This window comes from Castanea sativa, chromosome 1, assembly GCF_040712315.1.
Source record: "Castanea sativa cultivar Marrone di Chiusa Pesio chromosome 1, ASM4071231v1".
Taxonomy (NCBI): Eukaryota; Viridiplantae; Streptophyta; class Magnoliopsida; order Fagales; family Fagaceae; genus Castanea; species Castanea sativa.
In genome coordinates, this window is record NC_134013.1 from 8,200,375 (window position 1) to 8,271,992 (window position 71,618).

At 34.3% G+C, this 71,618-nt stretch overlaps 7 protein-coding genes and 2 pseudogenes across 8 annotated transcripts in view; all 9 read right to left on the reverse strand.

Moving 5' to 3' along the window:
* LOC142621463 (arabinosyltransferase RRA3-like) overlaps window positions 1–729 on the reverse strand; it is a 3,228-nt gene extending 2,499 nt beyond the window's left edge. The window contains exon 1 of the mRNA XM_075794709.1: window positions 279–729. Coding sequence (XP_075650824.1) covers window positions 279–470 — 192 coding nt within the window. The 5' untranslated portion in view covers window positions 471–729. The remainder of the gene's footprint in view (window positions 1–278) is intronic.
* Window positions 730–7,899: 7,170 nt separating this feature from the next.
* On the reverse strand, window positions 7,900–10,489 carry LOC142643426 (arabinosyltransferase RRA3-like). The gene is made up of 2 exons (XM_075818084.1): window positions 10,304–10,489; window positions 7,900–9,027 (listed from the first exon to the last, which is right to left on the reverse strand). The coding sequence occupies exons 1-2, from the start codon at window positions 10,487–10,489 to the stop codon at window positions 7,900–7,902; spliced, it is 1,314 nt and encodes a 437-aa protein (XP_075674199.1).
* A 5,103-nt stretch (window positions 10,490–15,592) lies between these two features.
* On the reverse strand, window positions 15,593–16,594 carry LOC142643496 (uncharacterized). The gene is made up of 2 exons (XM_075818189.1): window positions 16,466–16,594; window positions 15,593–16,165 (listed from the first exon to the last, which is right to left on the reverse strand). Exons 1-2 carry the CDS (start codon window positions 16,592–16,594, stop codon window positions 15,593–15,595), a joined length of 702 nt encoding a protein of 233 aa, XP_075674304.1.
* A 2,603-nt stretch (window positions 16,595–19,197) lies between these two features.
* Window positions 19,198–25,130, reverse strand: LOC142613771 (putative protein phosphatase 2C 55). The gene is made up of 5 exons (XM_075786266.1): window positions 24,869–25,130; window positions 23,574–24,496; window positions 22,334–22,658; window positions 20,697–20,846; window positions 19,198–19,643 (listed from the first exon to the last, which is right to left on the reverse strand). Exons 2-5 carry the CDS (start codon window positions 24,299–24,301, stop codon window positions 19,347–19,349), a joined length of 1,500 nt encoding a protein of 499 aa, XP_075642381.1. The 5' UTR covers window positions 24,302–24,496; window positions 24,869–25,130; the 3' UTR covers window positions 19,198–19,346.
* Window positions 25,131–28,688: 3,558 nt separating this feature from the next.
* On the reverse strand, window positions 28,689–33,608 carry LOC142605783 (cytochrome P450 734A1-like; annotated as a pseudogene).
* A 226-nt stretch (window positions 33,609–33,834) lies between these two features.
* Window positions 33,835–37,708, reverse strand: LOC142605791 (cytochrome P450 734A1-like). Its single transcript, XM_075777232.1, has 4 exons — window positions 37,142–37,708; window positions 35,370–35,614; window positions 34,582–34,945; window positions 33,835–34,322 (listed from the first exon to the last, which is right to left on the reverse strand). The coding sequence occupies exons 1-4, from the start codon at window positions 37,625–37,627 to the stop codon at window positions 33,906–33,908; spliced, it is 1,512 nt and encodes a 503-aa protein (XP_075633347.1). The 5' UTR covers window positions 37,628–37,708; the 3' UTR covers window positions 33,835–33,905.
* Window positions 37,709–38,929: 1,221 nt separating this feature from the next.
* Window positions 38,930–43,404, reverse strand: LOC142643580 (cytochrome P450 734A1-like). Its single transcript, XM_075818303.1, has 5 exons — window positions 43,308–43,404; window positions 42,163–42,671; window positions 41,254–41,498; window positions 39,990–40,353; window positions 38,930–39,352 (listed from the first exon to the last, which is right to left on the reverse strand). The coding sequence occupies exons 1-5, from the start codon at window positions 43,402–43,404 to the stop codon at window positions 38,930–38,932; spliced, it is 1,638 nt and encodes a 545-aa protein (XP_075674418.1).
* Window positions 43,405–44,130: 726 nt separating this feature from the next.
* LOC142621894 (cytochrome P450 734A1-like) lies at window positions 44,131–47,178 on the reverse strand. 2 transcript variants are annotated; one of them, XM_075795267.1, is made up of 4 exons: window positions 46,662–47,178; window positions 46,182–46,426; window positions 45,409–45,772; window positions 44,131–44,661 (listed from the first exon to the last, which is right to left on the reverse strand). In XM_075795267.1, the coding sequence occupies exons 1-4, from the start codon at window positions 47,121–47,123 to the stop codon at window positions 44,242–44,244; spliced, it is 1,491 nt and encodes a 496-aa protein (XP_075651382.1). In that variant the 5' UTR covers window positions 47,124–47,178; the 3' UTR covers window positions 44,131–44,241. The 2 variants fall into 2 exon arrangements, with proteins under 2 accessions (XP_075651382.1, XP_075651381.1); XM_075795266.1 differs by having other exon boundaries at window positions 46,638–47,178.
* A 4,865-nt stretch (window positions 47,179–52,043) lies between these two features.
* Window positions 52,044–57,069, reverse strand: LOC142622246 (cytochrome P450 734A1-like; annotated as a pseudogene).
* Window positions 57,070–71,618: the final 14,549 nt, after the last annotated feature.

Below are 71,618 nucleotides of genomic sequence, written 5' to 3' on the forward strand. Positions count from 1 at the left end.
ATCAGATTAAATATTACAAATCTATAAAGTTACATCCAATGTCACATCATTTAAAATTTTAAATGACGCGACACTCATTACACTCTCAGATACTATTAATAAAATCTTAACCGTCCAAAAAAACTTTTTTTTTTTTAATCATTATGAAAATCAAGCACACATTTTATCAAAACAAGTAACAAGGTCAACTAAGTCAAAACCCAATTGGAATGAAAAAAATTTGGAAATTAAACTAAACAGTAATGCTAGAGCTAATTGAGAAGAAGCAAGATCCGAACCTTGAGATCCGATTTACCGAATCGGCGGTTTTGGATGGGCGAATCGGCGGTGAAGAGGCCGTGAGGGTACAAGAAAGCGAAGACGCAACCGAGAGTAACTCCGATCACAATGGCAAAGACGATTCGAGATCGGACCTTGTCTTTGTCCTTGTCCTTGTCCTTCATCAACGGCCCGTCTCTACGACCCGCCATAGCTTGTTCTACTCAGTGAGAGACTTTCTTTGTTATTGCATTAAAAATTTTGGTGACTTTGAAAGCTTTGGCGTTCAATTTGAGAGTAATTGAAGAGTTGAAAAAAATAGAAACCCTATAGTGGAGAAGTATGGAGGGATTATGTAGATTTTTTTTTTTTTTTTAAATTTGTGGGCTAATAATTATGAAATGAAATGAAATTCAACGCACAATTAGAAGAGGAGTCTTGGTCGTGGCGTACCAGTTTTATTGTTTTATAAAGAAGATGACAGATCGGACACATGTGGAGGAAGTGGATTTCACTGTTTTTATTTATTTATTTATTCAAGAGATAATATTAAGAGGGGTTTAAAAACTGAAAAATTAAAAATACGGTAGCAAAATAATTTTTAAATATGTGAATAGTACCGTAAAATTTAGTTTAAAAGTTGTTTTGTTGAAAAAAGTAGTTTATGAGTCCTGTAAACAGTGTACGGGACTCACTAGAATGTAGACCCCAGATGCTAGTGAGTGTTTCATTGCAATCCAAACACTCACTAGAAGGCTCTCCATTTGGTTTTGTAAAAGCAACAAAATTTGCAAAAAAATTTAAAAAAAAAAGTTTCCAAACATGTTTAGAGCTATAGTAATTTATAAACTATTTATGTGTATTATTTAAAAAAGTCACATGACTCTTATGATAACAAGAATATGTATTTTCAATTGTCAATTATCAAGTACTTTTTATGTGTATTATTTAAAAAGTCACATGATTCTTATAATATATAAGAATATGTATTTTCAATTGTCATATAGTGCATTGGAAGTATCTAATAAGCTATAAGGCTTTCTTTTACATCGAAAATATTCGATAGTTGGGGTTAGAGAATTTAAATTATGAATATTTCTGTTGAAAATATCAAAATGTGCTAACCAATTGAATTATAAATCTACAAGGCTCTTGGTTATCTATTCAGTTGATATATTGTAATGAGTACATAATAAAAGTGATGTCAATAATAAATTTATTTGAAAGTGAAGTTGTAGTGTTAAACCAATATGTTTAGATTAGTGTATGATAAAATTGGTATCAATGATAAGTCCAAATTTTCATAATGCATAATCAAAATGACATCGATGATCCATTTGAAAGTAATTTTAAACCGATCACAAGTTATTGCCTTTATCAATTTTAAGAAATTTACATACATTACTCATTTGATTATCAATAATAGTAGTGGCTAGAGGTAGAGGATTCTTGGCCTCGCCTGTGATTTTTCTCTCTTCTTGCTCATGCATTGCAGAAGGGTTTTCCTTATAAATATTGTGTTATTCTCTTTTACATTCTCATCATTTACACCTCTAAGTCACTAACACCAAAACACCGATTATTGATATAATAATGATAACCAAATGTATGGATAGTTAACCAATCTAAGCCCAGTGCCTTGAAAACCCATTTCTAAACCTTTAACACCTCATACATTTGTAGATACTTAGCTTCTCTATGCTTTTTTATCTTCCTTGGTGGCATCAAAATTGAAGGCCATAAGTTTACTTTATGTTGGACCCAACTGCTTTTATGGCCAATACAACCAAGTTGTTGGCACTTGGCACTCAACAAAAGCAATGGAGAGGGAGGAGGAGAGTTTAGAGAGAAAATGTGATAACTTTCAGTATTAGAGAGAGAATGTGTTAAATTTTGGAAAAAAAGATATTGTCAGCATGGAGTTTGTTTAATGACAGGACTAGTAGTGTTTTATTCACCATTAGATTTCATGAAAATCTATGTTTTAGAAAATGTGTAATTCTTATGAATTTACACCAAGTTGAACCTATCTTATATGTGTGTGTGTGTGCGCGCGCGCGTGCGCGTGTGTTTGTGAAGTAAAGAGTCAACTAATCTATACAACTCTATTTAAAGGGCATTACCTATTTGGGATCCTCATTTTTTTGTGAAGTTAAGAGTCAACTAATCTCTACACTCTTATGTTTAAGTAGAAACAAAACTAAAGGACAATTCCGTAAAAATACAACTCTACCTCTCACTAAAATATTGCCTAAAAAATAGGGTCATTCTTTTATTAATTTTCAAATTGCCTTATCCATTTATAAATTAGATTTTAAAAATAAAAATTATATATAAAAAATAAATACTTAGGTTTTTTTTTTTGGCTATAAAATAGGACCACTAAGCCCAACGTTTCACTTTTTTTTTTTTTTTAAAGAAGATAACTTATGACACTAGACCAATAAAAAAAACAAAGTCTCATCGCATGCGCAAGGCGCATGTGACGAGGCTGGTTGATAATTAAACCTATGCAACTTGGTCTCTTATCTCTAAGGTAATTTGGTTGTTATTCGAGCAATGAAATTTACCTTATATGCTGAAAGACTTGAAAAGGACTTTGCTACTAGATATGCGTGTGCGATTAGCCTTTATATGATGAGAGCTGATACGTGTACAATACTTTCACAACAAAGCACAGGTGGAAAATTGTTATTGGTTCTAATTTAAATTCACAACTTAAATTACTTTTTTGTCCACTCATAACAACCAATAACAACCTGCCACTTAAAATTTGTTGTGAAAATGTTGTGGATATAACAGTTTTTCTCATATGATTGGTCTTGTAGTAAAACATATACATTGGACGTTAAAATTTTCCGAAGTCTGAAACTTGATCAATTATTTTTTTGATTATATTGTTGATGACCTTTGTGGTAGATATTGATTTTGTGCTGAGTTTGCCCTGAAATTGGGCCTGTAATAGTTAAATTAGGATCCTCCTTATGCAAGCCTTCTTGTTTTTCTAGGTCCTAAAATAAGATACTCAATTAATACCATTACTTTTTGTTATCATTGAAAATCTGATCCTAGAAATGAAATGTTGTCAACTCTTGATGAACAATATGACAAGTTAGCTTTGTTGAGTCAATATAGTAAAGCAATATTATTGATTTCTTTCTTTAAAATTTCATGTAGATGGATTCTTTGCAAACAATTGAATATAATTGGTTGTGTTAAGGCTACCTATCATAACTGCTTCTAGACTATGCAAAAAGTGAAAACTTTGTAAATTGGCTATGACTTTATCTATGCACTTATTTTTTAGTCTATGAGCATCCATCTACCATCCTTGACAATTTAGAATTAGAAACTTCTCCTCGTATTATATGTCATTTGGAAACCAATGTCATGTTGTTCCATCTAGGTGAATTGACATGGCTCTCCAATATAGTATTTGGGTCACTTCCAGATTGGTTGCATCAATTCGTTTGCATTGAAGCTTCAATTGCTAGTTGCTGCCCAAGCTTGATAGTGCAGAAGTACAGGCTTTGTCACTACATGGCCCTTTTTATCGGCTAATTGGGGTCTCGTTTGTCAATTGATGTTTGATAATAGAGAAAGAAATAAGCAAAATTGTAATGGTGAAGCAAGACCCAGTAGAACTGTGATGAGATATATCAACCTAAAAGAGAATACCTTTGATCCCATGTTTAAAGACAAGAGAAAATGAGTTGTAGAATAACCTCTCATCTACTTGCACTACTACCTTCATTATTTTTGAGTTCTTGATTTCTAAGTTATTGGTGTGTCATCCACCCTCCAGTCGCTTGTCAAAGATTTACTTAGAATAACTCATTTGTTTCCTCTTTTCTTTGTGATTTGACTTTCACATGGGTAACTTCAACTCACATTAGCACTGCCTCATTTTTTTTTTTCCAAATTTTTGAGGATGGATACTTTTACAGTTAGCATAAATTTATAACAAATTTTTGTATTTACTCTATTAAAGTTTCTTGTCAATCAAGTTTTCCAAAGTTGCATGCTTGTATGATATTGTACCTAGTTGTACTTTTTTGGATGAATGAAAATATATTATTAAGAAAAGATGCAGTACAAAGCCACACACAACATCCTTATACCAACAACATAATAACTAGACATGGTACAGACAAATTCAAAGAAGAACAAAACTCTTGTCACAAATCCTTGCTTGTCCTAATTACATCTAGACTCTTACTAGGACATTAAATTCAATCACACCAACATCCAGCATAGACATAACAGATGTAGCAGGAAACACAACAACCCTACTATATATATATATATATATATATATATATATATATATATATATATATATATATATATATATGTATGTATGTGTGTGTGTGTATAGATATATTATTCGTTGGCATATACTTGAATTTCTTTTTACGTGCCATTCTCATTTGTTATTATGATGGGTTGAGCTGCTAAGTGGGGAAAGAGGCTTTTCATAGGATGTATCTCAATTGAAGCTACTATTGATAATGTGCGGTTGCATTTCAATCAATTTGTCCATGTTCTGGACTTGTATCTTCCCAAGGTAAAAGTAGATGATTTGTATCTAGTTTAATTGAGAATGTTGTGGTTCGTTAGCTAATGAAAATATTACTGCATCTTTTTTATTAACCTTTTTTTTTTTCTCAAAATCCTTAAACCATGGCCATGCAGTATGTAATTGGATGTGTTGTTAAACCTGCTTAGGTTTGTTCAAGGTTTTAAATGGGCTTACTTGTTGAGTGATACTTTTACCACCTCATCTGTATAGCAAATATTTAATATTGCTCAACACTAGCTGATATCAAGATGAAGAGATATGACTACAAGACGGAAAATGAACACATGATGAACACTTCGAGTATCACCTATTGGAAAACCAATGAGATATTCTGCCAAATTCATCCCCGGATAAATATTGAAAATTAGTAACTGCTCAGAGTCTTTTCTCAGTACTCATTGATTTGCATTGTTTTTTCACATTGCTATTTGCACATCATGTAGATGGATTTCGTACTATACTTGAATATGTAGTAAATTATTGTTATATGTTAGTATTCATAATATCCTTTCCAGGGCTGCTTACTTTTCATTGCATGGTTGCTTCACTTTGCTAATTGCAGAGTATCTTGTAATGTAAGTACATATGTTGTATCTTATAGTTATATATCAATATTTATCACATCCTTTTTTGGTTTTGCCTATATGTATTGCCTTATTAGAAAACTAATATCATGATACATTTTGCTTTTGGATGAAAGAAAAAATGTCATAAGGGGTTCGATTTTGTGACATTTACTAATGAACTTCAACCAAGTAAGCCTCTAGGAAAGCTATGCTGCACAGACGCGGCGCCGGAGGTGCCGTACCCACGTTCGTCACAGCGTGACGCGACGACGCGCGAGGGACGCCGCTGCTCGTGCGTCGGTGACGCGTCGGGCCGCGTCTGCCACGTTTTTTTTTTTTTTAGCCGACTCGCACCGACGCGGTTTGAATCGCACTGACTCGACGTCGATTCGGCCAGAATCAGGCCGTATCGAGTCGTATCGGCCGACAACCGAAACAGGCTGAAATCGGCCTTGAATCATGCCAGAACAACCAAAATCGGCTCTAAATGAGACCCAAAAATCCTAAATCTGTCCTTCCTCAATTTTATTTTGAATATTTATTGCTTCTTTTGTGTTTTCTTTTTGGTTTTGTGTTTTGTTTTGTGATTCTTGCTTTCTTCTTTCTTTGTTGTGAATCAAGGCATAGTAATATGTTTTTTAAAAATATTTTAACAGTAAAAATATATAGAAAATATAAATAAAAATATTTTTAATAATTTTTTAATTGCCGAGTCCCGCCGCACCCGCACCCACCTTTTTCAAAAATTGTCTAGTCCCGCACCCACACCCGCACCCGCACCCGCACCCATGCTTCATAGTAAGAAAGTACATTGGATACTTGGGTAGAAGGTGTGTCAGTAGATCTTATCATGTAATATGATTAAATCTTGTACTACTAATATTGCTGGTAAATTCAGCAATGCTATTGTTGGCAATGGGCATATTCTTGGGCCCAATAGGAAGTGGCTACAACCCTATCCTAAACAAAGTTCTCTGTTCTAAAAGGATATACAGTATACCACATTCCATTCTTCATGACTTTTGCTTAAAAGTTTGCTAGTTGCTAGGTTTGTGTGCTAAAGCAAGATATTGGGTGTGGTTAGCAACAAATTCAATATGATGTTGTAGCTTAGTTTGAAGACTTGTGTCTTTATGTTAGACCATGTAGAATTGGGTTCAATGAGTTGGGACTTGGGTTAATGTTGAACTGCTTTTATTTTCAGCTATTCCACTTAGGGTAGATGTCCTTGAAGTGGAATAGCTGAAGTCTCTGTGTTTCAAGTGTTTCTGCTTGTATTGGTTTGTTTCATATCATTAAAAATTTCTAAATTATCCAAAAATGATAAAAAGAAGGGTCGATGTGCCTTTTTTTTTTTTTAATTGGCATGTGTTGATGCAAGAATCTTTTGAGTCTAGGAGAAGCACCCAGACCAGACACTTAATTTTTTTGATGGATGCATTTGTCATTGTCTTCACACATTAGCACCTTCATCCCAGTATTTTATTCAAAAGTTGAGTTGGACTGCTTGTTGACTTGGATTGCTAAAGGAAACATAAAGTAAATAAAGCTAAAATTGGGAAAGGAAAATGATGTAGGACACAATTTAACATTTAATTATTGTAATTTATTATTCTTGGTATTTTTATGTGTTAAAAATACTAAATAAGTGTATTGTATTTCACAAGTAATAGAATATACATAAGTGCTTTTATATAGGAGGCAGAGTGTGCAGTACAAGTAAGTGTACTATACAAGTAAACAAGGTAGACCTAAAGCCCACATACCCTAATACACGTTAACATTATGTAAGAAATTGTTATTTAAGGTTTAGGTGATTTATTTCCTTGTTTTTAGGTGTATTTAATGTTTTTTAGGTAAATTTGATTCCTGTTATGGTTAGGTATTAATTAAGAGTTATTTTAGACTATATTTTCTTATCTGTCAAGTTTTAAGAAGCCCTTAAATAGACGCCTAAATTTGTAGACGTTTTTTCATAGTTTATTATCAATAAAAATTCAGATTTGTGTCTATTGTGTTCTCTGGTGGATTCCAGATCTATCACCTTATGGATTCAAGGATACCAACTGATGTCGCAAAAGCCTAAAGAAAGCACACATGATACTCTCTTGATGGAACAAAAACTAAAGTGTTAGTTCTTGGATAGTAAATCTTGAATCCACAAGGGGTTCCTTAAATTCACAAGGTGATAAACTGGAATCCACCAGCAAAAGAATTTGACAAAAATCTATATTTTTATTAATCTGAAAATTGAATCGCCTTTGGAGGCTACAATGCGTTTAAATAGTAAAAAAAAAACCTAGGGCAACTAGAAATCCTAAGGCGGCTACGAAAGCATATAAAACCCTAACTTAACTAAGCAAAATTAAAAACATCTAAAAACAAGAAAATAAATGCCCTAACCCTAAAATAACGAAAATTACATAAAAATACCAAATGTAAAAAATTACAGAAATTAATTATATTCTTGTAAGAAGTAAATATTAGGTAGGTCTATTTTTTCTGCCAAACAGAACCAACTGGGAAAGGTTCTAGTGCATCCTGCTTGCCATTAACATAGAAATCTACTATTGCATTTATCCTTGGAAGTTTATCTGGGTGGTAATTTACATGAACAATAACTGGCTTCAGCTTCTTAATTCTTGCATCTTTCCTAACCATCTTGAAAAGAACATTACTGTTCATAAAAAGATAGAAATCCAAAGTTCTCTTGGAAACATGAAGCCCATCATACCCAGGATGTGAAGGATAAAAGAGCTCCTCATTGAACACTGCTTGGTCCCATGAGTCTGGATCCTTAGAAAGCCGGTTAGCCACCCTGTCTAACAATTCAATTGAAGGAAGTGTAGGCCTTATGTAAAAGAAACCAGAGTTGTAAGCCCATATCCTCATAGTAGTAGCATATCGAGCCCAACCCATTGCAGGTTCATCAAACGCATCATCAAACCCATAAGCTGTCTTATTATTGTAACCATCAGACATAGATTCCACATCTGAATCCCTATAAAGATAATCAAATGGGTTCTGCAAATACACTATATCAACATCTGAGACAAGAACACTGTATCCCAGTTGTAAAAACTCTCTCAAAATGCGAAATTTCAGTCCAGACACAGCATGGTTATTTCCTGTTTTTCCAATTGAATCAATACCCTCATCTGGGTCTCTCTTGTAGACTGGAACGCCATTAGATTTGCATATACTTTCAATATGGTCATCTAATGCTACAACTAGATGATTAGGAATACCCACCTTCTTGATGCTAGTAAACCAGACCTCCAACATGCTTTGCACTTTTGAGTTTGCAATTGCAACTATAATTTCTTTATGAACAGCAACTTCCTCCAAGATCTTTGCCAATCTTGGATTCACAGATTCATCAGGAACAACTGTTGGGTTAGTTCTCAAACCCTTGACAGTACCGAAGGTCCCAGCCTTGTGATTTTCACCCAAAGCCATAACTTGCTCCTGTGCATAATCTCTTCCTTGTTCAGCCAGCCGAAGCTGTTTCCTGAGAATCTTGAGCTTAATATTCAACTCAGCATTTTTCTCCGACAATGATGCCATTTCTAACTTCAATATGCCAATCCGTTCTGATGATTCACATGAGGATGAACCAGCCTAACAAACAAACAGTAGGAAAAAGTTAAACACAGAACATGTGTGCAAGTTGGTGTGTGTAAATGTGTAATTAACATTACCCTTATTTTTTTTTATAGCTAGGGACCATTAGTTTCCTTTTGGTGTAGGTGAATTTGAACTTAAGTCTCTTATTTAATAACTAGATACATTTTTTAGAAGAAGGGAAAAAAAGAAGAATTTATCAGTTTAACTAATTGAAACCTATCTCATGTAAGCATTTATATCTAACCGTGTGAGGAAACCGTAATATAGCCTGAGAACATTTTTCTATTAAAAATAAATAAACACAAGCAAACAAATCTGAGAGCATGAACATCAAATGATAATGAAGAATAAGGAAGAAATCTTAATTCTAAGGCATCCTTTTCGAACTCCCTTTCATATGATTCTAATTTTTTATCTTATTTACCATTTCAAAATATGACTCCATGAGAGCAATATACACAATAAAAAAAAATTGTGGATTGAAAATCAAATAGAATCTTTAAGTCTCGAATGCGGATTCAATTGTCATACATCACAATAACTTTAAAGAAAGCCTATTCAAATTTCACGGCATGCCATAACACAACTCGTCACTTGTTCAAGCCAAGCTCATGTGTGTGCACAACAACAAGAAGTCTAATTACATAATAAATTTATAAGTCTTGAGTTAATTAATTGGTTGTAATTGATGTACAATAAAAATAATAAATGTGGGCTTGTACAAAAGTGATGTTATACAAATCATAATTCGCCATCTCAACTAGTTGTGAGTAACATTACTTGCACAACAAAGACAACACCTTAAACAAAATTTGTGCTAATTAAAGTAAGAGCAATTCTTGCAATTATTAACAACAAACATTGTTTGACACCACCATATGAAGTGAACATTGTGGGTTTAAACCTCAAAGTTCTAACTCTAATTCTAACAAGCCAAACAAAACAAGGCAGAAAGAATTCCACCTAAAACTAAAAGTAGCTTCAGTCCCTAGTGTTCATAAGTTCAAACTGATTATCAATTACTTCTAATGGCTTACACATAATGATTAAAGTAAACAGTTTTTTAGTTCCTAACTCTTTATGTAATTAATAAATTAATAAAACTTAAAACCCATATTTTATCGAAGCCAATTGAAAATAAGTAATAAGGTATTAACTATTAAGCTTATCAAAAAGAAAAAGAAAAAGTAATAAGGTATTAAAAACCAATTAATAGGGAAAAAGAGGAAATAAACTAAACAGTGAGGTAATTGAGCAGCAAGATCCGAACCTTGAGATTTGTTTTACCGAATGGCTGGTTTTGGAAAGGTGAATAGTAGGTGAAGAGTTCGTAAGGGTACAAGAAGGCAAAGACACAACCAAGAACAATTCCGATCACAATGGCTAAGGTGATTTGACATTGGACGTTTTCCTTGCTCTTGTCCCTCATCAATGGTCCGTCTCTATGATCCGCCATGGCTTCTACAAATTGATAACACGCTCAGTGAGACTTCTTCTCTCACTTTTTACTATTGCATTAGGTTATAACTAATACCAGTCTCATTCTTTTAGGCACGATTGGACTTTCACTCACTCTCTCTCAAACTGTTCATTCTTTTTTAGTAAATGGAATATGACCCCCGATGCCAAGAATCATGTAGCTTAACTACTTAGTACAGTCTAGTTTTTCCAACTGAGAGATCCAATATTTAAAATCCTCTCATCCAACTATTAAATTATCAAAGAAATTGACCATTTTTCGAACTAAGACTATGTTTACCCAGCAGTTTTAAATTGCATTTAAAAAATATTGTAATTCATTAAATGCTCATTTAAGTGCATTTATGAAATCAGTTTTACCCATTAATAGCAACATCAGTTTCTTTGCTAAAATTGAATTTCAAATCTAATGCTAATAAGTTTAGATACAAGCCAGTTTTGACTTTTATTCCTTAATGTCAAACTTTATCAGCTATTATTAATTAGTGGAGTGGGTTTCAGTTAACTTGACTGGTAAAGTCTCTGATGGTTGAATAAGAGAATTGGAGTTCAATTCCCGTCTATACAAAAAACTGATTGATATCTTAGTCTGATAATAAAGAGCTGTCATTAAGAGTAGACGTCATTAGTTGAAACTTTCTCCAAAAAAAAAAAATTGGTGGATATAAATAATACCTACTAAATGAACATTTTAAATATGGGAAGTTAATAGCATATAATATATATATATATATATATATATATATATATATATATGACTGTTTACTATTTGATTTGAAATCTTTTCATTTTTTTTAGGCTGCGTTTGTTTTGGCTGAAAATGATTTCAGGAAATTCTTTTACACCAGCCTATGTGTTTGGTAAGCACAGAAAATTGGGTTAAACTTAAATCAATTTCCACGTTGACTGTAAAATAACCCTCTCCAGCCGGAAATGAATTTTAGTTTCTATTTTACCTTCAAATGATTTCCACCCTAGGAAAATAGAAGAGAGAGAGAGAGAGAGAAAAACAGCAAGAAGAGATCGCACTAAAAGCTGAAGCATCGATCGCACCACCACCCCAACCCCACTGAGATCGCACCCCAGACTGATCATCACCACCCAAGACCGATCCACCCAAAACCGATCTCGTTCTCGACCCAAAGCTCATCGGCGTCGCCGTTCTTGTTCTCGTAAGCCCATCTGTTCAAACCCACCCTCGCTGGAAGTCTAGTTGCATCCCACCACACCTATCCCTGAAACCCAGAAAACCCATTTCTCAAACCCACTCCAACGAACCCACCACTCCGACGAACCCATTTGTCAAATCCACCACTCCGCGAGATCGAAACCAGTCGCCTCCGCCGCAAGATTAAACCCAGTCCCCTCCGCCGCGAGATCAAACCCAATTGCACTGGTCTCTCTTCCTTCTTCTCTCAATTTGACTAGATTTGATGATTTTTTTTTTTGTTGGGTTTTGTTTGTTTTGTGTTTATCTGTTGAGAAATGATATTATATATTTGTTTGGAAGCTGAGAAAATGTGAGCAACAAGTAGAAAATGTGTTTTCTATAGTATTTTCAAGAATACAACCAAACACCAAAAATTATTTTTCAAAATGCCACTAAACACCTAAAAATATTTTCTTTTCCGAAAAATATTTTCACCTAAAAATATTTTACTCTCGGAAAACATTTTACATCTAACCAAACACAGCCTTATTAACAAGATCTCTTTTATTCTGTTGTTTCAATACACTTACTGCTCTAATTCTTCTTCTTACTTTGAAAAATATTATCTTCGTAACTCTATGAGTCTATTTAGTAATGTTATTCTAATAACGTTACTTAAGTGTTGTGAAAATACGTATGAATAAAAAAATTATTTTAAAAATATATGTATTTTTTAAACAACAAAAAATATGGTTTAAACAACACAATCAAACATGCCTGTATTTCTAGGAAAGTGGTGGTCTTGTAAGAATGCATGCAAAGATAATATATATAGAGTTTTGGGCACAGACGTCAATCAATCCAATTAGATAAGCTCGTATAGAATTTTGAGCAGGCTGTTGCAGCGTGGACTGTAAAACAAGAAATACTGCTATTTGTCTAAACTTGAGGAAAAGCCCTTTGCATAGGATAAAATTTATTGCTAAAATCTAAAAATTAAAAACGAAAAATATTGTAGTAAAATATTTTTTAAATATGTGAATAGTATTATAGGTTTCATTTTTAATATTTTTTTTGAATAAAGTGTTTGTGAGTCTCATGAATAATACATAAACAGTATTAAATAGTAATATACAGTGTTATTTGTCGGTAAAAAGCTGAAAATTTTATTTAAAAAAAAGTGAAAAAGAGCTTAAATGGATTGAAAAGTTAACATATGTTGTTACTGTTTATGCTACTGTAGTATAAACAGTAGCATTGCCCCTGACGCCTGCAGCAGCAAAGAAAAAAAAGAAAAAAAAAACGTGAAAACAGTGAACGCAACAAATTTAATCCGTATCCAAACGGATACTGGGTTGGCTGGAAAGGGGATTTGAATGAAGCAGCTTTGCAAAGTGTTAATATTCTTGGCAGTATGTGTGAGGTCTTCCCAATCAAGTCACAGGACAAGCGAATTCTTATAGACAAAAGAGCTTGTGAAGCTGCTTTTCAAAGTGACCTTAACATGTTGTCAGTATGTGACTATGGGTGAGTTTGGTTGGGCTTTTTAAAAAAGTGCATAATGAAAAAGTTGAGTTTTGAAAAAGTGCATAATGAAAAAGTGATTTTTCAAAAAGCTGAGTGTTTGGTAAAAGCTGTTAAAAAGTGCTTTTTGAAAAAGCTGAGTGTTTAGCTAAAACTATAAAAGTTGCAGTTTGAGGGACAAATTACCAAAAAGGACAATGTATATATAAGGGAGTTTATTTCATACTTATAATTCAACTACTTCATATACTTACTAAATAATAATAATAATAATAAATTTATATTATTGGTATTATTTTAATAATGTTTGGGCAATTATTCTTTTTTAGTGGCATAATTATTTGTTATTACCATTAATGACTTCTTATTAATATTAATTAAATCTAAACAATTTTCATCATCATGAAGCACAAAATGAAAATGTAAAAAGATGATAAAATATACACCAATAATCCAAGTTTAAATTGTGCTATATAAAAATGTAAAAAGATATAAAATACATACCAATAATCCAAATATAAATTGTACTACATGATATTATACAAAAAAAAAAAATACAACTACTAATTATTACCCCCCCAAATAGAATTTGCAATGGAATCACGAAGAACCACCATTGCAGGATCTGTTAAAGTTCCTGAGTTTTGCTCATAACTGCTACATGCTTCACTATTACGTTCTCTTCTAGAAATTGAATCTTCATTGGCATTTATGAACTCCCTATCATCCCTATCATTTAGTCTAACAAAATTATGAAGAGCCATAGTAGCAGATACAATAAGTATTTGGATATGGAATGGAAAAGATGGCATGTTTCTAATAATTCTCCATTTATTCTTCCACACACCAAAAGTGCGCTCAATCACACATCGAAGAGATGAGTGAGCATGATAAAATTTTTCATGTCTAGTTCTAGGGCCTCCACCTCTCCTTCGAAAGTCCTGAAGATGGTATGATATCCCTTTGTATGGTGCCAAATAGCCTTGCATCATTGGGTATCCAGAATCAACTACATAATATTTCCCTAAACAAAGAAATTCAATTGTATTAAACACACACACAATATGTCATTATAATGAACAATTGATTAAACAATTACAAACCTGGTGGTGGGTGCGGAAAGTTGTTACTTTGTGTACGAATAGTATCAAGAAAAATGTGGGTGTCGTGTGCCGCACCTTCCCATCCAGGCAAAACAAATGTGAATAACATATCAAAGTCACATGCAGCCATCACATTTTGGGTTGGATATCCCTTTCTTCCAAAGTATGGAATGGACTTCTCAGTAGGTACAATCGCTATCACATGTGTGCCATCAATCGCACCGATGCAATCCTAATAAAAACATTAATAGTTTTCAGTTCCACATGCATTGTATTATCTTATAGACAATAACACTTATTCAAATATACAATAGTACACATACTTTGAAATGTGGCCAATAAATTGGATGGTCTTGTATTTTGGTTGGAACTTCACTAAAAGTTGGATCCGAAGGCTTTACATATGCTTCTGCAAAGCGAGCACCTAACAGAGTGATCATCTTCTCAAAATGTCTACTTATGGTTTCACCCGAATGCTAAAATAATTCTTGAACCATTCGGTTACATGTTCCATGACCAAGTATCAGTAAACAGATTGCCACTAACTCTTCTAACCTTATATTCCTTGAATGTTGAAGTCCAAAGTCACGTTGTAAAACTTGACACAAATTATGAAACACCTCCTTTCTCATTCTAAACATATTGTAACACAAAGTCTCATTACCTTCCATACAGCGTCTCAGCCAATCCCACCCCGTTTGTTCAGAATCATGACAAGGAGTCTTACTAATGTACTTATTGAAATATGTCACAACTGCTTCACAGGTAACTGTCACAAGCTGGTAAAACTCCTCGTTAGAATTGTCATTATTATCATCACTGTCAGAATCACTATCACTGTCATCATCACTGTCACTACTTTCATCATCATCATCATCACCATCATTGTTATCACCATCATTGTTATCACCATCATTATTATTGTCAACATTGTTATAATCACTACCATCATGATCATCACAATAATTTCTGTAATCCCCATCCATTAATAGTTCCATAAAATGGCCACTCTCATGAGTACCATTATAATCATCCATATTGGTTTCAGCTACATAACAAAATAACAAATATTCAATCAAGACAATTCACAACATACCAAGACAATTCACAACATCAAGTACATAACACTGTAATGAAAATTTCAAATATGTTTGCATTACACATATATTAGTCCAAAGCTAATACTAAATATCACATAACTTAGTTTAAAGTTAATACAACATAGCAAATACAACATAGTTCATACAACATAGCTAACTTAGTTTAAAGCTAATACAACATAGTTAATACCACATCAGGTTAGTCACTTCTGCTGCCTATAAATTATTGCTTGTAGCCACTTCAGCTGTGACTCTGGGTCCTTAAAAGTTAGGAACATCTCCCTACGTGACTTTTTTAGAAAGAGAATGGAAGCTTCAACCACAAACGCAAAATCCACTCTAGGAAGTGCTTTCACAATTGCCATTACATTATCAATTGAACTTGGTGACTCTCGAGAAGTACCTTCAGACCTATTCTGACATACAGTTATTAACTCACTAATACGATTGTCCAACATTGCAGCTCCTCCTATCTTCTTCTTTTTCTTCTGTGAGGGTATTGATTCACTAGCTCGCTTTTGTCCTAAACTACGTGATTGACTAGTAGTTCCTTGCTGCAAACTACCAATGTCTAAACTCATGTCACATTGGTTATCCTTAAATTCGGAGCTACCATCTAAATCACCAGCACCCTCTTTTGGCATTGTTGGAGGTAATGTACCTGAAGAAGGGGTCCATGCAGCTACCCCAGTTGCTGCAACATCCCTAAACATTATCTCAAGTTGTTCTAGATTCTGTGGACCTTTCTCTCGGAATTTTTTAGCTTTGGGTAATTCCTACAAAATGTAATTGTAATTTCACTCATATAAGAATGCCATAAAATTAAAAAAATTAAAAAAAAAAAAAAACTATCTCCAACTAACTACATATTAATAAAATACTCAACTCACCTTCAACTTCAGGTCCCATCAACAATCAGGAGCGGCAATCGTTCCCTTCACTGCATCCCAACCTAAACATGTGTCAAGATTCCTCAATTTTTCCCACACTCTCCAATCACCTTTTAATACATCCCACCTACTTTTTAATTGGTTCTTATCATAGTTTTGACCGGTCTCCTCACAAAATTTGGTCACCAAATTGAACCAACCTTCGGGTCTAAAGGCAGCACCTTTTGTTCTATTCCCGGCTTGAATTTGTTCCACACAAAGGTTACAAAAAGTAGTTGTCCACGATGGATTAATATCCCAATCTGCTCTAGCCATTTTTACCTCGGGGTTGGAAGTGGTATTTTTTCCCATCTATAAAGTTAACCAACCATAAGAAATGCAAAAAATAGAAGATTGTAAAAAATGCAAAAAACGCACAATCAATAACATAAAAAATAAGTTTACACATAAATGAGTGAAAATAATTAAATATGTGTCAATTTGCTCAAGTAACTAGTTCATATTTTTTAAATATGTGGGAAAAAAAATGTGGGAAAAAAAAATTTTAGAAGCTGCAGCCTTGGTTCCAGCCTACGCAACGGCCTCGCTTCTTCCTCCGCTGCTATTGCTTACACCATGTACAATTATAGAACCTCTAGAATTTGAGGGAATTATGGAGGGTGACTTGGTTGTGTGAGATTACATGGTGTAAGCAGCAGCAGCTGCTGCAGCTGCTGCTGCAGCTGCTATTGCTTACACCATGTAATCTCACACAACCAAGTCACCCTCCATAATTCCCTCAAATTCTAGAGGTTCTATAACTGTACCATGCTGGGGATTCGCATATTGCTGCATGCAATTCTGTGCATTACTACACGTAAGGCAGCCAATGTGATTCTAGCCATTCCAATACTCCACTACTAATCAGCATAGGTCACACAGTTTGGACCTAAATCAACCACCCATCATTTCCAAAACCAGTCCCAAATCCTCCTAACAAGTCTCCCAAGATCCTACATTAATCAAATCCTAAATTGGCTAGCATTTCATGGCCACATAAATTGATCTCTTGGTTGGGTTTTAGGTAACATAGTCAAATACACCTAATACAGCCAATGTGATCCTCCTCCACTTAGTAACTACTGCTATTGAACATAGATCACACATTGGGACTTAAATCGACAGCCCATCATTTGCAAAACCAAACCTAAAATCTAATAAGAAGTCCAGAAAACCCTACATTAATCAAAGCCCAAAATGGCTAACATTTCATAGCCCCGTAAACTTAACTCTTTAGTTTAGCTTATGTCACAAACATTGTCGAATATGCCTAACACAGCCAACGTGATTCCCATCATTTAAATACTACAACTATTCAACATAGATCACACAATTTGGAGTAAAAACAACCCTCATCATGTCCAAAACCAATTCCAAAGTCTCCTACCAACTGCCACAAAGTCCTACATTGATCAAAAGTTAGATCAAATATACCCAATCAACAAACAAATTTCAAAACCCAATCAACTAAAGAACCAAATGGGTCATCATTAAATCTCCAAACCCTCAAAAACTCAAAAAGGTACAAATAAATTAGATGAAATACACCCTGTTTCAGATCTTAAAAAAAAAAAAAAATCGGATCACTGTTGGTACCTGGTGGATTTTGGTAGCAGATCAGTCTTGCTTGGTGCCTTTTTGATCAAATGCGTACCTTCAAGATTCCTGTCTCAGAGCAGAAAAAAAAAATTTAAAACAAAAAACATTACAGATCAGAGAAAACGAAGAAAGCAGAAGAGGAAGAAGAAGAAGAGGAAGAAGAAAGCAGAAGAGGAAGAAGAAGAAGAACATATGACTTACCATAGGGAGATCGGTAGCAGCACGGAGAAGGCAGAGCAGAGAAGAGATGAGAGGAATCAGCGTCTGAGAGGAATCAGCAGAGAAGAGATGAGGGTGATTCGGTAATTTTAGGTCTCAGCTATCCGTTAAACTGAAAACGTTGATGCGCGTTTGAGATATGGACCTTCAGACCACCATTTCAGAAATCAGCGTTTTTGCCTTTGCCTTAAAACGCAACTTTTATCTAAAATTTGCGTTTAGGCTTCACCAAACGCCCAGCCACTGCCAACTTTATGAAAAAGCTACGTTTTGGGTCCTAAAAACCCAACCAAACGGGCACTATGTGTGACACTGTGATGTCTTCCAAATCAGGTCACAGGACAAGTGCATTCTTACATACATGAGTTTGTGCATGACAACAAAGCATAATAAAATAAAAGTAATATTTGCTCAAATCACAACTGTAACACCTTAGCAAAAGTTGTGAAAAAAAGTGTCTCTAGACTTGCTCGAAGGTGAATCATCAGTGTACAGTGGCAGCAACGCAGAATTGATTAAGCGATAGTGCTGAAAATCATCTTCTTTTCTTTTTTTCTTTTTTTTTTTTTCTTTTTTTTAGAAGCGCATTTCAATATATATATATATATATATATATATATATATATATATATTTATTTTTTTTTTTTTTTTTTTTTTTTTTTACCGTCCGTACACTATTTACAAAACTCACAAACTTCTTTTTTTAACAAAACTTTCATTAAAAATAAAAGAAAATGTTAACAAGCACCTTGTGGTACTTGTTAAAATTTCCCTCAATGAATTGTGTTAATAAAAATGACAAAAAGTTATTAAAATGATTGCCAAAAATGATAAAATTTTTCAAAAATGATAAAAAAACTGCAAAAAGTAAAAAAGATGTGCAAAAAGCTATTGCTAATGAAAACCGTGTCCACTAACACAACCCAAAAATGAATCTCACAGCACTATTTACACGTTTAAAAATTATTTTACTATAATATTTTTAGTTTTCAGCAAAATAAACGTTATTCAAACACATTTTTTTTTTTTTTTGAGAAACTATCCAAACACACTCTCAGAGCTCAAACCAAGAAATGCTATTTTGTTTTTACATTAATGGAGGGCATAATACACCCGTATAATGGCAAAGAGAAGAGTTTGATTCTACAAAAAGCCTGACTTGAAGCGCAATAAAATTGAAATAGAGAAAGAATATATACACGAGAGTGTCTCATTCATCACCATCACTCTTGATATATGAAACGACAACAGTGATGTCATCAAGCTTGCCACCATAATAGCGGAACCCAGCATCTTGAGCAGCAGTGGAAAAAGGTGTCTGCCGGTCTCTGTCCTGTGCTCGTTGGCGTGCCAGTGCCGCTATCTTCTGAGCTGTCACCTGAGGCCCTAGGCCAGCTCTCATGGCATGAACGACTACTGCAGTAATCTCATTGTTGTACAAGTTGTCAAACAGTCCATCAGTGCCAGCAATTATAGCATCTCCCGGAGCAACAGCAATTGTAAAAACCTAAATCAAACAGCCACCACTAATCTCAACAACACATTCTATAATCAATAAAGTAAGTTTAATTACATATTAATGAATTCATAATTATTCTGTGTCAGTCACCCCTGTTTTTTGTAGTAGAGCGCTAGAGTTCTACAAATAGAAGAAGATTACCTGAACACAGCAAATTAAATGCCTATCAACCAAGATTGACTTCAGGATATGAGAACATTAATTTTAAAAAAAGGATTATATTAATAAGAATGTGATATAAGGGTGACTACCGCTCACCCTTGGTACGGTAGTCACTCTACAAGTATAAATGCTTGTGGGGTGTGAAGAGCAAGGGCCGGGATTCAAGTCTCCAGAAGGGAGTTTCACACACATATACATTTAGATTAGGCTAAATTAGAAATTCTATCTTGTAAAAAATAAAAATAAAAATAAAAAGAATGTTATATAAAACCCAAATTTTGCTTCTCCAATCCCAACATACCACATCATCATATTACAGATTAAAAAATCAGCACGACTACACAATCAATTCTAATACCCATTTGAAAATCTAACTTAATTGGGAGTTTATTAAGATATTATTATGTATTGTAGGGAGTATTAAGTTTTAAGTAAAAGCTAATATGACAATCTCTTATTGGATAATATAAAACATGGGTTTTACACTACATCCTTACCAAATTCAGACTCTTTAAAAAAATCATGATTAAGTAGAGGCAATTTAATTAGGAAAAATTTACTAGAAACATTGTAATTAATGGCATCACCCAGGATATTAGCTAAATAATAATAAAAATATTCTGGATATTTTGGAAAATAGTGTGATAAATAATATCAGGTATCACATGAATGCTAAGCTATAACACATAACTTAACAGTGACAGTGCAAATATGTTCCCTGAGGGAAAGTTTTAGCCCTCCCACAAAATATACGAATGACATTCACTCCTTGAAAATATATAAAAGGAGCATGATAAATATTTTCAGTTTCAGGCTACAATTTGGTTCCTCATAACTAACATTTGCAGGAAGAGGAGAGAGGGAGTAATGGGCACAAACCTGACCAGAGCTAGGTAAATCACCATTATTTCCACTTTCCAGTTGATAGGTGAAATTAAAATCATGCTGTTGCACAGGAGATCGAAAAACGGTGCACCCATCCCGGACCACCATAAAGCCACTGTCCCCTAAATTAATTGCATTAACACCCTGGAATGAAAAAAAGGAAAAGAAAAAAAGCAATTAATTATGTCACCATCTAGTATGACAAATTAGAAGACTCCTTATTTCAAGCAAGTAAAATTCCAAAAGGTTCACCATATATACAGGGGTCAGGAAGCAAAAAAGTCTTCAAAAACTAGACAACTCATTCACTCCCTCAAGTAACAAATGATACAATTCCTCTAAATCAGGGAAGAAAGTCACTTAAACCCTCCATGGCTGATTGATGGCAGAGCAGTAATATTATTGGAAATAGAATATCTTGGAAGCCTAATGCTAAAACTATAGGTCGCACAATATCTATAAAGACTCTATGGTCTAGGAGAAACAACCAATTCTAGATCAAAATTAACTTTCTTAAGGTTATAATCAATAGTTGGCGGCCATAGGTATAATTTATTTAGTTTGTAACTCTAGTTCAGTTATGGGGCCTTTGTGTTTTGTCCTTTAACTTCATTTATTAGTCAAAATCCCATCAGAACAAGAGCCCACACTATAATACCTAATATCATTATTTCTCAGCACCAAAAAAAATCATATTCAGGATCGTTTTTAGAGTTTTTTTATTTGAATTTGAAGAGCCTTGGTTGCTATATACTTTTCTTTTCTGCTGACTGCTGCACCATTACTGCTTAAAGGCAGTGTTCATCCCCAGTGATTGTCATTTCTTGATAAAATAACAGCCCCAACCATGTCCCTAACCTAACACCCTTTGAGACCCTAAAACCCAAAAGTATTCCCCAACCTTTTCAGCCATCAGTAAACTCATTGTAACGAACCCTAAACACAAACATTTGTTGCTGCCCGAAATTCAACTAAAATTCTCAAAACTAAACCCTTTTTGCCTTTTATCATTAACCTCAAGCCTTCTCAAATCATTATGAATCAACAAACCCTAAACCTTTCTTTAACTGTCATATACCCAGTAATCATAATTTAGCATAACTCTGGCCCATTTTACAAAAAATAGTAAGCACGTTATTAAATCCATTCTACATCACTTGTGGAAGGAGCTGGCTCTCCAAATAAACCAAACGTTTGCAACTTGAACTTGATCAAGTGTTACAAGTCCACTGAGCCACCTCAAGTCACCCCTGTCAATGTCAGTGCTCAAGAGCATATATATTGTATAGTAAATTGAATGTTACTTCCTCGACACATAACACAACCCTGATTTTTTATAATTTAAATTCTGAAATAACCAATGAAACTTACTGCCTTACTGGATTATCATAAACTGAGATTATCATGATCATACACTGAGACATAAATCAGCAGAAAAATCCAAAAGAAGTAATAAGAAAATAATCTGCAAACTAACATGATAAGAAAACTCCAATACCTTGAACAAGTCAGGCTACAATTACACAATGTCTTTTAAAAAATAATTTAATGGTTTTTCAGGAAAATGGCCAATTGAATCCAGAAACTAGAGACAGGCATAAAGGAATGGCTAAAATGGAAGAAGTATATACCTCGTCTGTGAGTGCTATGATGCATGCTGTTGAGGAACCTTTGGCTTTCGTGATTGAGTGAGCTTTCTCCAGGACCCTAGCAGGATCAATTGAACCCTTGGGCTCCTCTTTAACAGCATTTACTGAATGGGACATGAGTTCCCGGGAATACTGTCCAGCATCAACACCTAGATCTGCCCAGCCACCAACACCATCTGCCACCCCAATTGCTTGTTCATCAACACATATAAAGTGTGCATCCTCCCCACCAGTGTCTTCTTTATCAGGATGAGGCAGATAGCATGATCCTGAAAGTAGTTTCAGGGTTTTGCCTGCTGATTTCTTCCTGCAATCAAAGCCAAGCAAAACCATAGATCTAAATCCCAGAACTTTACTGCATTACCTAACCATGTTAAGTTATTAAAAACCATGATAAAATATTTTCACCAGAATCCTGTAAAAGTAAATGCATTCATTAAGAAAGGCACACATCCCTACTACACCGGAAGTATACAAAGGATGTGCCAAAAATAAAGACTTTAGATCCAAGAATATATTTTAAGATTAAAAGGTCTAAATATTGAAGTGGCCCGAAATTTTTTTTTTTTTTTAAAAGTGGCTTCTCTTAGGCTAGCTCAAAAGCTACTACACTAACCAAGGTGACAACAAATTGGCTCTTCATACGGTGCAAGTACCACAAGCAGTAGTTCTGGACCATGGAGTTCATCCTATACAAGCCGTTGCTCCTCCAAGTGCTCCATAATGATTAAAACTAGTAAATTATAGAAGTAAATATGAAGAAGAAAAAAAAAGTTTTTAAATGGCAAAGAAAAATCAAATGTAAGGTGGCTTGTTTCTAATACAAATATTAAAAAGAAAAAAAGAAAGGCAGTATATAATCCATAAAGGAAAAGAACAATTGAGTGAGGGAGAAAGAGAGGCAGCTTTCACTTGTATAACATAACAATGTAAACAGAGACTATAAAAAATACAGAACAAACGAAGAAAAAGTTACTGCCATTTGACATGGGTAGGGTTCAAGTATTTAATAGAAAATGATACACAAATAGGGTACCCTCTCTCTGTTGCTAATTTACATATGCATGTCTTGGCTACAATCAACTGTACATATGTCTGTGTGTATACTTCAGATGACAACTACTTCAAAATTAAGCAGAGCATATCTCACAGAAAAGAATGGAATGAAGGTCTAGCAAACAACTTCAAAAGAGAAATATGGAAACTACATCAGTGAACATACTGTTCAGATGAATCTGTAGAATTTGCAAGCTGTTCCTCACGAGCAGAATTATCAAAGGACACATCAGGGGCAGTCCCAGCAGAGAAACATGTGGATGATGTGCTATGAAAATCTCTTGGTCCTGACCCTGTGTATGGGTGAGAAATGCACCACCTCTTCACAGCATTGCATATGAAGTATCCATAAATCACATTATTGTTGGGTTGCTCACGTTTTTTCAGACTCATACTAGCTTTTCTGCAGCTCTCGGAACCTCTATTGCTGTAAAAGATACTGGAACTATCTGTTGTTAATGGAAGTCGCTTATGCCTTGAAGCCAAATTATCTAAGGAACATTCTCCCAAAACAGCTCTGGAACCACAAGCAGCCATAGCTATATTCAAGTGCACAGGTTCAGCAAGCGCGCAATCAATGTGATACGCACAGACCTGAAAGGAAGGCCCAGACACAGATGGAATAGACAGCATCCGTGAAAGTGCTCCAACAACAGAGATATTCCTTTTTCGGCTAACTAACTCTGATCTTGCAGCATAGACAGTTCCAGATCTTAACAACACGTGCAGGTCTGTATGAGTCGAAGATGATAAAGTACGGAACAACCTAGAACTGCCAAACAACGATTTCCCTTGCCCGATTACCACATCGAACGGGTCCTGTAACCTAACTTCTTGCCCTACAATCGACCTCTGGATTGCAGTTCTTAGTCTCGAAAAATTAGTAGATGGCATTTTACCCTCTTAAACAAAACACTTTCAATTCAATCCTTCTTTTGCAGAGACCACTATTTTTACCACTATATACATAAGAAAATTTCATAATTCCCAGTACATCTATATGATTAAATTACTTAACAATAATAAATTAAATTTTTAAAAAAAAAAAAAACCCTTTTTTCCTTCAATGTATCGCACCGATTTATAAACCTGAAAATGGAAATAAATAATGATGGAATTCAGTAAAACAAACCTAAAATAACACAGACAGCAAAACAATTATAAAAAAAAAAAATGAAGACATCAAATCTAAAATAGATAAACCCTTAATTATCAACATGAAATGAGACTCATTTACAGGAACAACTGAGTTATTATATGATTGAAAGTGATAACTGATTTGCTAATTAATAACCAAAGCCAATCTATCCAAAAAACGAAACCCAATAACAAAAATTTATTCAAATATCAGCTACAGCTAGATACAATTCCTAGCAATAATTAATGAAATAAAATAATAATAAAAAGTCAATAAATAAAAAGGGTAACCCAGAAATTGATAGGTACTGAGAAAACTCGTACCGTTCCTTAACAATCGGAGCAATGTTTGAAACGAAACCCTAAACTTTATAAACCCCAGAAAAATCGAACCTTATATATAAAGGCTGAAACTTTGGAGGTTAGGTGTGTGAGAGACACAGAGTCACGAGGTTTTCTAACTCTCTGAGATTTCGCAGACTTTGAGGTTGGAAAAAAAAAAAAAAAAAAAAAACAAAGAAAAAGACAGAGTCGAGAAATTTCTTTGGAAGCTGCTAAAACTACAAGCGATGAAACCCTATTTGGTGTTTTTACCGACATTAATGATGTGCCATTTTAAACATGTTTGGCGTTTTGACTGTTTTGACAATAGATAAGGTGTGGTATTTACGAAACGTGTCTCAGTGTTTTTTGCACGTGGGGAAGGGTAGTTTGGTCTTTATAGTTTAATTAGAGTTTCAGATTGGTACGATGTTCGTGTGCTTTTTTTTTTTTTTAGATTCTAATGTTTTTTTGTTTTTTGTTTTCATCCAAATTTGTAGGAGTTTTAAGGAAATGGTTTGGTGTACTTGCCAAATGCGTAGAGAGATGGGGAATTAAAAAGGTGCTTCATATTAACGTGTACCGTAGATTGTGGAGAATATACTTTTATATATTCTTCTTATTTGTATATAAGTCCTGGGCTCTCTTTTTTTTTCTTTTTCTTTTTAAATTTCTGATGTAACCTCCACATTTAACTAAGTTTTAGATAATGTATCCAATTTCAGCAACAAAAAAAAAAAAAACAGATAATGTATCCAAATTCTTTTTTTTTTTTGAGAAAGTCCAAATTCCAAAATTCTATCTAAAAATAAGATAGATGATGTATCACCAAAAAAAGAATCTTCTCAAAAAAAAAACAACAACTATTTTTGAAATGGAGGTTAAGGGTTTTAATGAGTTTGATTCGGGTACTCAGCCCAGTCAGGTTTAAACATCGACAATTAACAATTGAATTATCTATTGAGATTAAGATTTACATTGTTAGTTAGTATCAAGGATTACAGAGAAGAGGCATTTATTTTCAAAAGATCTCAACTTCTCATTATTAGATTTGGTTTTTGTCACCAAATTTCAATTTCATAGATGTCAAACTAGCCTACCATGACCACGATCAAGGTTGTTTTGCCAACAATTATATAGTGTACTCAAGTTTTATAATATCAAATGGAAGGATTTCTATTACTTTAATGTTTACAATGGAAATTTTTAAAAATTTAGGATTTAATATTAGATCATACCAAACTTTAGGCAATTCCAATTAAGGGTGGCCACTTGATAAGAAAAGTGTAACTACTTTTTGCAAAAAGAAGATAGATACTTGTCACAATCATAGGTTAGTGAACCCAACTTTAAGACAAAATTACACTTTTAACTTTAAAGTTTATGGTTGTTTTTATATTAGTCTCTTAAATTTGAGAACTTACTATCAATATAATTTTAGCCCAAAGTTCGAGGGGGTGTGTTTGTATTTTTTTTCCCCCTTCATATATAATTACAATGAATGCAATTATCCTTACAATTATTGTAAGTGATAAAAGGGAAAACAAAGCAAGTTTTGTAGTCCTTAAAAGGGAAAACAAAGCAAGGTGTGTAGTCCTTACATTTTATAGCTTGTAGTTTAAATAGTAATTCTTAGCTTTATATCATTGTTGATTCTTGTACTTATCTAATGTCTAAATATTATTGATTAAGGATGTGTTTATAATATCAAATATTTTTGTTAATAGTTACTGTACGGTTATCAGCCCATTGTTGTGAAGCCCACGGGCCATTGGTTGTATGGTTATCGGCCCATTATTATGAAGCCCACAGGCCATATGTTAGATAAAAGTCCTTCATTGAATTCAATCCATGGTGCTTGGTTGAAATAACCATGGGTTGTTTCATTCTCGGGCTTTAATGTGGCTCCGGGCCCCATTCTGGGGTACCTCAGTAATGTCTTGGGAGAGATCGCCATCAAGCAGCATAAGGCGTCTGTTGCAAGTCTCAAAACTGATTCATCAATTTCCAAAGTGGGGCCTTTTGTGTTAGGAATAATCTTGAAAGGCCCCACCTACACGAGAAACCATTGAAAGTAATGATTAGGGATCCCCTCAAGGAGCCTATAAATAGTGGGAAATTGAAGGAGAAAGGGTTAGACAACGAGAGGGTGAGGAACTAGAAAATTAGAGTAAGTGTGAGAGAAACCAAGAACAATCTTATCCAAGAGAACCAGTTAAGTCCATCTTAGGTACGAGTTTTCACCCTTAGGAGCTTCCCATTGTAGGATATCCATATATCCACTACAACAAGTAAATTGTGAACCCAGTTAAGTAGTGAGCCCATTTGCCGAGCTGTGCCCCCACAGTTATTCAATTTTTCTAATTTTAATAAATAAATATATTTTGTAGTGCACATATCAAGGTTATTTTGCTTTTAATTTACATTTTATTTTGACAATTTCTTATCTCCACCACTAATAAAGATAGAGATCCATCTTGATTCACAGTTTCCAATATTTTCCTTAATTCTGATGGATAATTTTTTCTTTTAAAAAACAAGTTTTCGTATATAAATTTTGCATGCTATGGTATTTTGTGCATAGGAATAGTAAAATATAAAACATAAACATTTCCAAATTGCTTTAAAATACATGTGAGGAGTGGAAGAGTCCCCATCCAGGCCTAAAGCCCAAATCCCAATTGGGCCCCATGAAGTAAGTTGGGCCAAGCAAATATATTTATAGGAAGGCCCAATGGGTTGCATAGTATGGAAGAAAGACAATAAGGTCATTCCGAGCACCCAAGAGGAGGAGGGGAGTTTTGGTAGATTGTTCCCGTGAAGAGGAAAATAAGTTAAAAAGAGCCTAGCTATACCTGAGGTGGGGTGCATAGATAATCCATATCTGATTTTTGGGAGGTACTTGATACCTTAGGAGACCTCCAGAAATGCAAAAAGGTTGAAGATTTCCACCTAACCCCTGCCGGATTGAATGCATAAGAGATAACCTGAACAATACAAACGCCCCCAAAAGTCAAGTTCTAGGATAAGAGAAGGGAGGAAACCGATAAAGGGGAACAAAATACCCTTGAGAACTCAACTGGTAACAGGATAGCTATAGATATAAGAATAAAAAGACACCTATATAAGGGGAAGGACAGAAAAAAGAAAGGAGGAAAAAAAGGAAAAAAAGAGGAGAAAAAGATAGAGAGAGAAATAGTAAGAGTATGAAGAAAACATGAGAATACTGTTGCCGTGTAACACCACAGGAAGTTGAACTTTTCTCTTGTAAAACAGTAGTCCTATTTTGTATAAACGGTATTTCATGAAATCAATTGTTTGAGTTTTCTATTGTAGAGTGTTGATTCCCTTTTTTCCTTTTAATAAGTAAAATGTCTGTCAATCAAACTACTTCCTGAGGAGCCATATATTATCCCCGAGAAAGATGGTTTTGGGTCCCCACAATACAAATTGCAACAAACCCACTCTTTAAAACAATAACAAAAACAAAAACAAAAAAGAAAATCACAAAATACATCCTCCAACGTCGATCAATTATTAATTTTCATCCTTGTAGTTTCAAAATTTTTTTTTTTTTTTTCATTTCCGACTTTTAATTACAATATGTTTCCAATGTAGTCGATATGACCATCTCATATTATTAAACCCCATAAACAACATATTTTTGCTATTAATGGGATTTAATCATGGCATTGTTTCGATAGAGATGGATAGAATCACTACATTAGAAACATGAGTGACATATGAAGAAAATTGAAACTTTAGAGATGAAATGAAGACATTTCAACATTAGAAGTTGTAATTTTTATAATTTAACCAAAACTCAACTTGAAATTCTCCTTCTCAGCAGAATTTGTGCACCATATTGAGGTTGTAAGCTTACAAGCAACATCGGGGCATGAACATAGGTTGGAGATAGCTCAAAAGAGAAATGTTGAACTACCATAGCTATGACAATCTTCGCCTCAATCATAACTAAATTTTGACCTACGCAGATTCTATGACCCAAGCCAAATGGGCAAAAAGAAGCTAAATGCTTTCGAGGCTCCATAAATCTCAATGGGTTGAACTTATTAGCATCTTCACCCCATATCTAAGTGTCATGATGGACTGCAGGCAAGGCCAAATAAAGTTGTGTGTTAGCAGGAATGTCGAGGTTCCCTAGCTTAACCTTCTTACATGTTTGTCTTATTGCCGTCACAGCCGAAGGATATAGTCTAATTGTTTCATTGATTATCATGTTCACCTGTTAAAAAACGAGGCAAACCAAATTCTCAGTAAATGAAAGTTCATTCTCGATTAATACAACATAACAATGAGAATATACATTGTAACTTGAATATAGCGATATAACTAATTGATTTTCCTTATGATAACTACAGAAACCTTTTTCTGATTGAATTCCATAATAGAAAAAACTTGCAACTCCTCTAGAAAATGTTTCGAAAGTTGATAGGCCAGTAAGAAATTGATCTTACAATTTTGAGATCGTTTAATTTTTCTGCAACTAGAATCCCATGTTCACCAAAGATGTGAACAACTTCTTCTCGTGCCTTGCTTTGCCATTCCTGATGTAGTGCTGAAAGTACAATTGCCCAAGTTAATAGGTTAGCAGTTGTTTCCTTTCCAGCAAAGTAAAAGGTCTTGCATTCATCTATGATTTCCTCAATCCCTAATCTTTCTTCGTCACCATCTTGATTATTCTAAGAAGACAAAAATAGACCAAGAAGATTTCCTGAATTTTCTTTTGCCTTTTGGTTTGTCTCAATTAGCATCCTTATAGAGTCACGAGTTTCATTATCTAATCTCCACCTTTCTTTGTTCATCTTAGTAGGCAAAAATCTATGCATTTATAAGAAGCTAAAGAATCAATTAAAACTCATCATTGGACCTATAACAAGAAGATAAGGCCTATACAAAAACAAAACTCATTTGGCCTATTTCAAAAGGATGAAGTCCAAATTCCATTGAATTAAAGTCATATATCATTGTAATAAGCAAAAGCAGGGATAATTTGAATCCTTAATCCAATTATTGAGAAATAGTTAACCAAGTCAGAGAGTAACAACCTATGCTAGTATGAATTTGTTAAAAAAATATAGTTTATACTACGAATAAAAGCGGAAGGAAGTGAGTTTGTGTTTAATAGATTTTTTGTGTGTTTAATAGACTTTGTCCACATAAATACTAACAAATTCTTTATTGGGTATAATAAGTCACACAAATACTAACAAATGAAATAATCAAGAGAATATATGGAACATGTAGCTCTAGAATACAAGCCATTGTAGAGCACTTGATGGTAATTTCCTATTTTCCTGAAATAAATATGAGATGCATTGGATATTAGCCAATGGAACTTTTCATTTTTCTTCATTATCGTAGCCAATGAAAATTTCCAAAGATTCTATCTTAGAATATGCAGTGAATGAGTTTGTTGGCCTTTTGGACGTGACACGATATCCACATCGTATGTGTCATCCAACGAGAACAGAAGATTTGCCCTTTCAAAACTGACCCTCATTCTTAACAAAATTTCGTGTCTATACTTCGGCGGCAGGCAATCATAGAATTAAGGGAATTGAGACAAAAAACATGAGTAGGAAGTCAATACCGTATGTCCAGTTTGGCCACGTACGATATATTTGATACCGTCAATACTGTTTCGGGTTCTGTTATTTTATATATAGATATATATATATATATATATATATATATTATATACACACACTAAAATCTCTAGAACCATAGTTATAAGCATATAATATTTCACTTATATTATAGTAAATATAAAAGTTTATCATAAAATATTACCTCAATTCAGAAAAAATTATTCATAGTTTTAAACTTTAGTATTAATTAAAAGGAAAAAAAAAAACACAATATAAAAAATAGAAAGCTTAGTTGTTCATTGCATACTAAAAAAACAAATAATACTAATAAGTTAGTGTAAATAAGTTATTATTATGTCCTTACAAAAATTCAAAAATTACAAAACTAAAAAAAAAAAAAAAAAGGTTTTTTTTCTGTACCGGCCGGTACGCCCGGTATTGGCCGGTATTGCCCGAAATTGGCCGGTATGGCCGGTACGCGACCGGTACGGCCGGTATTTTTTCCGGTACAAAATAGAAGTGTACCGGTACCGGTGCACTGACCGGTACGGTACGTACCGGCCGGTACGGCCGGTACCGGTACGGTATCGACCACCCTGGTCATCAATCATAAACCACAGTGCTGCTTTATGTCAAACCACAACCACCAAGAAAGTAAGTCACACCAATAGCATAGTGCACAGATTTCCCACTCAGGTTGAAATTTAGATGTTGGAACAAATTCAATATGTTTACCTGAACCCAGGAATGTACACATTTGCGACAGCCTTTGAGAAAAGTGTTATTTGCCGCTCTTGTAAGTTGAAAATGCGCCTCCCTTCTACAAAACTGCTTCCAAAAGCTGTTCTTGATATAACATCTGCTGAGAGTTCATGAAATTCTTTGTGCACATCCATCTCAAACTCGTCTCTGTCTCCTCTAATTTCATCCCACCTATTGAACATCTTTGCAGTACTACCCACAATTTCTGGTACCAACACTTTAAAATTAAATTAAAAAAATAAAAAGAACGGTCACGACTAACTATAGAGGACAAAGATCTTTTTATTGAATTTTGACAAATTTACAATTGAATTAAATTTTCTTCTTATATTGTCCATGCTTGAAAATTTTTCAGAAAATCAAAAATATTAGTAGTTATGTCATTAATCATATATTTAAATTAGTTTAAAAAAAATAATATATTTAAATTTAAAGTCTTTATAATCTAAGATTACACATAAAATTCTTCTAAAAAAAATTACCCATAAAAAATATATTTATGAATCGAATATTAAATAACATTTTATTAACATGAAATTTGACATTAGAATATGAGTAACATATAATCCGACGATTAAAAATATATAGCTATATTAAATTTTTTTTTTTTAGTGAAGGTGGTACCAAAAACTTTGTCCAATTAGGAATTTGTATCCATCAAACTTGTTCCACAAACTCTTTTTTTTTTTTAATGAATAACAAAGGTTACCTTAACACGCTCCATATTGAAGGCTTGGTTTGCGATTCTTCTATGGATAGCCCATTTCTGACCACTAAGCCCAGCAAGTCCTTGTCCAAAGAGTGGCCTAGCCAAGGGGTTCAAACTGATCTTTTCAAAGGTCCCATCTGACTTTGTAAGGATTTCCTTAACCATGTCCGGGTCGAATATTGCCAGTCTTGGCGTTGACCCGAACCAGTACAAGAAGTTCTTACCGTACAAGACTGACCATTTGTAGTAAAAAGGAGCCACACGATTAATGATGTCGTGGCTGAATGGGATTGGCTTTGATAGAGCTTCGGCGATAATACTTTGGATCTCAGCCGTGTTCCCAGAGATCAGACGGTAGCCAGGGCCTCGTATGCCTTGTCTTTTGAAGTGTTTCTCAATTCTGTATGGGACCCATATGAACGAGTAAACGAGTTTCAAGAGTATGACAAGGAAGAATATCACAGCTAGAAGAAAAAGAAGATGCATAGTGAAATGAGAGAGAGTTTTAGGGAATGTATAATAATGGTGGAGCTGCTTAGTGATCAGTGATCATAGACATAGACATAGACATAGAGGGCGTTGAAATAAAATATGTTTTGCTAAACGAAGCGGACTGGTAGATTGGCAATGTCATGACCTGGTCTTTCAAATTTTCAATATAATATGACCTATATTATATTATGGGCTAAAAAGTTTGGTGCTGGTTGGTTTTTTTTTTTGGCTCACTAGGCAGAATTTCAAACAGCTTGTGATTTTGTTTCTGGTTACAAATTTGTTTTCTGAATTTACATGTGATTGGCTGATTATTGAAACTTCAAATTTGTAACACTTTTTGGCTATAGATTTGGTGAACTACAACTTGGGTACAATTGCGAGGTCTGGGAGGGACCAAGGAATTCATGGAGGTGCGGCATGGTTTTGCTCGAGTTATGTTGGGTTTGGATGATCAGATTTGCAATTAAAGATGTTAAGTGAGGTACACTGTATCTCTTTCTCGGTCTATAAGAACTATTAAGAAGCGTATTAGTTGTTTGTGAAAATGACCAAAGGGAAAATATCCAAGTCTAAGAAAAATTAGGAACGAATTTTTATTTTCATCTCTTTATATATTTCTATGTCTTGAGGATTTTTGCAAAATAGTAAATTTGTCAAAACAACAATTATTTGTGAAATTAGCTTTTTAACTAAATTAATGTTTTGGAAACAGGATTTTAGATCTTGAAATCATGTCTTAAAAACACGATTATACAATGTTTTGCGCTGACTCAAAGATGTTAACGTGGCAATTTGCATAAGTTGAAATCTTGTTTATGAAATACAATTTTAGATCATTTTAGACATTAGAAGCTAATTCGGAGAAGCTGAGGCCTAAATCTTCCTGTCATAGGCTCATAGCCCTAGAGCACCACCAGATTCTTGATAAATGACCTTGGTTTGTCATCTGCTACTTCGGTCCTCAGTTACATAGATGTATTGTTCTCTTCAATAGCTCTGCACGGAATGCCTTGTTCTTTAAAAGTTTTCCTATGATGCAGAGTTTTCCTATTTTCATTATTTCCTTCATATTATCCTCTTTTACTTGACATCCTCATCCTCCTCTTCTGTCAGTGATAATCTCCTCTACCTCTATTCTCATTTGCCATCCTTCTTTGTTTTTTTTGTTTTTTTTTTCTAGACCACCCTAAATCCATAGCCCACCCTAGGGGCTTACCAACCATGTGCCTTGTACAACAAGAAGAAAAAAGCTTCCATCGGCAACCCCTAGAAGAAAAACAAGTTCTCAGAGAAGAAACTAAAATTGTTTCTTTCAATGGTTACTTCACTTGATCTTAGCCATAAAACAGATTCTTCTTTTGTATGCTATGATCTTTTATGCATATGAATAGTAATATAAAACATAAGCTTTAGCATACAAATTGAGGTACACCCCTCTTAAAAAAGAGTCCCAAGCAAATGTTCAGCTTCTCCTCCTCATGAATATTTGTACACCATGTCGAGGCTGCAAGGTTACAAGCAACATTGGGTCATGAACATAGGTTGGTGATACCACAAAAGAGAAGTGTTGAATTATCATGGCTAAGATTATTTTCGCCTCAACCATAGCTAGATTTTGACCTACGCAGATTCTGGGACCCAAACCAAATGGGTAAAAAGAAGCTAAATGTCTTCGAGAATCCATAAATCTAAATGGATTGAACTCGTTAGCATCTTTTCCCCATATCTCGATGTCATGATGGACCGCAGTCAAGGAGAAATAGAGTTGTGTGTTAGCAGGAACATCAAGGCCCCCTAGCTTAACCTTCTTACATGTTTGCCTTGACAACATCGGTGCCGGAGAATAGAGTCTAAGTGTTTCATTAATTATCATGCTCACCTGTCAAAAAATAAGTATGTGAATGAATAAGGAATAATTGACATAAATTGATTGTTGAAATTACATAGTGCTCTTTTTTTTTTTCTTTTTTTAAAGGCTAATTATGTTAATCTGGGATGGATTGTGCTATAAATTTTCGCTGTGATAACAATAGAAAGTTTTCCTTGCCCTTAGCACAAATGTGATGGATATATGAATGAAAATTGTAACTCCTCTAGACCATGTTGTTAAAGCAGGGTAACTAAGAAATTGAACTTACAATTTTGAGTTTGTTTAATTTCTCTGCAACAGGAAGCCCATTGTCACCAAATATGCTAACCACTTCTTCCCGTGCTCTACTTTGCCACTCTTGGTGCAATGCTAAAAGAAAAATTGCCCAAGTTAGAAGGTTAGCAGTTGTTTCCTTTCCTGCAAAGTAAAAGGTCTTGCATTCATCTATGATTTCCTCAATCCCTAATCTTTCTTCTTCACCATCTTGATTTTTATATGAAGACAAAAATAGACCAAGAAGATTTCTTGAATCTTCACTTGCATGTTTGTTCGTCTCAATTAGCATTCTTATAGAGTCACGAGTTTCCTTATCTAGTCTCCACCTTTCTTTGTTCATCTTAGTAGGCAAAAACCTATCCATTTATAAGAAGCCAAAGAATCAATTGAAAAACTTCAGTGGACCTATAATAAGAAGATAAAGACTTTATGAAAACCCATTTGGCCTATTTCAAAATGATGAAGCCCATGTTCCATTGAATTAAAGCCATAACATTGTAATAAGCAAAGCTAGGATCCAGTCAATGAGAAAATAGTTAACTAACACAGAGGAAAAGAATTGCCTATGCTAGTAATATGAATTTCCTGTTTACACTTTCGGGTATTAGAGAGTTAATAGAATTGACAAAAAAGTATGAGTCATCAGTCCTAAACCACAATACTTATATATGGCATATATCTCAAAGATTCACAACAACCAAAAAAAGGAAGTTACACTAGTAGCACATATTTTCTAGTTGAGTTGAACATTTCGAGTTGGAACTTGGAACAATATGTTACCTGAAACCAGGAATATATACACTTCTGATCGCCTGGGAGAAAAGATACATTTGCTGCTCTTGTAAATTGAAAATGCGCCTTCCTTCTTCATAATTGCTCCCGAAAGCTGTTCTTGATATGATGTCCGCTAAGAGTTCATGAAGCTCTTTATGCACATCCATCTCAAACTCATCTCTCCCTCCTCTATTTTCATCCCACTTATTGAACATCTTTGCAGTACTAGCCACAATATCTGGTACCCAACACTGAGAAAATAAAAATAAAAACAAATAAGGCATGAGGTCAGATTTTCACGACTAACATGTCTAATGAATGAGCCAAAAATGAAAGTCTAATGACAATTTTCCATCATCAAATTTTTTCCACAATCTCATTAATTTTATTATAAAAAAGGGAAAAAATCTATACAATTCCAGAAATAAAAGCTATTTTCCTCAATTTTTACCTTGAAGAATTAAATTGGCACATAATTTAGGTGTACTGTGCATATCTCTTGTAACGGCCTGACAGGGATAACAAATCATTAAGGGGTTTTTCCCAAGAACCTTGTACCTTAGTGGTATAATCTACTCTCCTTTTTAGGAGAACCAACATTCAAATCCATTCTTCCCATTGTTGTATCTACTAACTATCAAATTATCAAAAATAGTCACATAATCACTAAGGGGGTTTTAAACCAGGTTTTCCTCTTCAAGAGAATTAAGCAATACCGTTGAACCACAATACTCTTTAACACCTTTCATACAAATTTTTATTATCTTGAATATGATATTCTTATATTTGGAACAAAGGTATAAAGTACAAACACGGACACACTAGGATTGGCTTTGGGCATATTTCTTGTGTAGCTTAGGTGGAGGGCAAATTATACAGGGAAACAGTCTTTTTATGGTTTTTTAACAATGACATTATATCTGTACAACTGAGAGGATCAGATAGTATAAAGAGAGAGTCAGAGGGGCAATTAAATTCCTTCTATATATCGGACAATTTGAAGCCCAAATTTGATGTTAATTTGATGAGCAATTATGACAATTTTCAGTATGTTGCTCCGGTAAAACAAAGAGCCACCTATTAGCCTGTGACTCATATAATACTTTCTCTGTAAAAATGAGGTGAATGATCTTTATAGAAGGAAGAGGTCACTGAATTTTTCTAAGGAAGAGAGAAACAGAGGCTATGATTAAAATCCACATCTGTACTATGTGTCCATTTTTAACAAGTCTGCATAAGTTTATATCATTGGGATCTTATTCTTTCACCCATTTACTAACAAATTTCATATAATCATATCTTATTATAATTATAAAATATATGAAAGCTGAACTTAAAACAATTTCTAGATGAAAAAAAAAGTTATGCATTTTATAGATGCTTCTATTGTGTCTTTATATTAGAAACAGTATACAAACACCCACATACATACACATAACAGTGTATATACGTTCAATTACAAATTCTCTCAATAGAATAAGTTTTTAGAAAACGGTAAATTTAATTCATTTAAACACATACTTCTAACAGCCCCTCTCACACGTGGATTCAAACTACCTTCTAACTTTTAATAAGTGAGGCTGAACATGTGAGATTTTAAATAGAAGGTAGAACGGAAAAGATCTCAGAACCTACTGTTTTTCTTTGATACATGTCAAATTATCTATTCTTCCAAAAGTTCAAGCTACTGAGAAACGGTAAATTTAACCGTTTAACCCTATAATTCTATCAATATACATACATCTCAAAAAAAAAGTCTAGAAAGAGAACAAGTTCACCTTAACACGCTCCATGTTGAAGGCCTGGTTTGTGATCCTTCTATGAATAGCCCATTTCTGACCAGTAAGCTGAACAAGTCCTTCCCCAAATAGCAGCTTAGCCAAGGGATTCATCTGGATCTTTCCAAAGGACCCATCTGAGTTCATAAGAACTTCCTTAATCATGTCAGGGTCAGACATGGCAAGCCTTGGTTTTGACCCAAACCAGTACAAGAAAGTCTTCCCGTACACGGCTGACCACCTGTAGTAAAATGGAGACACACAGTGAAGAACATCGTGGTTGTCAAACGGGACAGGCTTTGATAGAGCTTCAGCGTACATACGTTTGATCTCAGCTGTGTTCCCGAAGAACAAACGGTAACCAGGGCCTCGTATGCGTTGGTCTTTGAAGTGGTTCTCAATTCTCCAAGGGACCCATATGAATGAGCATATGAATTTCAAGAGGATGACAAGGAAAATCACAAGAAGAAGAAAAAGAAGATGCATGGTGAAATGAAATCTCAGAGAGAGAGAGAGAGAGAGAGAGAGAGAGAGTTTTAGTGAATGTATAATAATGGTGGAGTTGCATAAAGTGATTGTAGAGGAGGCGTTGAAAAAATATATTAGTAAAATATATGTTTTGCTGACTTGCAAGAACGCAATCGGGAAAAAAATTATCTGGTCTGGTCTTTCAATGGATATGATATAACATGGTATCAAACTTACGGTAGTTTGAAGTGACACCTTTCTTCAGCAAAAAGAGAAAAGAAACAAGAGACACTTTCAAGGTTCAAAGTTTAAAACATTGAATTTAATGTTTTTATTATATTTATGATGCTTGCAAAGTTTCAAGATAAATAGTTATTTTCAATGAAATATTAAAATTTTAAGTTTTTATGAAATAAAATTATGCATAAAAATAAATGGGAATGCTAACTAATGCCCTTAGGGCATTGTTTAATAATCTATTTAAAGGAGGTTTTTATGGGAAAAGAAAGAAAATCAATTAACTTTTTGACAGCTTTTTTCATTTCTCATAAAAGTGATGTCAAAACACTCCTAAAATGGATTGTTAACTAATTCTCTAAGGGCATTCGTTAGCATGACCCAAAATAAATTTGTGTACGTTTAATGTAATGAGATATGTACTTTTGTTAAAAATGTGTACATTTAATTTAATGTACAAAAGTATGTATATTCTTTGAAAAATGTCTATTCTAAGGGGCAAATTTTTGTACATTCTTTGAAAATTATGTACATTAAATGTATAAAATTGTATACATTCTTTGAAAATTGTATACACAATTATGTCCATTCTTGAAAATTGTGAACATTAAATGTATACATTCCTTTACATTCAATGAAAAATTTATATATTAAATGTACACAATTATGTAGCTTCGTTCAGAATGTTGTACATTGGATGTACATATTTATCTACATTTTTCAAAAATTGTGTATATTGATTGTATACAATTGTGTACCTTCTTTAAAAAATGTGTACATTCAATCTACACATTTGAGCATTTCATGAACATTATACAAGATGAATGTACACAACTGTGTATATTTCTTGAAAAAAATGTATAAATTGAACTTACATTATAACTTTGAAGAAAATTAATTCGTTTCTTTCAACAGTTATGGCACCTGATCTTAGTCAGAAAACAATTCTTTTGCATGCTATGATCTTTTAAGCAGTGGAATAGTAACATAAAATATAAATGTCTTTAGATGCTAAAAAATACAAATTAAGATACACCCCTCTTATTAAGGAAAAAAATCCCAAAAAAATTCTCAAACAAATGTTCAACTTGAAATTCTCCTCCTTAGGAGTATTTGCGCACCAAATTGAGGCTGCAAGGTTAAAAGCAACATTGGGGCATGAACATAGGTTGGAGATACAACAAAGGAGAAACGTTGAATTATCATGGCTAATACAAGTTTGGCCTCAACCAAAGCTAGATTTTGGCCTACACAGATTCTGGGACCCAAACCAAACGGACAGAAAGAAGCTAAATGCTTTCGAGGCTCCAAAAATCTAAATGGGTTAAACTCATTAGCATCTTCTCCCCATATCTGGGTGTCATGATGAGCAGCAATCAAGGCCAAATGAAGCTGTGTGTCAATGGGAATGTCAAGATACCCTAGCTTAACCCTCTTACTTGTTCGCCTCAACAATAACACAACCGAAGGATATAGTCGAAGTGTTTCATTGATTATCATACTCATCTGTTAAAAATGCCAAAGAAAAAATAAGTATGTGAATTGGTATGAAAATACTTCATAAAAAGGTACAGTACCTTTTAAAAATTAGGTCAATTATTATTTGTATGATTATTCCATAAATGAACTTAATGCTTAAATATCTACTACACTAGCATGAAGATTCTCCACCAAAAAAAAAAAAACCTACCCTAGAATGAAATAGATGGATTTTTTTTTTTCAGTCATATATTCTTTTTATTCTTTTGGGGTATAATGGGTCTTAGATTTATTATTGATAAGTTTTTTTTTTTGGTAGTCCTCTTTATTTTTCCATCCTATATAACAAATTCTCAGTGAATAACTATAGTTCAAAAACTCTATGAGTAAGGCTTAATGGAGACAAATAACAATGAGTAAGGCTTAATGGAGACAAATGACAATGAGACTATTCATTGCAATTGGAATTTAGTAATTATTTCACTTCGCTCTATTTCTTTTTAAATTAACTTACTATATAATCAACAATTTTTCCCTGTGAAACCCATAGAAACATTTCCTTGATTTGACACAAATATAATTGAATACCCACAAAAGAAAAAAACTAGCAACTTCTGTAGACAAAGTTTTAAAAGTTAACAAGTCAGTAAGAAATTGAACTTACAATTTTAAGGTCATTTAATTTTTCTGCAACTAGAACTCCATTGTCATCGAAGGTGCGAGCCACTTCTTCCCATGCCCTGCTTTGCCATTCCTGATGCAATGCTAAAAGAAGAATTGCCCAAGTTATAAGGTTAGCAGTTGTTTCCTTTCCTACTAAGTAAAAGGTCTTGCATTCATCTATGATTTCCTCAATTCCTAATTTTTCTTCTTCTCCATCTTGGTTCTTATAAGAAGACAAAAATAGACCAAGCAAATTTCTAGAATCTTCACTTGCATTTTTGTTTGTCTCAATCAACGTCCTTATAGAGTCACGAGTTTCCTTATCTAGTCTCCACCTTTCTCTGTTCATCCTAGTAGGCAAAAACCTATGCATTTATAAGAAGCCAAATAATCAATTGAAAAATCATCTGGACCTATAACAAACATCAACAAATAAACAAAGAAAATAATTAGGGGAATATATGGAAATGCGGCTCAGTACTATACACACCGCGTGCAATACTTTTGGATATGTTGATTTTTTATTTTGTTAAAATAAAATAAGATACATTCAATCATAAAGCCCAGTAACTTTCATTTCTTTCATCGTTAATTTTAGTTAAATACATAGTTTTTATAAGAAATAGTTTTTGAAAGAAACTTCAAATTTAATGTTATTTGTAGTTATTAATTTGTTGTATTATGGAGATGAATTTCTTAAACTCCATATCAAATTCTTTTAAGTGGAGGCAATTATTACCTTAAAAGATATTTTCTAAGACGTGTCAAAATCGCATTATTTTTATTTTATTATTATTGCTTCCTTAATGGAATTCGCCGTTTATACTTTGGTAGGCAATCACAAAATAATGGAACTGACAAAAAGTCATAGTTTTCAAGCACAAATTAAACACAGTACTTCTATATGACATATCACAACCAATAATAATAAAAAGAAGTAGCAGTGATAGAACAAAAGTTCCAATTCATGAGTAGAGCTACAACAATGTTATTGACACAAAAATTTCACAATTTGATGTGCATCTAGACTTATTGGTTGAACTTAGAGCAATGTATATATTATATACAAATTATACATTAATTGTGCATGGACAAAACACACATTTGTATATAATAAGACCAATCCAATCTGAACAATAAAATGTCATGTGAAGATTAAGCAATTTTGTAATGTTAGAAAATCCATAAAAAGGTAACCTATCCTTTATATCGTGTGTAATATATATATATAAATATATTGTCTCGTAACTTTAATAATATGTTACCTAAACCCAGGAATGTATACACTTGTGAATGTCTGAAGGAAGAGAAGTATTTGCTGCTCTTGTAAGCTGAAAATGCGCTTTCCCTCTTCATAGCTGCTTCCAAAAGCTGTTCTTGATATGATATCTGCCGACAGTTCATGAATCTCTTTGTGCATATCCATTTCAAACTCGTCTCTCCCTCCTCTATTGCTGTCCCACTTATTGAGCATATTTGCAGTGCTATTCACAATAACTGGTACCCAACTCTGTGAGTGGTTAAAAAAATAGGCATAAGGTAAGATTGTCACTACTGACATGTTTAATGATTCCCCCCTCCCCCAAAAAAAAAGGTCTAATGACAATTTTCCTCTATTTGAGAAACAAGTAAACAATACTTTTTTTTTTTTTTTTTTCTTGTATATAATAAAATTTTAATCTAGGACGTTGATTCCATGATAATTGTTTTTTATAATTATGTCAAGATCTCTTCTTTTATAAATTAACCAGTTTCAAGCCAAAAGTAGAATATTATTTTTTTCAAATTCAATATTAAAATATTATATTAAAAATTGGATAGTTGCATCAATTTGAGAAGGACATTATTATTATTATTATTTATTTCTTTATTCTATCTTGTGACTATATCATTCTTTTTCTATAAAAATGAGGTGAAGGATTTTTATAAAATGGTGAGATCACAATTTCATTTTTGGATGGATAAAAGATTAAAACACTAAAACTTTAGTACAATACTTTAGATGTAACATATAAGATTTTTCAATTAATTTCATTGATCCATAAGACACAAATATTGTTATCTTTTTCAATGATAATAATTTCAAATAGCATATTTGAACAGTACTTTAAATGTACCTACTCTACTATATCTAATTTTTATCATTTTGGGTTGGAAGAATAAAAAAAGGTCACCTTAACCCGCTCCATGTTAAAGGCCCGGTTTGCAATCCTTCTATGGATAGCCCATTCTTGACCACTTAGCACAACAAGTCCTTTCCCAAAGAGCACCTTAGCCAAGGGGTTCAGCTTAATTTTTTCAAAAGATCCATCTGAGTTGGCAAGAACTTCCTTAATCATGTCCGGGTCGGATATTGCCAGCCTTGGTTTTGACCCGAACCAGTGCAGGAAAGTTTTCCCGTACATGACAGACCACCTGTAGTAAAAAGGAATCACACGATGAAGGACATCGTGGTGGTCAAACGAAATTGGCTTTGATACAGCTTTAGCGTACAACTGTTTGAACTCAGCTGTGTTCCCGAAGATCGGACGGTAGCCAGGGCCTCTTATTCCTTGATTTCGGAAGTGATTTTCAATTTTCCAAGGGACCCATATGAATGAGTATACGAATTTCAGAACTATAACTAGGAAAATCACAAAAACAATGAAAAGAAGATACATGTTGATATGAAAAAAAGAGTGGTCTAGTTGTAAAGGTGCATGTTGTAGAGGGTGTTGATGACCAAATATATTGTAAAATTTTGCTTACTCTCTATGCAAGAAGCCTAGAACTCGGTGAGTCATCAGTCACAGTTTTATTTTGGGAGTAAAATTGGCAGACATGCATGGCTGAGAGAGACCATGTGCCAGACATGCATGCCCTATATCTCCCCTTGTTAAAAAATCATCTTGAAAATACTATTCAAATACTTCTCTTATCTTACTCTCTTGTTTCTCTATCTCTCTCTGTATTCTAATTTTCTAGGAGGCTTAGACATGCATATTATTATTATCATCCATAATCCGTCATGAATTTCTTTATAACCAGAATATTTGATTAAAGGTTTTACCTAATTTTATTATGGATTCATTTTAGCCTGCACGAATTTTTTTATAACCAAAATATTTGATTAAAGGATTTACCTAATTTATTATGGAAGCATTTTAACGGGCATATAATAATGTGTTGAACTCTTCTCCAATTTTAAAGAGAAATTTATCTATTAAATAATAACTACAGTATATTATTTATATAATAAAAAAAATTATTGATCATATATACTGTGAGGATACTTCCCCAATTAATCGGATTTATCCGTTTTGGGGAGCCAGTCCCTCACGGTTTATCGGCTCAAGCGACATAGGAGCGTACGGATCTTCACCCTCTGGGGGCTTTACACCGCAGTCCCACATTGGCAAGAGTTCCCTCCCACACATGGTTTATAAGCATGTGTTGTAGTGGTACACACATGGTCGCTCCAGAAGCTTATAAACCATGTGTGGGAGGGAACTCTTGCCGATGTGGGACTGCGGTGTAAAGCCCCCAGAGGGTGAAGATCCGTACGCTCCTATGTCGCTTGAGCCGATAAACCGTGAGGGACTGGCTCCCCAAAGCGGATAAATCCGATTAATTGGGAAAGTATCCTCACATATACATATACAACAAATAAAAGATTATATAGATGTACATATATAGCACCATCCATCATGAACTTCTCTAAATGATAAAGACTTTTTTATTTTCCACAAAATCCAAAGTCATTCAATTATAAGCTCATTAGCATTATTTTTCATATTATTAAGAAAGACAAAAGGACGCCTGAGCTGAGGAGATGAGTCTTAAGCCTTTTTAGAGTTTCTATTTTTCAATATATACCATGTCATTGAAGTAGCTCGATAAGCCGAAGTCCTTTTACAAAGATCAGGAAGTGTTTAGGACCCTACATGTACGAGCAAACTATTCATGTCCATTATAACATGATGAGGACATTGATATCTGAACGGTTGGAAAACAACAATTAAGGAGCTTTTCTAATGAGAAAATATAATTTGGTCAAATACAAACTCTTATCCACCGTAAAATATTTGTCTTTATGCAATGGTGTATGCAAAATTCAATACTTAGTCCCTTATTTGATAGCAAAAGATTTTACTAGCTAGTTGAACAAACTTAAATCCACATATCATTTTATTTATTTATTTAAAACAATACATTTCCAAACAGTTGGACCATGAACATAAATTGCACGATACACAAGCTGAGGCTGCAAAGCCTCAATTAATTATTCTCTTAAATACAAGTTGTGCACCATGTTGAGGATGTAAACTTAAAGTCATCATCGATGCATGGACATATGTTGGTGACAATACAAAAGAATATTTCTGAATGATCATAGCTAAAGCTACCTTTGTCTCAACCGTGGCTAAATTTTGACCTACACAAATTTTGGGGCCTAATCCAAATGGAAAATACAAGGCTAAATGATTTCGGGGCTCAGAAAACCTTAATGGGTTGAATTTATGTGCATCTTTTCCCCATATCTTAGTATCATGATGGACGGCGATCATGATCAAATAGAGTTGTGTACCAATAGGAATATCAAGCTTCCCTAGCATAACTCTTTTGGATGTTTCCCTCGCTAGCAAAAGAGGCGGAGGGTAGAGACGAAGTGTTTCATTAAGTATCATGCTCACCTGTAAAAAAAAAAAAGCAAGAAACTATAAAGTAAAAACTAAGGGTTATGAAAAACATGGTTTGACATTTATTTAATGGAAGATAAATAAAGTTAATTGCTTAAAAATATTTATAGTACATGAAACAAATATATCTTGATGAGACTTTAATTGAAAATTTTTTTTTTTTGAGGAAGACATTAATTGAAAAGTTAATAAAACATATTGGAGCATTACTTGACCTAAAAGCTTGAGGCAATAAATTTGAGTTCAATTATATTATTTTAATCACTTACTTTTTTAAGGATTATAATCCAACATGAGACTATATATACTACTTGACCAACCATACCATTGACACATGAATATTACAAAAACAAGACAACCAAGTTCATTGTTATTGTCTCCGTAATTGCTTGGATTGCCAAATAAGCCAAGACAATATAGTACGTAGTCATTATAACTGGGGGTTGGTTAATATTTATAGAAAAAGTTAATGGCTGTGATACCAGAGAGAATACAAACGTGAGCATTAAAATTAACATCATGTTGTGCAAACGGTAAGCCAAAATTACCAACAACTATGAGTCCCAACTATGTTCTAAAGCGCACACACATTCTGGTACATTATCAATGAAATGGAAACTTATTCATTTATAGTTCTGAAATGTTCAGGCAAAATATGTATAAAAAAGAATCAAAACTCTTCAGACGGGCAATTAATGTTTTAATTTGAATATAGGCAACTCAGTGAGAAATTTAACTTACTATCTTAAAGTAGCTTAAATTCTCAGCAGTTGGATGCACATTGTGTCCACAAATGCGGAAAACTTCTTTCCGTGCCTTAGTTTGCCACTCTTGATGCTGTGCTAGAAGGATGAGTGCCCAAGTCAAAAGATTAGCACTTGTTTCCTTTCCTGCAAAGTAGATGGACTTACATTCATCTATGATTCCCTCCTCCTCCAATTTTTCTTCTTCACCGTTATGATTCTTATGAGAAGACATTAACAAACCGAGTAAATTTCTTGAATTTTCTCTCATTTTGCTATTGTTCTCAATAATTATCTGAATGGATTTTCGTGTTTCCTTTTCAAGTCTCCACCTCTCTCTATTATTTTTTGTAGGCAAAAACCTGAGAAAATACAAGGTAAAAAAATCATTTTTTATATACATTTTAGGTGGCGGAGAGGGATTCAAATTCATAATATCTCTTTTAAAAACACCATAAAATTCCAATTCATCTAAAGAACACTAGCATAAAAAAATTCATTCCTATATAGATAGAAAAAGTAATCAACAAGGCAAAGAAACATATCCAAAAAAATAGTCAAGTACTTGAAGTACTTCGGATACTAATATGTTTACCATCAGATTTTTCTTTTCACTTTTAGTTTCTTTGTTTATGTATAACTTTTAAAACGTTACTTTGTTTAACTTTCAACAAATAAACAATTAATAAGAAAATTATGTACAAAGGCACGTGTCCACAATTTGAAAGTCAAAATCGCAAGTTAGAATATGAGAATCTTGAATATATTCACCTGAAACCAGGAATATAGACACTTCTGATAGATTGAGAGACAAGGTGCAATTGCAGCTCTTGTAACATAAAAATTCTCTTCCCCTCCTCAAAACTGGTTCCAAATGCAGTTCTGGATATAACGTCTGCCGAAAGGAGATGAAAATATTTGTGCACATCAATCTCGAATTCATCTCTCCCTCCTCTTTCTTTCTCCCACTCTTGGAGCATCTTCCTGGTACTGGCCACAATTTCTGGAACCCAAGCCTGTGACACCATTTTGACACTTGGGGTGATTCATTGGTCAAATTATTTCACTCCCTATGAGAGATATCTATGGGTAAACGATTTCAGGGTTTTTCGCAAGTTATTTAACTCTATTGAGTTTTGAGTTCACCACCCAAGTGTACCGAAAGACAAGTAATAAACTTATAATTTTCTTGAGTAGCTCGAAAGGAAGAGTATTTATATTACGTACCTTAACAGTCTCTATCTTAAATACCTGGTTCAAGATCCTGCGACGGTGTGCCCATCTCTCCCCCTTCAGCGCAGGTAATCCTGATCCAAAGAACAGCGCAGTCAAAGGGTCGAACCTCATTTTTTCAAACGACAAACCCGTATTCAAAAGTGCCTCCTTGATCATATCTGGATCGGCTATAGCCAACCTGGGCTTTGTTCCGAACCAACACAGAAACGACTTCCCGTACAGAGCTGACCACTCGTAGTAGAAAGGAACTGCACGGTGAATTATGTCATGGTCCAAAGACATCGACTTTGACTGAGCTTCGGCGTACATACGGCGAATCTCAGCCGCGTTTCCAAAGATCAAACGGTAGCCAGGGCCTCGTATGCCTTGTTTGCGGAAATGGGCTTGGATTTTCCATGGAACCCATATGATTGAATGTAAGAATTTTAAGAAAAACGAGACGAGGAAAATGAAAATCGCTAGTAGAAGAAACTGCATAGTTGGAGAGAATGTTTTTGATAAGAATGGTGAGGCAGTTCAGTAATCAGATTCAACACTAAGCAACTATTTAAGGTTGCTTTACAGAGAAAAAGTGTACTACTTTAGTTTGTAGTGATCATATAGACAATAGGAAAAGTGGCACAAAACATTTTATATATGAATAGTTATTACTTGTTGATGATTACAATGTAAGCATCTCACGTGCAGACCATGCAATGCAATGGTTTTTAATTGTGTTTCAGGTTATGACGGGCTCAATGACGTAATTCACTTAAAATGCGTTCGGGAGCTGTGTTTTGTGTCCACGTCTTGACGTAAAACGCATTTCAGTAATTTTTTTTTTTTTTTCGTTTCAACTGTGGGGAGACAAAATTGCAGTGCGCATACTGTGTGTACACGGTTTATGTATTTTTTTAAAATTTTTTATTAAAAATGGGTCTCACGGTACTATTTACACATTAAAAAATTATTTTGTTACAGTATTTTTCAGTTTTCAGTTTCAGTTGCATTCAAACGAACCCTTAGTAGGTGAAGGAAAGTAGAAAGAAAAATGATAAAGTTATAATGCAAAAACATACAAATTAATGTGTGAAAAAATATATTAGGCCATTTTGGGCAACTTAGGGACTGTTTGGTAACGTTGTTCTAGTAAGGTTATTTGTATTTTTATTGAAATACGTGTGAGTAAAAAAGTACGTGAAAATACGTGTAATGTTGTTTAAAGACTAAAAACATGTTAAACTACTATACCAAACGAGACCTTAATCATTTTAATAAATAAATGTTTGAATTATTTATCTGTTTGGTTACATTAATTTATAAGATTTTTGTTGTAAATTTTATAGTATCTTTAATAACACTCAAAAATAAAATGAAATATAGTTATACCTTAGCCTTGTTAATTAAATTCAAGTATATGATTTTGTTAATTAATGCAATTAATATATATGGTGTTATTTTTTAAAAGCAGTCAAATATTTGAATTTAATCAAGGAAGTTAAAGAATTATATTTAAGTTTTATCTTAAAAAAAAATTGAAATGGTAATTAAAATAGTAATCAAAGTCTATCCGATATGTGTGAACTACAAAATATTCCATGAGTCCATCACCTATTGCTTTATATATAATAAAAATAAAAATAACAATAGGCGAAAACATCATTTTGGTCCCTCCATTTTGGAGGCACAGTTAATTTGGGCCCTATATTTTGGTAACAGTCAATTTGGTCTCTGTTATTTTCAACTTAAAGTCAATTTGGTCACTACCGTTAACTCAGTAATGGAAAATGCATACATGACTAATGATGTGCACAATTGGCACTTTGATACTGATGTGGAAAATAAATTAATAAAATTAATGTTTAATAAATATTTTAAAATGCAACGTTGTCATTTCCCCAATTTTAATAGAAATAAAAATAATTTTTATTTTGATTTCACGATTCTAAAGGTGGAAAACAAAATTAGGAATCTCAGATTTTCTTCGATTTTCATGGCTTCCAAACACAAAATCACCTTCTTTATTTTTCTATCTAAAATCCTTGAATTCATAAATGTATTCCATAACATCTCACCTCTATACAATTGAGAAACATCTTAATTAGAAATAACCAATAAGAAATTGAAATTTTAGAGTACAAAAAAAATTAACAAATTAATCCCAACAAACTTTCTCGGTAACCAAACAGAAACCAAAAAAAGAAAAAGAAAAAGAACAAGAACAAACCCAGATGGAATCCCTCTCAATTCGGGTTGGTATCTGTGGGGGTGATAGGCCTAGGAGTACATATCTATGTAACTATTGGGCCGGAGGCCCAATCCGAGGATATTACGTAGTCCAAGGATAGACAAATATTTTCCCAAGAACCCGTGTTAATAAACAAAGAAGTAGGGTCTGATCATGTTTATTCAAAAAAGGTGGTCCGAGGATGTATACTTCCTCGGCTGAGCGAAGCCGAGGTCACAAGGGGTGGTCTGCCATTCAGAAGTAATGTTCTAGATGATCTTGTAGGTAAGGATATATATTGTAAGAGCACAAGAAAAGGAAAGACTATTAGCAATCTAGAGAGAAAGCTGCTACCACCTCATTGAATGCTCTGCAGCTAACTCTCTGGCCGCATTAATGAGGAAGTGACGCCTGAGCAACAAGGTTCAACCTTACAGATATTTTCAAAGATTTCAGGAAGGTGCTGATGAGACAAGTATCCAGGCCAACAATCTGATCCATACCTGGAGAATAGAGAGAGGGTGAAGGATGGTATAAGAGGGAGAGGAGACTCCCAGAATGAGGGATTAGAGAAAAAAGGAAAGGAAACATTGTAAACTCAAGAACAATATCTGTAATCTGTCCTTAAGAGAAAGAAATATAAGAATCAACTTCATCGGCTTGAATCCGAGGACAATTTTCACTATACAAACTATTCCATCTTCATCATACTGTGATCTTGGCCCACTGTCATTGTTATTTAAATTCATTAGAACCTAGATTTCTATCACTCTCTACAAATTCATTATATTGGACTCTTTGAGCCTATCATCTTCCTATTTTGGGCTTAGGTGCAAATTGTGTCCCTACAGTATCTTTGTGTTGAGTCCAATCTTGTAACTTTGATGGGGACAAGTCTAGCTAAATTTGTCTACAAAAAACCCAGATAATCTAGTGGCCAAATATCCCCTTGAAACCTCAAAAATCCAAGTCAAAATACCAGACTAGGGATTCTAAAATCAACCTCAAAACCTCATTCCCCTAACAACCAAAAGAAAATTCATTACAAAGGAAACAAACTTGATCATCGGGTGGCTGCGATGAGATCTCCGTTCAACGCTGGGATTCGATGGCTGGTGATAACACAAGGCAAGAACGGCGGCGGCACAAGGCAGGAACGATCGAATCATCCCAGGTTGGAGCACGCGTGGAGCTTCGGTTGGTGTCACGATGTGGCTGGTGGTGGCTTGACGCAAACCAAGAACCCAGAACCCAGAACCCAAAGCTCTTGCTATATCTCTCTTCAATCTAGTAACCTTTGCTCTAGCTGGTGTGTGGGGTTTTTATGTCTCAAAATGGGTTTGGTGATATCAGAGAGTGGGTTTGTTGGTTGTAGTCTTAGTTGTTTACATTTGTTATTGAGATTGTGAGGGATAAACTGCAGGTTCAAAGGTGGTCTCGAATGAAATGGGTCTATGTTGATGTACTAATCTGATATTTGTATTTTTGTGTTTGGTTGCCAAGAAAGTACACGAAGATGCAAGTGAAAATTAGAGATTTCTATTTTTATTTTTCATCTTTAAAACTGTGGAATTAAAATTATTTTTATTTCTATTAAAATGGGGGGAAAATGCCAATGTGGAATTTTAAAATATTTATTAAACATTATTTTTATTAATTTATTTGCCACGTTAATATTAAATGTGTCAACGGTGTGCACCGATAGCCACATAAACATTTTCCTTTAGTAGTTAACGGTAGAGATTAAATTAACTGCTATTAAAATGTAAAAATCAAATTGATTGTAACTCCAAAATGTAAGGATAAAAATAGTGTTTTCGTCAAAACAATAAAAAGAAGATGCACGGTTAAATGAAAAAAATGGTGTAGTTTTAAAGGTGCATTTAGAGGGCATTAATGACGAAATATCTTGTAAGATATTTTGATGGCTCTCTATGCAAAAATAAGCCTAGAAGTCATCAGCCACAGTTTTATTTGGGAGTAAAATTGGCAGACATGCATGGATAAGTGAGACCATGTACCAGACATGCATGCCTATCTCTCCACTTGCATGTAAGGCGCACCATGCATAGCTAACATCTTTAAAAAATTACTTCATGAAACACAGTAACATTGGGTTCCATTAAGGATTTGTTTAGTTACTCAATGATAGAGTCAACTTTGTTGCGAATCAAGCTGCTGCTGTGCACCGTGTTGCGCTACCAAAGCTTGTTTAATTGGAAATTAGTTATAGGATAATAGGCAATGGTAGTTAGTTGTAGTTAGTTAGATCTAGCTATTCATAACTGATTGTATAATAGATTTAGGGAGACTAGTTATTGCTATAAGAAGCTGTGATCACTTGTAAAAAATCATCTTGGAAGTAATAAGCAAATGAAATACTTCTCTTATCTTATTCTCTTGTTTCTTTATCTCTCTGTATTCTAATTTTCAAGGAAGCCTAGATGTGCATATTATAATATTATAATCCGTCTTGAATTACTTTATAACCAAAATATTTGATTAAATCCATTTTAACCGGCACATAATAATGTGTTGAACTCTTTTCCAATTTTAAAGAGAACTTCATCTATAAAATAATAACTACAGTATATTATTTATATAATAAAAAAATTAGTGATCATATATACAACATATAAAAGATTATATAGATGTACATATATAGCATTATCCATCATGAACTTCTCTAAATGATAAAGACTTTCTTTTATCTTCCATAAAATCCAAAGTCATTCATTTATAAGCTCATTAGCATTATTTTTCATATTATTAAGAAAAACAAAAGGACTTCTGAGCTGAGGAGATGAGAAGATGATCAGTCTTAAGCCTTTTTAGGGTTTCTATTTTTCAATATATATCATGAAATTGAAGTAGCTCGATAAACCGAAGTCCTTTTACAAAGATCAGGAAGTGTTTAGGACGCTACATGTACGAGCAAACTATTCATGTCCATTGAAACATGATGAGGACATTGATATATGAACGGTTTGAAAAAACGAAGGAGTTCGTCTAATGAGAAAATAAAACTTGATCAAATACAAACTCTTATCCACCATGATATATTTGTCTTATGCAATGGTATATGCAAAATTCAATACTTAGTGCCTCATTCGATAGCAAAATATTTTACTAGTTAAACAAACTTAAATCCACATATCATTTTTAATATATTTAAAACAATACATCTCCAAACAATTGGACCATGAACATAAATTGCGCAATACACAAGTTGAGGCTGCAAAGCCTCAATTAATTATTCTCTTAAGTACGAGTTGTGCACCATGTTGAGGATGTAAGCTTAAACTCATCATCGGTGCATGGACATATGTTGGTGACAATATAAAAGAATATTTCTGAATGATCATAGCTAAAGCTATCTTTGTCTCAACCGTGGCTAAATTTTGACCTACACAGATTTTGGGGCCTAATCCAAATGGAAAGTACGAGGCTAAATGATTTCGAGGCTCAAAAAATCTCGATGGGTTGAATTTAAGTGCATCTTTTCCCCATATCTTAGTACCATGATGAACAGCGGTCATGATCAAATAAAGCTGTGTACCAATAGGAATATCAAGCTTCCCAAGCATGACTCTTTTGGGTGTTTCTCTTGCCAACAAAAGAGGCGGAGGGTAGAGACGAAGTGTTTCATTAAGTATCATGCTTACCTGTAGAAAAAGAGTAACATACTATAAAGTAAAAACTGAGGATTATGAAAAACATGGTTTGACATTTATTTAATGGGAAATAAATGAAATTAATTGCTTAAAAATATTTATAGTACATGAAACAAATATTAAGGATATAATATCTTGAGAAGACTTATATTGAAGAGTTAATAAAATATATATGAACATTATTTGACTTAGAAGCTTGAGGCAATAAATTTGAGTTTAATTATATTATATTAATCACTTAATCTTTTTAGGAGTATTATCGAACATGAGACTATACTACTTAACCAACCATACAATTGACTCATGAATATTCCAAAAACAAGACAATTAAGTTCATAATTCTTATTGCCATTGTTATTACTTGGATTGCCAAATAAGCCAAGACAATATAGTACGTAGTCATTACTGGGGGGTTAGTTAATATTTATAGAAAGAGTTAGTGGCTGTGATACCAAAGAGAATACAAACGTGAGGAGCATTAAAATTAACATCATGTTGTGCAAACGGTAAGCCAAAATTACCAACAACTATGATGAGTCCCAACTATATATGTTCTATATCTTATTTCAAAAACTATGTTCTAAAGCACATAAATTCTAGTACTTTATAAATGAAATGGAAATTTCCCCATTTATAGTTTTGAAATGTTCAGGAAAAATATGTATCAAGAAAAATCAAAACTCTTTAGACGGGAAGTTAATGTTTTAATTTGAATATAGGAAACTCAGTGGGAAATTTAACTTACTATCTTAAAGTAGCTTAAATTCTCAGCAGTTGATTGCACATTGTGTCCACAAATGCGGAAAACTTCTTCCCGTGCCTTCGTTTGCCACTCTTGATGCTGTGCTAGAAGGATGAGTGCCCAAGTCAAAAGATTAGCACTTGATTCCTTTCCTGCAAAGTAGATGGTCTTACATTCATCTATAATTCCCTCCTCCTCCAATTTTTCTTCTTCACCGTTATGATTCTTATGAGAAGACATTAAGAAACTGAGTAAATTTCTTGAATTTTCTCTCACTTTGCTATTGTTCTTGATCACCATTTGAATAGATTTTAATTTCGTGTTTCCTTTTCCAGTCTCCACATCTCTCTATTATTCTTTGTAGGCAAAAACCTGAGAAAGTACAAGGCAAAAAAAAAATCATTTTTTATATACATTTTAGGTGGCAGAGAGGAATCAAATCCAAAATGTCTCTTTTGAAAACACTATAAGATTCCAATTTATCTAAAGAACACTAGCATGCAAAAATCATTCATTTATATATAGTTTAAGTGCACAATTGCACTTGGACCCAAAAATAGACGTGGGCTCAGGCCTAATAAGCCTTAAACAATAAGATTTGTAAAGTGTGGATTTGAAATCTAGTTTAGAGGTATTGGAAACTTGACAAACAGGCTAGAACGCCACAATCTTTGCAAATGATCGACAAATATAACAAAGGAACCTCCTCGGATGTAAGCCGATGACGATTAATGTATTGCTTCTCTTTTATGCCAAAATTACAGTTCTTAGTTCTTTTTCTGCTCTCTCCCCGATCTCTCTCTCTACCACCTTCTTGAAGTCTTTAAATAATAGCTAAAAAGTTTTATTCTACTGTTCAGTGGTCATTTTCTCATTAATGCGGCCAGGGAGGTAGGTGCAAGGTCTTTAATGTGGAAGTAGCAACCTTTTTCTCAGATATTTTTATCATGCCGTTGCCTCTAGAGGGTACTTAGATCCCCCTCTTACCCAATAGTTTTTCCAGGACTCTGCCTTTAATCTTCTTGGCAAATCCCAGGGTGCGTGCCGGGCCCATCCGAGGAGACATTCATCCTCGGACGATTCCTCAGATGCCTGTAGTGTTGGCTGGCTCGTGGGCTTAGGGGCCAATGACAAAAACAAACCGGTACCAATTGATCAAGCCCACAACCCATCTATTTGTTTTATAAATCTTACCCCCCACATATAGATACAAAAAGCAATCAACAAGGCAAAAGAAACATATCCGAGGAATTAGTTAAGTACTCAAAGAGCTCCGAATGCTAATACATTTCCCTTCAGATTTTTCTTTTATCTTTTAGTTTCTTTGTTTATGTATAGCTTTTAAAGCTTCACTTTGTTTAACTTTCAACAAATAAGCAGTTAATAAAAAATTATGTCCAAACTCAGATGTCCATAATTTGAAAGTCAAAATCGTAAGTAAGAATATGAGAGTCATAAATATGTTCACCTGAAACCAGGAATATAGACACTTCTCATATATAGATTGAGAGACAAGGTGCAATTGCTGCTCTTGTAACTTAAAAATTCTCTTCACCTCCTCAAAACTGCTTCCAAATGCAGTTCAAGATATAACGTCTGCCGAAAGGAGATGAACGTCTTTGTACACATCAATCTCGAATTCATCTCTCCCTCCTCTTTCTTTCTCCCACTCTTGGAGCATCTTCCCGGTACTAGCCACAATTTCTGGAATCCAAGCCTATGACACCATTTTGACACTTGGGGTGATTGGTCATAGATTTAATAAATTTTTTATTTGAACTTGCCCAAGCGATTCTCATTGTATGTTTACACCTTTGCCTTTAGAGAGTTGCTACATCCACGACATTTTTATAACATTTTCACAACAAATCACAGATGGTTAGTTGTTATTGGTTCAAATTTGAACCTAATACTAAGATTACTTTTTTACCCCAACAATAACAACCAGTAATAACCTGCCACTTAAGATTTGTTGTAAAAATATTATGAAAATATTGTGGACATATCATTTCTCTTGCCTTTATATCTAATGAACTAATGCAGAATCAATACATCTTCTTAATTAGTCAATTTACGGCCAGTTTTGGTTTATACAATTTTTATGATGTATTAATTCTCACATAAGATAAATTATTTTTTAAACCTTAGAATGTTGGTCATGTTTTATTTAAATCGTAAACTTTCAAATTATTTCATTTAGATTTTAAAGATCCTGAAGCATTTCATTTACATTTGTATTAACAACTATTAAACATCACATGATTAGGTGATTTAAATGAAATTTATTTTCAAATTTTGAGGCTTAAATAAAACTTACCCAAAACTATAAAATTTTAATAATAGTATAAAACTATTTGAAGCCATTGGGTTTAAATGAAACACTTTTTTAAATAAAATTTTGAGGTTCAAATGAAATATTTTAAAAGTTTAATGTTTAAAAAAAATATACCCAAAACTTTAATATTTATATAAAAAAAATTTACCCAAATTATTATAAGTCACAGTCACACGGATTATATATGTAAGGGAGTGATGGCTAAACTTGATGGTCAAATTATTTCGGGAAATTATTGTGTACTCTCAGAGTACCATAAATGCATACGCTCTCCTCTCAAATTAATGGTGAGTCTCACTAATTAAATTCATGATAAGATCTACCATTCATGTGAGATAAGGGAGTGCGCATTTATGGTACTCTGGAAGTCCCTAATAATTTCTCAATTATTTCACTTATTACGAGAGATAACTATGAAGTAAAGGATTTCAGAGTTTATTGTACGTTCCTTAAGTCTATTGAATTTTGAGTTCACGACGTCCAAGTGGATCGAAAGGGACAAGTGATAAACTGATAATTTTCTTGAGTAGCTCGAAAGGAAGGGTATTTATATTACGGAAAAAGTTTCTCTTCAAACTAGTTTGGAGAGAAATCCTTCAAACTTATCAAATATTTTTATATTGAATGTGAAATTTGAAAATCTAACCGTTGGATTGCATTTTCTTATTATATTATTCATGCTTGTAAAATTTCAAGAAAATCAAAAATCAATTGCTAAATCATCAAACATATGTTAAAATTTCAAGTTTTTGTAATCTAAAATTGTGTATAAAAAATAAGTTTATTGATCAAATAATAAATAAAATCCGATTTGAACGAAATTTGATATGCATGTTAAAACATGAAATTCAACAGTTAAATTTTCAAAATTCACACCTAAAAAAAAGATATATAATAAATTTGAAAGGTTTCTCTCCAAACTACTTTGTTCTTATATTAAGTACCTTAACAGTCTCTATCTTAAAAACCTGGTTCAAGATCCTGCGTCGGTGTGCCCATCTCTCCCCCTTCAGCGCAAGTAATCCTGATCCAAAGAACAGCGCAGACAAAGGGTCGAACCTCATTCTTTCAAACGACACGCCCGTATTCATAAGTGCCTCCTTGATCATATCTGGATCGGTTATAGCTAACCTGGGCTTTGTTCCGAACCAGTACAGAAACGACTTCCCGTACAGAGCTGACCACTCGTGGTAATAAGGAACTACACGGTGAGTTATGTCGTGGTCCAAAGAAATCGACTTTGACTGAGCTTCGGCGTACATACGGCGAATCTCAGCCGTGTTTCCAAAGATCAAACGGTAGCCAGGGCCTCGTATGCCTTGTTTGCGGAAATGGGCTTGGATATTCCATGGAACCCATATGATTGAATGTAAGAATTTTAAGAAAAACGAGACGAGGAAAATGAAAATCGCCAGTAGAAGAAACTGCATAGTTGGAGATAATGTTTTTGATAAGGATGGTGAGGCAGTTCAGTAATCAGATTCAACACTAAGCAACTATTTAAGGTTGTTTTACAGAGAAAAAGTGTACTACTTTAGTTTGTAGTGATCATATAGACTATAGGAAAAGTGGCACAAAACATTATATATATATATAGTTATTACTTGTTCATCGTTAAAACAGAAAGCATCTCACATGCAGACCATATGCAATGCAATGCAATGGGTTTTTAATTTTGTGTTCAGGTTATGACGCACTCAGTGACATCATTCACTCAGTGGGTGAAGAAAATACAAAGAGAAATGCTAAAATTACAACAAATTTTTGTACATAAATTTATAAATTAATGTGTCAAAAAATATACTTAGGTACTTAAACACTTTAATAAATAAATGTTTGAATTATTTATCTATTTGGTGATTATCAATTGAGCAAGACTTATGTATAGTATTTAAGTGCTGTTCTTTAGGTTCCACTGTTAAGATTCTGTAATGTAAATTTTTTCTTATAGGATGGAAGTGCATTTTTTTGATTAAGTAGCCACATGGCTAAATCTTAAAAATGGAACATAAGGAACAACATCTAAAATACTGTACTTAAGTTTTGTCTTTATCATCAATTTATAAGGTTTTTGTTGTAAATTTTATAGTATCCTTAGTATTACTCAAAAATAAAATAAAATACAGTTACACCTTAGCATTCTTAATTAAATTCAAGAACATGATTGTGTTAATTAATGCAATATAAATAATGTTATTTTTTTTAGAAGAATGCAGTCAAATATATGAATTTAATTTAGGAAGTTAAAGAAAAAAAAGTTAAGGAAGAAGTTAAAGAATTATATTTGTGGGGTCATAGATTTTGGGATTTGGCCGAGAGCATGTGGTTTTGGCCGAGAAGTATGGGTGGTCCGAGTCCGAGGAGTACTATCTCCTTGGATAAAGCCAAACGCAAATCTACTATAAATCCTAATGGTCAAGGATGACATTCCAAGAAGTTCTAATGATAGCAACGAGCATCATGAACGTACAAGAGGGATAAGTACTCAAAAATATCTAAGGAAAAACTGCTACCACCGCATTAATGAGGAAGTGACCTCTAAACAGTATTATGGCAGCCTTACAGCCACCCCAAAAGACTTTTAGAGGGGGCTGATGGGACAACCATCAACTGTCCACATATGGTCCACGTGTAGGGTAAGGATGAAGGGAGAGATGTAATATAAATAAGGGTAGAGATCCCAGAGAAGGTGGGATGAAAAAAGGAGAAGAGAAAGCACTATAGCAATCTCAACAACTCATGTAACCATTGTCATCCAATATATGCTAGAACAAAGCTCATCGGACTATGCCGAGAACCAACTTTCTCGCACAAACCGGGTTCAATTCTTTTTGGCTCATCATCCAAAACCATAGTAACTGTTATCTAAGCACTAAAGTCTAGCTCTTTGACCCACTCTCTACAAATTTATTGTACTGTGTTCACTGGGCCAAGATCCCTTACATTTTGGGCTTGGTTTGAAAATTGTGTCCCTACAATATTTAAGTTTTATCTTTAAAAAAAAAAGATTAAAACGGTAATTAAAATAGTAATCAAAGTCTATCGGCCGATATGTAAACTACAATCTACTCCATGAGTCCATACCTACCGCTTTATAAAAAAAATTTTAAAAAAATATTTATGCATGGTTAAATGAAAAAAATGGTGTAGTTGTAAAGATGCATTTAGAGGGTGTTGATGACAAAATATATTGTAAAATTTTGATGACCCCCTATGCAAGAATAAGCCTAGAACGCAGTGAGTCATCGGCCACAGTTTTATTTGGGAGTAGAATTGGCAGACATGCATGGCTAGTTGAGACCATGTACCAAACATGCATGCCTATCTCTCCACTTGCATGTAAGGCACCATGCATGGCTAACATCTTAAAAAAATTACTTCATTCAACTCAGTAACATTGGGTTCCATTAAGGATTTGTTTAGTTACTCAAGGATAGAGTCAACTTTGTTGTGAATCAAGTTGCAGGGTTGTAAACAAGCCAAGTTTTGTCGAGTAGTGTATATTCAAGCTTGGCTCGTTAGAAAAATTCAAAAGCTCAAACTTGACTTCAGTTTGTGACAAGCCTAAAAATAGTGTTTGAGCCTGACCTCATGAGAAAACTAAAAAGTTTGAGCTTGGCTTGGCTTGACATGATTAATTAGTCAAGCCAAACTCAAGCTTAATATCAAACTCAAACTCGAGCTCAAGTCAAGCTTTTAAACTTGAGATCTAAAAGTGTATTTTCTCTCTTCTTGTCTAAGAGCACTTTACTCTCTTCTGAGAGCTTCTTCATTGTTCTTTCCAAATAATATCTCCACTATTCTTCAAATCTGATCCAAATCTCCGGTTGCAATCATTTCTCTGCTCACCTATTCTAATCCCCCTACTTTTCTTCCCTTCTGGCTTGCAAAGCCTTAGCACACAGCCTATATTTTTGCCCCACCCAATATCTCCACGATGCTTCCTATACCCACCTTTTAATCTTCAAATTACATCAAATTGATAATTTTTGCAATCAAAATCCCTAAAACCCCTTTTTAGTGATAGTTCTTTATAACCCATACTCTAAAACACGATTTGTGTTTCTGTAAGCTCGTGTTTTTAAGTTTAATCATCATTTTTGGTGCTCTACTATTGTCCTAGAGTGGCTATACTTATCCTCTGCTATTTAAACCCAATTCTATAAAATCCCTAAAACCCCTTTTTAGTGATAGTTCTTCATAACCCAAACCCTAAAACAGGATTTGTGTTTCTATAAGCTCGTGTTTTTAAGTTTAATCATCATTTTTGGTGCTCTGCTATTGGCCTAGAGTGGTTATACTTATCCTCTGCTGCTTAAACCCAATTTTATAGACTCTACTCACTCAATTTCTTTTCCCCTTCATAAGCAAACCTTCTAACCCACACCTAATCCAGATGAGATTAACTTCCTAATTAATACTACCTAAACTCCCTAAACCTACAGATAGCTATATTTGGGGGACTTAAACATCCCTTTTGATAGCTAATTAGAATGGGTATAGTGTCTCCTCCTCCACGCATGCATTACCATGATCATCCCAGCTCCTTAGACCAGCTGTTTAACTCCTACTCCTATGTTCAGGCAAACTCAAATATGCCACCACCAGACCAACCAATGAAATTTTGGAAGAAATCATTCCACCCACCCCCTTATATAGACGATCTTCACCCTAAAAAGTTCCAAAAAATTTCACCCATCTCTGAACATTCTAAAAAACAGCATACGGTGGATTACAAGTACTCAGACAACACCTCTGAACCCTTCACACACAGCTCACCCCATATACTACCCCAAAAATCTATCTCCCATACTAACTATCCCAACCCTACAAAGGAAAAACCTAGCATCCCTGCCCTTCATCAATCCAACCACCCCTACTCTAAAACCATGGAGCCAAGTCAGAACAATAGAGAAATAGGATGGAGCGATAACAGCAATTCAGAAGCTTGGCAAGATGTTGAAGATATGGGTGATACACAAAACCACAACAATGATGACATCCTTACCAATACCATCTTTCGCAGGGGACCTGTTATTCAACTAGACAGTGTCTCCCTAGAAAGGAACAAAGTATTATGGAGGCATTTCTTGGTGGGATATCTTCTAGACAGAAGATGTTTCTCTGTAAGAAGAATGCAGTCTATTCTTAATTCTGCCTAGAGGCTTAGAGGTAGTATTTGAATAGTAGGGAGGCAAGGGAAGTACTATATCATCCAATTTGAATACCCAACAAACCATGAATATATACTTCGTGAGGGACCCTGGTCTATTGATGGTGCTTTACTTGTAGTGGAGCAGTGGACTCCCAATCTAGTTCTAAACCGAATCCAGTTAACTTTCTTCACTGCTTGGGTTCAAGTGCACAACCTACCATTGGAATATCATGATACAAATTTGGCACACTTCATGGGTGATTTAATTGGAGAATATGTCTTTACAGATTGGCAGCCCACTTTCCCCCGAAACATTCGCTTCCTAAGATTGCAAGTGAGGATCGATCCATGGCTTCCTCTAGTTGCTGGATTCATTCTTAAATGTGATGATGGTCAAAACATATGGATAAAGTGTCGTTATGAACACATTTTCAAAATTTGCAAAAAGTGTGGGTTGATTGGGCATTCTCAAAACCAACGTCACATGGATATTGTGGATGTGGAATAATTACTTAGAGATCAAGCTTTCCGAACACGGTCTCGCTACCCCATTGAGTTTGCTCTGGATATCACAGAAGTTTTGTACATTGATGACATAGGAGCCTTCAGACATCATCCTAGCAAAAGAACAACTCAAGTCAGATACAAAGCTGACTCACAGTCCAGTCCAATAAACCTCTCAAATAATCAACAACCTGGTGCTCCTCAACCTCCAAACAACCAACACCAAACCAACCAGTACCAACAACCCAACAACCAACCACCCCAAAACAACCAATCTCATCCAAGTGAATCCAGCAGGAACCATTTTCAAATCCAGAGGACAACGCATGGGCACTTGAGCTTTGATAGGTTTATGGTAAGGGACTTAAGTGATCTAGAAGCCCACAATCCTCACAGCCCTACAAATGACAACCTTTTGGAAACAAATTTTCTTGCTGATACTGATGAAGAAATTGATCCTTCAAATGTTGCCGTTAACATTACTACTCAACAAACCTTAGATCAAGCTACTAATAGACAAAACCAATCATGGGACCCACCGGAAGGTTCAAATATTAAATTGGTGGAGCTAGAAAAAGGTTTATGTGGGCTGAATAATGCAGAGCTGGTCTTCATGGATTGGGAGGCATCTTGCTCTAGCTAGCAAAGGGCTATAAGAGAAGAGTTTTCAAGTTATGACTTTGGGGTGATTTATGCAAAAAGTCCTGAAACCAATATGGCTCAGACGTTACCAGAAGTGCCAAAATTTTCAAACTTTGAAATAGGAGAAAGCAGTGGAACAACTCATGACAATGAAGACACACAAGTTATTGGAGGCACTCTCACTAGTATGATGCCCAGGGAGGCTCAACATGAGAATATAAGCTCCCATAATTTCACTGGCCAGTATGGAGACAACACCGTGGGAAACATGGAGCTTAGCACATATATTTGGGACCTCAGCCCCCAATTAGCAATATCAACCCTCCTTTCCCTTTGTTGCAAAACTCAAAGACTTGATTTCCATCTAAATCATCTCCAAGGGCTGATACAACAATTCATGCAAGTAAATGGTCTCTCTGTGAGACAACTAAATGATCCCATGATTCATTCTGTAGCTACTCTACCTAACCAACATGCAAGCACAGAGTTTATGATGCATGACTCCAGTTCTTCTTTTAATAAGCTGCAAAATCAAAAACCAAAAAAGCCTTCATCCAAACGGCAAAGATGTGATGAAGCACAAGTTATAAGCAACCCGCGCTGAAGAAGAATTGATCAACATCAGTGGATTCCTAGTACTGAAACTCAGTGGGATTTTTATAATCAAGCAGAGGAAGTGTCTACTGTAATAGCAGCTCTACAATGTTCTAGTATTGAAAATAATGAGCTTATAATTAGAATTAGAATCCCTGAAAACCCTAGTCAAAACTTTGGCTGGAACAAACCACCCTCTCAGCAGCTACAAGCTAGTTTGTTGTTATCATAGATTCTGCACCTTTTGTCCAACCTGGGGCTATCAGAGGCGGCCCATGAAAGGCCTCCAAAGCAACCATGAGGATTTTGGCATGGAACTGGAGGGGTCTAGGCAATCCCTCTACAGTTTCTCTATGCTCAAAACAAAGACCATCCATTATGTCTTTTATGGATACAAAACAAAAGGAAGGTAAAGGCAAATATTGGATACATAGATGGTCTTTTGAGAATTTTGAAGAAGTGGGTAGGGTAGGTATGTCAGGGGGACTTTTGTTATGTTGGTCAAATATTTATCTTGTTGTATTGGATGCATCAAAGAATATTATCCACACTAGAATAAAAATGCCAAATGTTGGATTTGTCTATTGCACTTTCATATATGGTCATCCAACCACACATAAAAATGAAACATGTATGGAATCATCTTTTATATCTTCGTAGCACCTTGGGTATGGATTGGAGATTTTAACCAAGTTCTTAACCAAGAAGATAAATTTTCCCTTAGGAATCAAGCATATCCAAGTGCAATAGACCTACACAATTGTCTCCAAGAAGCAAGCATGATCCCCATGAATGCCACAGGAGTACAATACACATGGAAAAATAATAGGGAAGGGGAAGAATTAGTGTGTGAACGGCATGACAGAGCCTTTGTTAATCTGGACTGGCTACACACTTATGAACATAGCAATTTGGAAGCTTGGCCAATATCAATTTCAGATCATGCTCCTTTAATATTAGATACCCATAAAAGGAAAACCTTTCATAAAAGACCCCTAAGATTTGAAGCTATGTGGCTATTACACCTAAGCTGCAAAAAACTTATTAAAGAGACATGGCAAGAAAAAATATTAGGTTCAGCTGCATATATATTGACAACAAAACTTAAGATAGTGCAATAGGTATGTAATGAATGGAATAAAAATGACCTGGAAAATATCCATAAACGTCTAGTAGATCTGAAGAACCAGTTGACGTATTTGTAAAATCAACATTACACCCTAGAGATAGTCAAACAAGAGAAAGAAAAACAGCAGGAACTACAACTATTATTGGATATGGAAGTATCCTTTTGGGCACAGAAAACTAGAAAAGACTGGATACAAAAAGGGGATAGAAATACAAAATACTTGCATGTTTTAGTAAAGTAAAGGAGGATAAATAATCATGTAGTTCGCATTAGACAAGACTCAGGGCAATATTTAGAGGACGATGAATCTAGCAGAACACATATTAGAAAACACTTCGAAAAGCTTTACCAAATGCCAGAACAAATGAGCAAGGAAGAGATGAGCAAGGAAGGCATACTAAGGAAGCTGGAAAGTTACAATCTTCCGGGGTTATCTTTCATTTATAGGCAAGAACTAGACAAAGACTTCACAGAAAAGGAAGTTAAGGATGTTGTTTTTTAGTTGGGAGCCTGGAAGGCACCTGGACCAGATGGTATTCCTGCATTGGTTCCCCAAAAGTGTTGGAATACCATGGGACCTACAATCACACAAGCTACTCTTGGGTTTTTAAAATCAAGTTTCATCCTTAAAGAATTCAACAACACTTTCATCACCTTGATCCCAAAGTGCCAAAGTCTGGAGATGGTTGGAGACTTTAGACCAATCAGCCTGTGTAACGTTGCTTACAAGGTAGCATCGAAAGTTCTGGCAAACAAATTAAAACCCACTATAGAATACATCATTACCCCATACCAAAATTCTTTCATCAAAGGGCGTCTAATTTCAGACAATCTTATAATTGCTCATGAATCACTCCATACCATAAAAACCAAGAAAAAAGGCTGAGCTCGATTTGCAGCTATAAAAGTAAACTTGAGTAAAGCTTATGACCGCCTAAGTTGGAATTTCTTGGAAGCTGTGCTCCAAAAAATGGGATTCAGCCAACTATGGATTAATTCTATTATGCAATGTGTAAGCATAGTAACCTACAAAATCCTAATCAATAGTGCACCAACTGAAAACATTAAACCAACAAGAGGTATCAGACAAGATGATCCGCTCTCTACTTACCTCTTTATTCTTTATGCTAATATTCTATCTTGCATGCTACTAGATATAAAGAATAAAAGACTCATACAGGGTATTGACTTACGAAAAGGAGAAATGCCTATATCACACTTCTTTTTTGCTAACGACGTCCTTTTATTCATGAAAATAAACAAACAAACTCCAGAGCAATTGAAAGAGGTCTTGGAAAGCTTTTGTAAAATGTCTAGACAAAAAATAAATGATAGCAAATCCGTCATGACTGTCAGTCCAAATTGCAATTCGGAAGAAAGGGAAGATTTGCAACACAAGTTCAAGATTCAGATGAAAAACAAGATTGGGAAATATTTGGGGATTCCCATTGACCCATGTACCAAAATGAAGGACATAGGAAACCAAATCATTGACCGAATTCAAAGTAAACTACAGAACTGGAAAAGTAAGTTATTGTCCCAAGCAGGCAAACTCACTTTGATCAAATCAGTCATGCAAGCTATGCCAATTTACACAATGTTGATATATGTCCTTCCAAAAGATACTTGCAAACGAATTGATAAAATAATGCAAGATTTTTGGTGGGGTGATAATATTGAGAAGAAAAAGATTCATACAATTGCTTGGGAAAAGATTTTCCAAACAAGATGCAATGGGGGTCTTGGAATCAGGAAAACAGAAACATTCAATAAAGCCTTAGTAGCAAAACAATTCTGGAGGATAGGGAAAAACCCACAACTGTTACTAGCCAAAACCTTGAAAAGCAAATATTTCCCCAAAATCAACCATAAATGGGAAATAGATCGAATTCCTAAAAACTCTAGCAAGATATGGAAAAATATATGGCAAACAAGGAACTCCTCGCTAGTGCAAGCAAAGTGGTAAGTGGGAAGAGGGGACAACATTAGATTGAAAGACTCCCTTTGGTACAAGCCAAATAATGCTAACTGTTTAGATCTTTTTCAACTACAATATGGTACAGTTAAAGACCTTATGGATCCTATATTAGGAAATTGGAATAGTAATTTGATTAATACTGTCTATAATAGGACTGAAGCAGAAGCTATCCTGAGCCAACTTTTTCCAAATTTGGAAACATTGATAAGGTAATCTAGCCCTTCTCTAGTAGCGGTGAATACCAAGTGAAGAAGGGTTACAAGAAGTTAATGGCCTTAAATCAAGAAAATGCTAATCGTAATGACCACACAAGGAAAAAATGCTGGCTCAATCTATGGAAACTGGGGATTCCTTTTAAGGTGTCTACTTTCTTGTGGAAAATTCTTCTTCGTGGACTACCTACAAGAATCAAATTAGCCAAGAGGCGGATAATTACGGATGATACTTGTGCGGTTTGTGGAGAAGACCAGGAAACTCTAGATCACATGTTCATGCCATGTCACTTTGCCAGAGCTATATGGTATGGCGTTGCGCAAGGACTGAGAGCTCATCTGATATACACAACAGATATGGCTAACTAGATAAAGTTTAAATTGAAAATTGTGATATAAAAAGTCAAGGGGATATAGAGATATTGACCGAACAAGAAGCGATTCTTTGGACAATTTGGAAAACAAGAAATAGAGCTATTTTTGAGAAACTAGAACTAGACATCCATCAAGCTTTGCATACAGTCCAAAGATTAAAGAGTGAATGGATGCAAGCAATGACTTTCCAAGAGCAACACCACTACGACTCACAAGAGAAAAGACATTACAGAAATTTCTCAAACTGTAAGGAATGGCAGATTTTAATTATCATAGGAAACAAAAACCTTCGCAGCAAAACAAATTGGGTTGAAGGAGCCTTTGTGATTAAAAATCACTTAGGACAGTCCATCAAGAAGGGATGTTTCTCATGGAATTCAGGGAATAAGAATACCAACAATCTTTTAACTATTCGCGAAGCGCTCTACGCTGCTTGGAAGGAAGGATATAGAAAAACCATCTTACTTATTAGCTAAGAAAACTTAGCTGATGAGCTGGCAACCATAAATACAAACAACAAGGAAGCCGAGATTCTCCTAGAAGATATCCGAACCCAAAAGAGAATGTTTTGAAAGTCTACAAATCAAAGTTGCTCTTGAACCCATATTCAAAGAAGTCCAGCAATTGGTGAAGATGGCAACCCAATCTTTTATGCACACTCTTTGATTTTCCATTGTTACCAAAAAAAACTTGAGATCTAAAAAAATTACATTATTAAATGATTAAATGTCTAAAATTAAGAAGAAGAAAAAATAGTATACTCATTTTATCATACATTTAGTCATACTTATTGTAAGACCACAATTTTTGTACCTAAGCCCAAAGTAAGAAAGGAAGTAGGCCCAAAGAGCCCAATACAATAAATTTGTAGAGAATGTATTAGAAAATTAGGTTCTAATGAGCTTAGATAATGATCATAGTGAGTAAAAAATGACAATAGAATAAAGATGAACTGATTTTATCTAAAGAAAATCGTCCTCGAACACAATCCGAGAAGGTTGATTCTTATATCTTATTCTTTTGGGACTAATTACAAGTATTGTTCTTGACTCTACAGTGTTTTTCTCTTTCTTTTTCTCCAATCCCCCTCCCCCTACTTTATACTACATTCCCCCTTTTATCTCTACCCTCCACGTGTAAATCAAATTGTTGGTGTTGATCCTTATCCCATCAGCACCTTCCTGAAATTTTTGAAAATAGATGTAAGGCTGAAAACCACTATTCAGGTATCACTTCCTCATTAATGCGGCCAGAGAGTTAGCTACAGAACATTCAATGTGGTGATAGCAGCTTTCTCCTAGATATTTCATAACTTTCTTTTGTCCTGTGTTCTCACGATGTATATCCTTATCAGCAGAATTTCTTGGAAAGTTGCTTCTGGATGGCAGACCGTACCTTCTGACCTTTGCTTCGCTCAACCGATGAGGCATCTATCCTCGGACCCCCTTTTCGGATCATCATAACTAGACCCCCTTTCTTTATTAATCAATGCCGACCTCCACGACAATGTTTTCTCGTCCTCAGACAATTAGGCGTCCTCGAACCGGGCCCCCGGCCCAATATATAATAATGGGCCAATCCTCCCTACACTTATGATTAGCCAATAGTCAAATTAAAATTTTACATAATTAATTACATTCATTCATCATTTCATATCTATAGTTTCAAAAATTATTCAAAATACAATTTTTACATTCATGTTAGAAGATGAAGAACTAGAAAAATATTTGTTTGTAACCATTATGAATGAGAAAATACTAACATGTTTCATAAATTTTCTTTAAATGATTGATCATATGTGGCCCACTTAGTTAATTTATTTATTTTTAAATGAAACTATAATCTAAAATGGTTCTTGGTCAGTTTAGAGGGAATGGAAAAATTAAGGTAATGAGTAGTGGTCCCATATTGACCATGTCATTATTAAGATATGTGTAATGAGCATATTCAACTAACACATTTAAACTTATAAATGAGTTTATGCTTAAATTGTTTTGTATCAAGTCTAATAGCTCACATTCTCAACAAAAAAAAAAAAAAAGTCTAATAGCTCACAAGCTTGTTCGTGAACAAATATTTTTGCTTGGGCTTGGCTTCTTTATCTTAAAACTAAGACTCAAGCTTGGTTTATTTATAAACAAACAAACATGAACGAGCTTTTTATCGAGTCAAACCCAAGTTGTTCATGATCGACTTGGTTCATTTACAGCCCTTAGCTGTTGTTGTGCACTGTGTTGCGCTATCAAAGCTTGTTTAATTGAGAATTAGTTATAGGATAATAGCTGATATGGCAATGGTAGTTAGTTGTAGATAATTAGATGTAGCTATTCATAACTGATTGTATAACAGATTTAGGGAGACTAGTTATTGTTATAAGAAGCTGTGATCACTTGTAAAAAATCATCTTGGAAATAATATGCAAATGAAATACTTCTCTTATCTTACTCTCTTGTTTCTTTATCTCTGTGTATTCTAATTTTCAAGGAGGCCTAGATGTGCATATTATTATATTATTATCCATAATCCATCTTGAATTTCTTTATAACCAAAATATTTGATTAAATCCATTTTAACCGGCATATAATAATGGGTTTGAACTCCTCTGAAATTTTAAAGAAAACCTTATCTATAAAATAACAACTACAATATCATTTATAATATATATATTTTTTTTTTTTTGGTATCAACCAGAAAAAAGCATTACATAGTTGTTGGCTAAGATCAATTATAGTATGTTGGAAAACTGGTAGCTACATCAGCCATAGTATTTACATTGCTAAGCACAAAATTTGGGATCCAAAATAAGTAAAAGCCAAGTCCCTGTTGTTTCAAAGAAAGGATATCATCAAAAACAGTTTTTTCTTCCCATCCTGGAGCACTATCCTTGTTGAATAAATGGACTAGTTTCTTACTGCCGCTTAACACCAAAATTTGGTTGAAATATATCTTCTAGCTCGAACTGCTACTTCTCCAAGAGCTTCAAGCAACGCCCCATAAGCTGATCCTGCTACACTGCTACTGCATCCCTTGAACACAGTAATCCCCTGAACATTCTGAGCCTCATAAGCAAAGGCACTTCTTCTCCCTCTTTTCTTTATATCTTGAGAATGAGGTTCCACTGACCACCAACTCCTTGAGCCATACCATTCTGTCTAGTAGACCTATTCCTAGTAATGAGGTGTCTATCAAAAGTCTCTTGGTACCTGCAAAACAAGTTTTGAGAAGTTATTCATTGGGTCAGGTTGTATCCCTTCATGAACCACTTTGTTCCTTTGATTCCAAATTGTCTAGAAAGTGATAAATTGTAATTGTATAAATTTCATGCTATCCTTATCCATCCATTTGTGTCTGATAATTGTATTGGTGAGCTATTGTTGAACTATTGTAGAACTCAGAGTAGAGGTATGGAAACTTTGTTATCATTAGACTATAGAATAAATAACCAACCGTTCCTTTTGGATACCCTACAAAGAAAACCATTTCTATTTTAGACAGTAACCTGTCAGACTTTCCTTTCAACACATGTGCTGGACAACCCCAAATATGGAGATGTCTCATGCTAGGCTTACGCCCAATCAACAACTCTACAGGTGTTTTAGGAACAGACTTCGAAGGTACCAAATTTAGAAAATACATCGCAATATTTAAGGCATATCCCCAAAAATAAGTTGGTAGAGTTGAATAACTCAACATGAATCTAACCATATCCAAAAGAGTCATATTCCTTCTTTCCGCTACACCATTTTGTTGTGGAGTTTCAAGTGCAGTCAAGTTGGATATAATCCTATTTTCAATCAAGTAATCCATGAAATCCCCAAGAAGGTATTCGCCACCTCGATTAGATCGAATGGCCTTTATGCGTTTACCTAATTGATTCTTAACTTCAGCCATAAACTCTTTGAACTTTTCAAAAGCTTCAGACTTCCGTTTCATTAGGTACACATAACCAAATCTAGAGTAATCATCAGTGAAAGTAATAAAATACTCAAAGCCACCTCTTGCTTTGATTGACATAGAACCACATACATTTTAATGTACTAGTTCTAGCAACTCTTGGGCTCTTCTGCCTTTTGCATTAAAAGGTCGTTTGGTCATTTTACCTTCCAAACAAGATTCACAAACTGGAAATCCATCAAACTTCATGGGCTCTAAAAGTCCATCTTTGATTAGTCTTTGAATCCTATTTGAATTAATATGACCCAAATGCAAGTGCCAAAGATATGCATCATTAGTAGAAGGAAACTTTCTCTTTAATGATTTTAAATGAAAGTTATTATCTAATTCATAATTGTATAATTTATGCTTATCAGGAGTTAAAATATAAAGATCATCCACAATATTGTCAGAACAAATAAACATTTTATCCTTCTTTATTACAACATTGTCTTTTAGGATAACACAATACCTATGCTTACCTAAATAAGTTGTAAAAATTAAATTCCTACGAAGATTAGGTACATACAGACAGTCTTCCAATATTAAAACTCTAGACTCAAAGCATAAATTAAACACTCCAATAGCTACAACCGAAATCCTGCTCCCATCAGCCAAAGTAAGAAATAACTCTCCTTCATTCAACTTTCTAGTCTCCTGGAACCCCTGCAAATAATTGTAGATATGATTAGTACAACCTAAATCTACACACCAGGAATCCGTGGGATCCTGTACTAAACATATTTCAAGAAGAAATGAACTTTTCATACCCTTATTCTTGGTAGCTTTGAAAATTGGACAATCCTCTTCTAATGTCCTTTCTCACCACAATGGAAACACTTTCCTTTGGGTTTTTTTTTTTTCCTTTGTTGGCAACTCCTAAGGCAATTTGTTTACCATATTGCTTGTTGAAGTCCTTCTTCTTCTTCTTCTTCTTCTTCTTCTTCTTCTTCTTCTTACCCTTGCCTTTCGACTTAGGTTAAAAAGTAGAAGCTTCAACCATGTTAGCATTAATACTAGAAGTACCAAGGATGCCTTCCGCCGCTACCAATTCATTCATCAATTCAGACAAAGAATAAATCTTTTTGTTCATATTATAATTAAGTCTGAATTCCTTGAATGATTTCGGTAGTGACTAGAGTATCATATCCACTTGAGATTCTCCATCAATATCGACACCTAAAACTTCTAGTGTATTCAGATTAGAGACCATTTTAAGACAATGCTCTCTAACTGAAGTGTCCTCAGCCATTTTGGTATTATAAATTTGCCTCATAGTTTATTACCTTGCAGAACAGCCTTGCTCACCAAACACCTCCTTCAGACTTAACATAATGTCCGAAACTAGTTCTACATCCTGCATTTGATGCTGTAGAACATTTGAAATAGATGCTAGGATATAGCACTTGGCCATCTCATTAGATTTCTGTCAACGATCATATCACTGTTTTTCCTCAAGAGGAGCATCTAATGAAGAAAACTTTGGACATGGT

What these genes read in the sequence shown, in the direction of transcription:
- LOC142643496 (XM_075818189.1), bottom strand. Translation starts at nt 16,594, where the DNA reads ATGGCTAGAGCAGATTGGGATATTAATCCATCGTGGACAACTACTTTT. An exon ending in CCGAAGGTTGGTTCAATTTG is followed by an intron (nt 16,166 to 16,465) that starts GTGACCAAATTT and finishes TACATTTTGTAG; the next exon opens with GAATTACCCAAAGCTAAAAA.
- LOC142613771 (XM_075786266.1), bottom strand. Translation starts at nt 24,301, where the DNA reads ATGCCATCTACTAATTTTTCGAGACTAAGAACTGCAATCCAGAGGTCG. An exon ending in TCTACAGATTCATCTGAACA is followed by an intron (nt 22,659 to 23,573) that starts GTATGTTCACTG and finishes CTTTGATTGCAG; the next exon opens with GAAGAAATCAGCAGGCAAAA. An exon ending in TCATAGCACTCACAGACGAG is followed by an intron (nt 20,847 to 22,333) that starts GTATATACTTCT and finishes TTTTCATTCCAG; the next exon opens with GGTGTTAATGCAATTAATTT.
- LOC142643426 (XM_075818084.1), bottom strand. Translation starts at nt 10,489, where the DNA reads ATGGCGGATCATAGAGACGGACCATTGATGAGGGACAAGAGCAAGGAA. An exon ending in TCGGTAAAACAAATCTCAAG is followed by an intron (nt 9,028 to 10,303) that starts GTTCGGATCTTG and finishes TTTGTTTGTTAG; the next exon opens with GCTGGTTCATCCTCATGTGA.
- LOC142643580 (XM_075818303.1), bottom strand. Translation starts at nt 43,404, where the DNA reads ATGTGTGGGAGGGAACTCTTGCCAATGTGGGACTGCGGTGTAAAGCCC. An exon ending in TTAACATGGAGCGGGTTAAG is followed by an intron (nt 41,499 to 42,162) that starts GTGACCTTTTTT and finishes AACCACTCACAG; the next exon opens with AGTTGGGTACCAGTTATTGT. An exon ending in GTATACATTCCTGGGTTTAG is followed by an intron (nt 40,354 to 41,253) that starts GTAACATATTAT and finishes ATAAATGCATAG; the next exon opens with GTTTTTGCCTACTAGGATGA.
- LOC142605791 (XM_075777232.1), bottom strand. Translation starts at nt 37,627, where the DNA reads ATGCATCTTCTTTTTCTTCTTCTTGTGATTTTCCTTGTCATCCTCTTG. An exon ending in GTATATATTCCTGGTTTCAG is followed by an intron (nt 34,946 to 35,369) that starts GTAACATATTGT and finishes ATAAATGGATAG; the next exon opens with GTTTTTGCCTACTAAGATGA. An exon ending in AATTAAACAAACTCAAAATT is followed by an intron (nt 34,323 to 34,581) that starts GTAAGTTCAATT and finishes ATTTTTTGACAG; the next exon opens with GTGAGCATGATAATTAATGA.
- LOC142621894 (XM_075795266.1), bottom strand. Translation starts at nt 47,123, where the DNA reads ATGCAGTTTCTTCTACTAGCGATTTTCATTTTCCTCGTCTCGTTTTTC. An exon ending in TTAAGATAGAGACTGTTAAG is followed by an intron (nt 46,427 to 46,637) that starts GTACGTAATATA and finishes ATGGTGTCACAG; the next exon opens with GCTTGGGTTCCAGAAATTGT. An exon ending in GTCTATATTCCTGGTTTCAG is followed by an intron (nt 45,773 to 46,181) that starts GTGAATATATTC and finishes GTATTTTCTCAG; the next exon opens with GTTTTTGCCTACAAAAAATA.